Genomic DNA, 68,939 nt, shown 5'->3' with positions numbered 1-68,939 from the left:
AAATAAGCTAATGTACCATTCCACAGGTCCCAAGTGGAATGATCGACATTTTTTAATGAACACTAAGAGTCATTTTACAAATACTAATGCACTGAATTTAAAATAAAAAAGTTTTTTATTTATTTATAAGGTAATAAACATGTAATACAACTACTGTAATACTTATTTACAATGAACACATTACTGCACTGAAATGGTGCAGAAGTTAGATTATACTTACACACACACACACACACACATTTTCAATGAACACATTACTGCATTGAAATTGTGCAGAAGTTATGTTGTACTTATATACAAATCAGTTGGTTTTACTAAGAAATTCATCAATGGAGTAGAAGGAGTTGGCCACCAATAAATCCTTTAGGTTTCTCTTAAACTGAATTTCATTGGTTGTTAAGCTTTTTATGGCTGCTGGCAAGTTATTGAAAATGTGTGTTCCTGAATAATGCACACCTTTTTGTACAAGACTAAGTGACTTTAAATCCTTGTGAAGATTATTCTTATTTCTAGTATTGATTCCATGAATTGAGCTGTTGGTTTGAAAAAGTGATATATTTTTAATGACAAATTTCATTAAGGAATAAATATATTGCGAAGCAGTAGTTAGTATCCCTAGTTCCCTAAACAGGCTTCTGCAGGATGTTCTTGAGTTCACACCACATATAACTCTTACTGCACATTTTTGTGCCTGGTAAACTTTAGCTTGGCTTGATGAATTACCCCAAAAAATAATCCCATATGACATTATGGAATGAAAGTAAGCATAGTATGCCAGCTTTTTCATTTTTATATCCCCTATGTCTGACAAAATTCGCATTGCAAACAGAGATTTGTTAAGACGCTTCAGCAGTTCTGTGGTGTGCTCCTCCCAGTTGAATTTATTATCAAGCTGTAATCCCAAGAATTTAACACTGTCCACTTCTTCTATCTTCTTGTCATCGTATGTTAGACATATACTCTTGGGACACCCCTTACAAGTTCTGAACTGCATGTAGTGTGTTTTTTCAAAGTTTAGTGACAAAGAATTGGCTAGGAACCAGTGATTAATGTCCACAAATATTTTATTGGCTGATCTTTCTAAGACTACACCTGATTTGCTATTTATTGCAATGTTTGTATCATCGGCAAACAAAACAAACTTGGCATCTGGTAATGTTACTGATGAAAGGTCATTGATATACACAAGAAAATGTAAGGGCCCCAAAATGGAACCTTGTGGGACCCCACATGTAATTAGTTCCCAGTTGGATGATGCCTGATAGCTTGATACATGTCTCTTTCCTAATAACACCCTTTGTTTCCTGCCAGAGATATAAGATTTGAACCATTTTGCAGCATTTCCTGTTACACTATAATATTCTAGTTTACTTAAAAGGATATTGTGATTTACACAGTCAAATGCCTTTGACAGATCACAAAGTATACCAGTTGCCTGCAATTTTTTGTCTAATGAATTAAGCACATTTTCACTGTAAGTGTAGATAGCCTTCTCAATATCAGAACCTTTTAGAAATCCAAACTGTGACTTTGACGTATGTTATTTAAGATAAGATGGTTATAAAGACGACTGTACATTACTTTTTCGAAAATTTTTGAGAATGCTGGCAACAGTGAAATTGGACAGAAATTTGATGCTATTTCTTTACCTCCCTTCTTAAACAGTGGCTTAACTTCAGCATATTTCAGCCATTCAGAAAATATTCCACTGATAAACGACTGGTTACACAGATAGCTTAATATGTTACTTAGCTCAGAATCACATTCTTTAATTAACTTTGTTGATATTTCATCATACCCACTAGATGTTTTTGATTTTAAAGATTTTATGATGGACATTATTTCTGTTGGGGCAGTGAGGGTCAAATTCATATTATGGAAGTTACTTGAAATGTCTGGTCTAAGGTAATCCATAGCAGCATCTTTGCTTTTAATGTGCGTTTCCTGATTTTTTTGTCCATCATTCGCTGTCTCCTGTTTAATTATGCTCCAGATTGCTTTACTTTTGTTATCTACCTTCAGTAATGTTTTGCCATTTGTAAGTTTTTTTGCAGTTAGCAATACTTTTCTATAAGTTCTCCTGTAATTTTTGTAGAGCTCTAAAAAAAAAGCTGGGTCAGTGACTATTTTTGATGGATGTGAGATACCTTAGGGTTTCAGAGGATTTTTTGATATCTCTGGTCACCCATACGTTTTTGTTTGTTTCTCCAATTGAATGCAGTGTTTTGGGGAATGCTTCCTCAAATTTTAGTTTAAATATTGTCATGAACTTATTAAACATTTTGTTTACATTTGTTTCTGCATACACTTCCTCCCACCATCCATGTTGTAACTGAGATGAGAAATGACATGCGTTTGATTCTGAGAAGACCCTCTTGCATGCATTCAATTTAGCAGACTTTTCTACACAAATATTTGCTTTTAATACCTGACAGATGATCTGATAGGCCTAGATTTTGAACAAGTAAGTGGCAGTGCTTTCTTTCTATGTCTGTTACTACATGGTCTGTTATTGAGGAAGATTGTTTGGTCACTCTAGTTGGACAGTTAATGAGTGATGTTATGCCATAGCTGCAGAGAATGTTCAAGTAGGTACTACTAAGATCATCTGATTTCATTGTATTGCTGTTTAAATTCCCACATATGAGAATGTTCATTTTTGGACAAGTTACCTTTTCTAAACTCTGATTGAATTTTGAGAAAAAAAGTCCATATTACTGATGGGGGATCTATATATACAAAATACAATTAATTTTTTTGACAAGTTTTTTCTGTTACTTCAACTTCTGATAATTCAGAATGTTTGCCTTCACTTAATGCTACATGATCTTTTCTAATTTTAAATGTTATGTCTTTTTCACATAAATACATGAACCTCCACCTTTCATGGAAATTCTATTATAGGACTGGGCCAGGTTATAAGATGTTAATGCAAAGTATGTAATTTCATTTTCGTTACTCCAATGTTCATTAATACACACAATGGTACTCTCTAGTTTTTGCAATTCTAATTCTAGTTGTTGAACTTTATTCTTTATGGACTGTATATTCTGGTGAAATACAGTTACAAATTTGGTTTACTTCTTGTGGTGGTTTCCCCCTCTTTGTGCCTGACATTAAAAAATCTTTCAGGTGGGATGGAGGCAGTATTTTTCGCCTGCTTGTTACACTACACATTTCACCAGCAGCTGTTTCCTCTTCTTCCGTTGGTGGTGTTTCTGTGTCTTCTACTGCTGCTGCTGTTGTGAGTACAGGTGGGGATGCAGTTGCTTCCTCTTCTTCTGTTGTTGGCGTTTCTATTTCTACTACTGTTGTTGTTGTTATTGTTCTTCCTGTTGGTGCAGTTGGGCATGCAGTGACAGCTTCCATGTCTTCTGGATCATCTGGTACATAAGGATTTTGCTGGCCTACAATTGTCTTAGCTATGGGTGGTTCTTGGCATGCTTTTCATCTGATGGCAGTGCAGTAGTGTTACAGCTCTCATTTATATAATTAACACTTTCTAGAAACAATTTTGCAGTTATGTGTGCATGAGGTGTGCTTGCTCTTGTGAAGAAATGGTGTGTGTTTCTCTTTAACTGATGAGCGCTGTGGCCAAAAGTTTATATATGTGTCTTTTAATGTGCCTGTCTGCAACTAAGTGTGTTATTTTTATAGTAAATAGAAATCTATCTTTCACTACATTGTACGAGGGGCTACAAAGGAAAAAAAAAGTGGAATAACATTGCTGTGGGCGGAGCTTGTGTAGCACGCATTTCTGCCACTCACTTAATAAATTTAACAAACCACTGTTTCAGAACTGTCTGGCAGTTGCGCCTGCACAACATGTTAATGATGTGAGACTGAGTAAATTTTGCCGTGTTTTGGCATAACAAGCAAATTTTAACATGGCAGCAAGAGAAATGTACAGATTTTACTCAATATTTGCCACCTGTGACACTTTTCTGATAGTTAAAAATGGTTAACAAGCCATGCAAAAATAAATCGCTACATCTTCAGTGCCATTCTTTCCGATTCTAACCACAGCAGAGACGACATATGTTTTTAAATAGTCATCCTGCAAGTGTGGACGTGGAGGGACCAGCTTAATATTTACAAAAAACCTGAGTGTAGTCTTCAGTTTAGAATGACATTTCCCCTACAGCTGCCAGCAGCCTCCGCGACTACTGCTCTCCCCATGTGTGCCCTGCTGTCTGCACATCTATCAGGCATGGTATTCTGGGCGGACTCTTAACTAAGCTCATTGGAATAATGGCCGATCACAAGCGTTTTCAGTCTCTACTGCACATGTGCAACTTCTTAATTGTTACTAAAAGCAAGGTAGCCCATTCCAACTGGTCACGTTGCTATTGGCTAAAGCCTATGACGTCACCGGGAATACTTCTACTGCAAGAGCGTAACACCAGCCTCATGAACTGTGTGTCGTTAAATGCTGACACACATTATTAAGCACCGTTTCCATCTAAAATTATAGGACATGTTATCACAATAGCCATCTTCAAGGACTTTAATATTAAACATAGAACATGTTACAGCATCCATAAATACTCACTGTAGCTCAGGCCGAAGATGATGCAAACCTCTGATGATATTTCTTCGTGGCCAGGTTTTTTTTATGATTTCTGTTTTAGCTTTTGAGTTCTGATGCATTATTCTAATAAAGATCCACTGTCCTTACGAAAAGAGAAATCAATTTGTTATGCATTTCAGGAAACTTTGCGGTTATGCAGAAATTAACTTTTGCATCATTCCTTAACTTGTCACCCATGAACACTGCAAAATATTACTTCAAAGTCCCTTATTTTACTGAACTAGTCAGCTGAATGAGAAGTGAGCCCACCTCTAGATGTTACAGGGATCCAGCTATTAGCAACGATGTAATCTGAATCCAGACGAAGTTTTTCTGGTGCTGAACCCAAGGAACTGTTGATGTGCTTACATTTAAAAGCTACATAACCTGCACAACATTTCAGTCCATCTTGGGATTTGCAATCATCACTGATTGGTGGTTCATCACTAGGAAACAGCAACAGATCTAATTCTTGTTGCCTGAAATTAGTATAATCCATATCAGCTGTCATATTTCTAGTTAAGTTAATAGACAATAAGGTATGGTTATCTTTATGAAGCCCTGTTCAGCTTCTTCTGTTGGAGAAACATCTGACAGAACCTCACTGGCACCACCTATAACAGATGTATTTAATGGCAAGGGGGTGTTGTCAGTATTTACAGCTATTAGAAGCTACATTCTATTTCTCATTTTGAAAGGTGTTAGGCTGTTGTAAAATGCAGACAGGCAATGAATTTCAGACAAAAAAAAATTATCCAAATAATCTTAGTTTAGCCTGAAAGTCAAGATTTACAAGGCTCCCATATTCCAAATGTAGAGTTTACCGACATCATTAAACTCTTCTGGATGGCAGCAGGTACTGCTATTTCTTCACAATGCATGTTAGAACAAACCTCAAGGAAGTGTTTTAGTATGTTGTATCTAATCTTTTGTAAGGGCAGCACTGTTTTTAGAATTCCAAGTCTGCACTTGAATTGCTTGGTCCATTTCTGATGTGTTAATCGGCAAGGAAAAGGATAGTTCTTTTTCCACAAGTAGGTACAAGTTTCAGTTAAGAAAGCTCTTAAGATGAGAGCTTTAGCGATATTATTCGGGCCCCCCTTCACTCACTGTTTATTTTTAACAAGATCAAAACTGACCTGGTGTGAAATACAGAGACAAAATGCTATTTACATGATCTCTAATTTGTTGTTTTATTGGAGAAGCAGCACATCTATTTACTTCTGCCACACACTTTGAACACTTGTGTTCAGAATCTTATTATTTCTTTTCAAAGTGTGGTTTTCCTTCCTCAGCAGCTGCATTTCAAATTTTAATCCATCACTTTCCTCAAATCCTTGCATTATTTGTATTAGTTATTTAAGAGCATGACACCCATTTGTGATGTAGTTCTCTGTCTTTCGGAAATCGATGATAAACATCGTCCGCAGCTTTCTGTGAAGCATTTTTGCATTCAGCAAGAGGACAATGATTTCTACTTTTGCTCATACTACTACAAAACAGGCAACAACAAGATCAGCTGAAACATGACTGAATTATATTTATTTCAAGAGAGTGAGAGCTGGAAATTTGCTTGCATTAACACATTAACAACTTGCTAGTAGTGTTCTCGCTTGCCCTTTCAAGCTTCCCGTATTCCTAATGACATAACACCATTTCGCCAGAAATCTGCGTGAGACACCAATATGAACCCCCCCCCCCGACACATTGTTATTCTCGTAATGACTGCTCGAAGTCACATTTCATTTGTTTCGTTGTTTGATCACTTGTGGCACTAGTTGCAGCACTCAAATATTTTTGGTTTAAATAACAAAACACTGCACCAGTAAAGTATTTTTACTTGTTTAGCAAAGTGCATTTCGAGAATTTATTTTCGTTGTCAAGTGCAAATATTTACCTAAGTATTTTCTGTTATGTTTTACACACAAACCATGTGTATGCATGTGTCAACGAAACTGGAACTGTTGGAACAGTTTACATCACAGTTCGGGAAATCTCAGCTTCTGTTCAATCTCCTGATTGGCCCCTAGCGATTATTTCTTTTTTTGTTGTACTATCACAATGTCCTGTCTGTGTGTGTTTTAATGTACTATAGATTTAAATAAAAAAATGGCTGAAACACAAATAGAAACATCATCTAGGTTGCAGGTTATGAGTAACAATGGCAAATAACAAAGAAATAAAAATTACAATCAGGATTCTGTCCAATCCTCAAACTTTCGGTTGTCCCACAACATAGTGATGTCTAGTGGTACTGTTTGCAAGACGTCCTTCACCGTATGGTAACATTTTCTCACAATTAAGTTAGCCACTTTATTACGATATTCTTAATTTGATTCTTGATTTAATTTTCTGATTGTTTCACCTGAATATTGCCATCTTGGTTCCGACTGATCAGAATCTGATAACTTTTTTACCTGTTATTCTAACACGTGAACAGGGATGGAATTGCTTATTTCAACCTACTTGATAAATTATTAGCACCACTCATGTGCAAATAGAATATTGTAATGGGTTCAGGCAAGTAATATTTTTTGGAAGGCGGTTTTATCTTTGTCTATTACCTTTATTAAAAAAAAATCTGCATAAATATTTGTATATACATACATACCGGCATTGTATGATAATTTGTATTGTCAATTTGTTCAAACCCAATAGCAGCTTGTGCTGTGGTAGGAATTAATGGCATTTCCTCCAGTGCATGAGGAAATTGTCAAATTTTAATCAAAGCCATAGCTTATTGTCATGGCTAGTTAGTAGTTTCTTGCCTATGCCATGTGCACTCATGCCATGCGACTCAAATGTCACGTAATTGTTGGGAAAAGCTCAATACAGCATCGAGCGCCACGGCATATTGGGTAATCCCGAGCCCGTTTGAATGGCAGTACTGTTTGCCTGATACTAGTGTGCAGTATCTTAAAACCTGAAAGTGATACCTAGACGGCAAGGGCTGTAGATCAGCACATATGCAATCATCACACAAAATATTTACGTATGGGAATAAATTCACAAAAAGTATCATTTTAAGTGTGAATGAATACATAACTGATGCAATATTTCATTATTTAAATAATGAATGACACAGTTGCAAGCTTTCCGAAGACATCTATTAAGATGAATGAAATTAAGTCAAATGTTTGTACTTTCCTGACAGTTAACCAGATTCAGTCACATCAGTGGGTAAAAATAGATAAAATTCTGATAACTTTTACTGGATAATAAGCCCCTGATGAGTATTTTCACACCTATTATGTACATAAACAATTAATAAACTAAAAAAATGCAAGGGAGGGATCATGCATGTAACTTTTACTGCTTAAATAATGATTTCCTACATTTACAGTTTTTTTGAAGTCCGCTGAAAAGCGTAAAAGCATGGTTTCACTGTACTTAAAAGAAATGTGTAGTCTTCCTCTATGTAAACTTTAATTAGAGCATCATGTAAAAGTTTTAAGTAAACTGGTCAGAAACATTTAAATTTTTGCTAATTTCATTGCCCCTTTACGTAGTATATGTCTACAAACAATATGCACTGACCCTATGTAGCCTTGTCTATCTGAATGTTTATTAGAATGTCATGCAAAAATTTCAAGTAAATATGTCAAGAACTTTTGGAGAATTTTGCTAATAATGTTTCTCTTTGTAAATCCGAATGTTTATTAGGGCGTGTGTCTGGCAGTAAGTCCATCAATGACTTTTTGATATTTTTAGTAACATCATCAAATTACAACTTGTCTTTGTGGGGCATATAGGTTACATTACCATAGAAGGCCAGTTCATAAAGGCATCAAATGTGACTACTTTCACTTTGCTTTATAGCTATAATAAAACTACAAAATTAATCAAGTAAAATAATATAATTGTACAAAAGTATACCACAATAAGTTAAAAGTCAATCTGTAACAGGCCATGTAGTAACAATGTTACTTTGCACTTCCACTCTCTGCCTGGAGTTGATGCAGACCTCCAAGCACCATTTTAATCATTGCTTTGGTTTGAGCACTATCTTTCTTCAGTTTGTTGCTTTGTTGACACAGCAATTCCAATCTTCTGTCAATAAATTTTTGAGCTTCATCCAGTGTAAATTCCAAATAATGTCCCAAACCAATGTCTATGAACATAGTTTTTGGATCAGATACATTTGCTTGCACATAAAAGTTGCATCCCAAATTCATTTTCGCCTTAAATCCATCCTTAACCATGTCAGCCTCTTTCAGTGTTTGAATAGTGTTCTTAAGCTGAATATATTCAGCTATTTCTGTGGTAACATGATCTTGCCGTGCATGCACTTTCTTCAAGTCTTCTTTAAGAACATCATTTATGAATGCTTCGTATTTTAGCACTTTCTCTGGTAGCTGTAAATCACCTTCAAATTGCCTGAAAATAAAAAGGTTATTAATGAAATTTTGCGTGTTTCATGCTTATTCTTGTAGATACAATTAATGAGATATTGATTTATCAGAAACAGTAATAAAAGAACTGTCCAGATAACCAAGCACATAAAAGTGCCCATTTTTGGTACAACAGATGGCATATGTCCCTAGACTAATGATAGGGGGTGCTGTACCTGCCAGCCTGGATGTGGTTTCTAGACTGTTTTCCATGTACACCTAGATAAGCGCCAGCCAGTTTCCAACATTTCATATTAGATACATGATGTGCAAATACTTTGAAAAACTTCACATTTGACCTTGAGATTATGGTGGGTATGGACAGAGGGGGTACATGGAGTCTTCCCTGGGAGGATGTTGTCAAGGCCGTGTACTGGATGATGATATGACAATCAACTGAAGGAAGGCCAACGTGCAAGTTATTATCACATTTTATTGTGGACACATTGTGTGTATGTGACACACGGATTACTCTATCTCCAACATTGTTTTGTTTCGTGGTTTTTCACTTATTGTTATGTCAAGAATGTACCAATGAGTATTTGGGGAAAACTGTTGGTGCTAAACTCTATTCATCATACGAGGTGCATTCAAGTTCTAAGGCCTCCGATTTTTTTTCTCCGGACTGGAAAGAGATAGAAACATGCGCATTGTTTTAAAATGAGGCCACGTTCATTGTCAATACGTCCCAGAGATGGCAGCACCGTACGGCAGATGGAATTTTACCACCAGGGGCGAGAATGAGAACTGTTTTAAATACTTAAAATGGCGACGTTTGCCCTAATTGAACAGCGTGCAATCATTCGTTTACTGAATTTGCGTGGTGTGAAACCAATTGAAATTCATCGACAGTTGAAGGAGACGTGGTGATGGAGTTATGGATGTGTCGAAAGTGCGTTCGTGGGTGCGACAGTTTAATGAAGGCAGAACATCGTGTCACAACAAACCGAAACAACCTCGGGCTCGCACAAGCCGGTCTGACGACATGATCGAGAAAGTGGAGAGAATTGTTTTGGGGGATCGCCGAGTGTCTGTTGAACAGATCGCCTCCAGAGTTGGCATTTCTGTGGGTTCTGTGCACACAATCCTGCATGACAACCTGAAAATGCGAAAAGTGTCATCCAGGTGGGTGCCACGAATGCTGACGGACGACCACATGGCTGCCCGTGTGGCATGTTGCCAAGCAATGTTGACGCGCAACGACAGCATGAACGGGACTTTCTTTTCATCGGTTGTGAGACTGGATGAGACGTGGATGCCATTTTTCAATCCAGAAACAAAGCGCCAGTCAACTCAATGGAAGCACACAGATTCACCGCCACCAAAAAAATTTCGGGTAACCGCCAGTGCTGAAAAAATGATGGTGTCCATGTTCTGGGACAGTGAGGGCGTAATCCTTACCCATTGCATTCCAAAGGGCTCTACGGTAACAGGTGCATCCTACGAAAATGTTTTGAAGAACAAATTCCTTCCTGCACTGCAACAAAAACGTCTGGGAAGAGCTGCGCGTGTGCTGTTTCACCAAGACAACGCACCCGCACATCGAGCTAACGTTACGCAACAGTTTCGTCATGATAACAACTTTGAAGTGATTCCTCATGCTCTCTACTCACCTGACCTGGCTCCTAGTGACTTTTGGCTTTTTCCAACAATGAAAGACACTCTCCGTGGCCGCACATTCACCAGCCGTGCTGCTATTGCCTCAGCAATTTTCCAGTGGTCAAAACAGACTCCTAAAGAAGCCTTCGCCGCTGCCATGGAATCATGGCGTCAGCGTTGTGAAAAATGTGTACGTCTGCAGGGCGATTACGTCGAGAAGTAACGCCAGTTTCATCGATTTCGGGTGAGTAGTTAATTAGAAAAAAAAAAATCGGAGGCCTTAGAACTTGAATGCACCTCGTAAGAATGATCCTGATGTAAAATACACATGGACGGCAATTGGTCAACAGACATAGCACACATTCATGGGTGTTGTTATGCCACTGGACATAGACTGTGATTACGTGTTATTATGTATTTATGTTATACCACCACTACTGATTATATAACTAAACACTCCTGTACAGGAATATCACCACTTACAAACTGAGAAATGTCGATCAGTCCACTGTCACATACAAAGATTGATTTTTCTCTACACACTCATTTTACTCTCAAGTGTACAACATACGATGTCATTCCGATAAACATTATTTAAAAAAACTTGGAGAGGAATGAAACCCACATTCTTGCGTATACAAGTCACTTAGTATATCTGCTATGCTACCACAACTGTGTAGACCTGGTGAAATTTTTATAATGATATCATACCAAGTTTCTCAAATTTTGTAAAAAGAAGATGAAAACAAGCATTTCGGCATTTCATGTTTAAAGGAGAAATTGAGAGACTATTTACAAACCAAGCCGACATAGATCAATCAGAACTAGCCATAACGTCATGCAAAGAATTGTTCAGAGAAACTGACTGTACACCAGGATTTGAAATAAGAAATACATGGCTTAAGTCTTTAGCATACTGATCAGCTAAACCACTGCTATGTGATAATGCTTTTGAATGCTACAGAGTCAACTGAAGGTTAGATTGTGATACCTCCACCTCCAAAGTCGGGATCTAGGTAACCAAACTGGCCAAAGGCATTCTGGTAGCCAACTTGGCGAAACTGTCAGCAATTGCATTCCCTACAGGATCCCAATATGACCCAGGGTTCAGATGATAATGAGTAACCTCCTACTTGGAAGAGGTCAGAATGGATATTTTGAAGGTAGCACTGCTGATTAAGGATGTCTCACCTCCAAGAACAACCACGACTGAGGGCTTGAGCAATAGCCACCAATTCTGCAGAGAAAACATTGCATCTATATGGCAGGGAGCATTGTTCACTGCACCTTAGTCCAACAGACAGGTCAAGACAGAGCTGAAGACATGGTACAGACCAAGGGGGCAACAGTGATACTCCCCAATAAGAGGCAAAGTCAGAGCTCAGAGCAACAACACTGAATGTGAATGCGATTGTGGCTCTAGTCCTGGGCCTTCGTTGTGGGAGGCTGATCTCCCTATGAAGAAAATGAACACGGTAGTTCGGGTGCTCAGGAGAGCAGCAAATGTGTATCGCGTAGTTGAGCAGCAGCTATTGGCACCTGATCTGTAATGGAGGGGTCCCAGCATCCGCAAATAGCCTGTTCACAGGGCTGATCTAAAAGACACTTGTCACAAGTTGGATCTCACAATGGTGTATCGAGTCCAGCATCCACAATGCTGAAGGTGATGACAACACATACACCACACTCCCATAATCAGGATGTGGTAGGAGTAGAGCTTTGTAAAGCCATGAAAGTGTAGGGCTGTCTGCGACTCAGCCAGGCAACAAAAAGTATTAAGGTGTAACCAGTGCATTCACTTAAGTTGGTGAAGATAGGAAGCCACATCAACAGGCATCAAAGACCAGTACTGAGAAACAATAAGACTCCACCACAATAAGCAATTGGTCATGGAGGTAGATTTCTTTACGTGAATGGCCAGTATGACTGTGATTGAAGTGTACAATGTACGTCTTGGCAGCTGAAAACTGGAAGCCATGGGTGAGCACCCAGGACTACACCTTTCATGTGGCATCCTGCAGTCAGCGTTCAAAACACCCACGGTGGAGGGGCAATAGTAAACGAAAACATCATCAGCATACAGGGAGGTTGACACAGCTGGAGCTAGACCACTGATGTTTTTTTTTTGTCTCTCTGTCATCAGTCTTCTGAATGATCTGATGTGACCCACCATTCTTCTCCAGCTCAAACCATTCATCTCAGAGTAGCACTTGCAACCTACATTCTCAGTTATTTGCTGGATGTTTTCAAATCTCTGTCTACCTCTACAGTTTTCACCCCCTCTATATAATGGAAGTTATTCCCTGATGTCTTCACAGATGTTGTATCATCCTGTCCCTTCTTCTTGTCACTGTTTCCCATATATTCCAGTCTTCACCAATTCTCATTCATTTCTTACCTTACTGGTAAATGTAATTTTCAACATTCCCATCTCAAATGTTCCAATTCTCTTCTCTTCTGGTTTTCCCACAGTCCATGTTTCACAACCACACAATGCTGTGCTCCAAATGAACATTTTCATTCTTTATAGCCACTAGAAAAAGGGGGACACACGAACAGAGCCCTGCAGTAATGCATTCTCATGTATATGGTGGGGGGTACTGCGGGAAGTATCAACCTCAACCCTGAAAGTACAATGTGACAAGAAATTCTGGACAAAAATAGAGAGCATGCCCCAGAGTCCTCAATCAAGTAGGATAACAACAACGTGATGATGCCATGTGGTTTATAAGCCTTTTGCAATTCAAAGAAGACAGCAATAAGGCGTTGATGCGGGCAAAAACTGACCAAATGGCAGACCACTCATCAGTAGAATAGCATTGGCAAAAAGCACACTGGGATGGAGCCAAAAGACCCCAAGACTCAAGGTGCCAACACAACCACTGGCTCACCACACATTCGAGCAATTTGCAGAGAACATTAGTATGACTAAATGGCTGATAGCTGTCTATGTCAAGCAGTGTTTATCCTGTTTCAGTACCATGATGATCGCACTTTCACTATTGAGATGGGAACTCACCCTCACTCCAGATATGGTTGAAAATCGCAAGAATGGGACTTTGGCACTCCACTGATAGGTTTTTTAGCATGTGGCTGTGGGTTCCGTCTGGCCCTAGAGCCATGTCAGGACAAGGGGCCAGGGGACTGAGGAATTCCCACTCACTGAATAGAGCAACATAAGGCTCTAGGTGAAGTGTAATGAAAGCACTCCATCTTCAGGCCATGAGTGGCCTACTGGGACCATCCGACCGCCGTGACATCCTCAAAGGAGGATGCGGATAGGAGGGGCGTGGGGTCAGCACACTGCTCTCCCGGTCGTTATGATGGTATTCTTGACCGAAGCCACTACTATTCGGTCAAGTAGCTCCGCAATTGGCATCATGAGGCTGAGTGCACCCTGAAAAATGGCAACAGCGCATGGCAGCTGGATGGTCACCCATCCAAGTGACGGCCATGCCCAACAGCGCTTAACTTCGGTGATCTCACGGGAACCAGTGAAGTGTAATGAAAAGTTAGTAAATTTGCTCCACCCACAGTTTGAGACCACAAAATGCAGGGAGATTATCTCAGATGCAGAGGCTTGAACAGAATGCAGAGCAAAATTTTCAGTGACAGTATCTGTGTCAGTGTGGACAGCAGCATTCAGGGAGACACCAGGAACATCCTTGGGAGGATCATGCTATCGGTTCCTGTGCAGCATGAAGGGACCAAGGAGGCAGGTTATACTATAGGGTTGCATGCTGCCTTTGGTTGTGATAATATGGCATCAATGCATATTGATTCTGAATCAGCTAATGTGTGTGTGTGGGGGGGGGGGGAGGGGGGGGGGGGGTTCCAGTTCCACTAGTGCCACCAGAAACTCTGCCTCAGGTATGGAGCCATGTGGGGACCACAAGAACCACTTCCATCTTGGATATCCACATTTTGTCCCTCTTCTCCATGGATGATTTCAAAATCAGCAATGCCTCACCTAGTTTCAGGGAGAGAGGAGGAATGTGAAAATCTACAACCAGCAACCTGTGGGTGGTCTCTTGTTACAGTTGAACAAGGGAGCATCCTGAGGGACCCTTCCTGGTGAGAGATGCTGGAGGAGGGTGTTGCTTCTCTGGCTGGGGGTTGGAAATCAATGTGCCTGGAAGGGTTGGGTTGGGGGGGGGGGGGGGCAGTCAACATTCCTGAAGTGGCTATGGGGGGAAACAGTAGGAGGAAGGTCCCCAACCACTAGGGGAGTGGGTGTAGTTGAGTGGACCCAAGGGCTGGACATAGAAGGCATGAAGGGTGAGGTTACCATCACTAGAGGGGACAACAATGTTGTAGCCATAGCAAACATCGTCATATGTACAAGATGAAATGATCACATTTCTTCTTGCCCTTCTGATATAGGAGTCGGTCAAGAGTTTTGTATTCTTCGATTTTCTTTTCTCTTTGGAAGATGGCACAATCTGGTGAACAGTGGGAATGGTGCTTCCCACAGTTAACACAAGGAGAGGGAAAGGGGTGGTGGGGAGGGAAAGGGGTGGTGGGGAGGGGAGAGGAGGGGGGGGGGTGCAAGGAGCATTTGTGTGCAACTGATGTCTACAATTTCCACAAATGAGAGTGGCATTACAATGCAAAGATATGTGCCCAAATCTCATTAATTTGAAATACTGCACTGGAAGGGGAACATACATGGATACATCATGACCTTGACCTTTTCATGCAAGGAGACATCTTCTAAGATCAAGATTAAGGCCCCAATACCACTGCTTTGTCCTTTGGCCCCAACAGACATGATGGACAAAATGCACATTGTGTCAGTCCTTAACTTGTCATTGGTTAATAAAAAGAGGTTACGGTGGAGGATGATACATTGTACCAAACTGAGATTGTTATTGGGGGGGGGGGGGTGCTGGAGGCTGGAGGAATGTCATTCAGCTTGCCAAAGGCGAGGAGCAACTGAGAAGCAGATGACATTTTAATCAGAACCGAAACACTTTTCATTTTCGAAATCGCTTCCTCAAATGTACGCTCAAGTTGTTAAAAAAAAGTAATGGTTTTGTGGTCCAAAAGAAATCTCTATCGGTCCTAGAGCAAACTAAGTGTTGTAAGGAATATTTGCCCCCTGTCTCTTAGCCCTATATTCCCCCCACAGTGTAGCCAGGAAAGGAAATGTGAAACTACATCTCTCTGCATTGTAGCACTTCAGAAGAGACTGCTGGGGACTGTGTAGCTTCCAGCAGGAGAAATTCTGATCTGCTTCATCTGCAAGACATCCACACTGCTGCCACCCACTCCAAATGTGGGCTCTTCCCATGGATGTCATCTAGCCACAACAACAGCAACCTGGGTGGTTACCCTTACCTGGATTCCCGATGCCCCAACCATGACAGGTAAATACTTCTTGGTATATGTAGGGAGTTTGAGCTCAGGCATTGATAGCACAATCCCTGCACATACTTGATGGACCCCCCCCCCCCCCAAAAGGTATGGCTATTGCATTGGGTTTTGTTCTTTTGTTAGCAAGGAAGGTTACAAAGACAGGAAGGCACAAAAATGGATTGTACATCACACTCAGGGATCTTCCCTACATGATCTGCACTTCTACAAAAGTTGGAAGAGGAAGGGTAGGTCACATACAACAATGGGGACCATGCAGTGAAAGATGAAAAGTTGTAGAAAGTGCCAGAAGAAAGAAGAACAAGTGTCCAAAATCATAAACCAAATGCTAGCAAGCTGTACCAAGAAGACCACCTGACGGAAAGGCAGAGGGGAAAAAAAGAACAGTAGAAGAGCATGGAAAGGGAAATAGTGGTGTAAGGACTGGGGCCAAGTCATGGCAAAGCACATACTCACAAAAGAGATGCGATTCCCTGGGAGGCCAAAAATTGAAAGCAGTCTGTTACACATAGAAGTGGAGCAGAGACAAAAAGAGGAATCATTCTAGTGATGATATGGGCCACAAATGGGGAAATTCACTGATACAAGTCATTTTAACTATTATGGTCAGGTACCAGGGAAAGAGAATCTTGGAAACTGTGAATCTGGACAACTATTCACATGCTGTGACTATCTATGAATGCTGGTGTAGGCTGAAGTGTTTAGAGCACACTGTTCAGTGTGCATTGTCGAGCTTGGGTCTCCCCAACATGTGATTTCTAAGGGTTCCCATGTGGACCCAATGACACTGTCTATTACAACTGCAGTGGACATGGTACCATCAAGACTGGACTATGGATTAAAGGAAACATGGCACTTGATTAGATCAGTCACATTTATTCTCACACCAGCTTGACTGTTGTCTCTGGATGTGCTATCATTCAGGCCAAGGGCTGCTTGAAACTTGAACTGTGTTACTACCATCATAGGCCAGTAGGGGCAGTATTATGCCATGGAGGACATTCACTTAGGTTTCCCTCGGACCTATGGTAGTAGCTGAAGGCACCATGTCAGCTACAAACTACATGAACACTATTGTAGATCACATGCATTCCTTCATGCTTGATGTATTTCCTGATGGCTACAGCATCTTCCAGCAGGGTAACTATGTGTTAGATGGTCAGAATTGCACTACAGTGGTTTGAGGGGAAGATAAGGTACTCCTGGTGATGTCCTAGCCCCCAAATTCGCCTAATCTGAACCCTATGGAAAACATCTGCGACACGAAAGATGTGTCGGAGATGTTTTCCATTGGGTTCAAATTAGGCAAAATTGGGGGCCAGGACATCACCAGGACTTCCTTTCCTGTTCCTCAAACCACTGTAGTATGATTCCGGCCATGTAACACACAGTTACCCTGCCAGGTACCAACTCCACTAGCCCAGCATTTAAGAGAATTGTGTGACCTGTGCATGTACATCTGGTGCCACATATATCCAGAAACCTTCCAAGCACTTTCAATCCATGTCATGCACAATCAAAGGTGGACTGTGTGAGGTGTCACAAGGGTGTTATATAAGATAGGATAAACGATACAAAAATTTCACATAATACTTGACAATGAAACTTTTGTCAAAAGAATGATACAATGCAATGAGGGTGGTGATAAAACAGCATGCAACTGTAATGTGGTACATGAAAGAGTCAGTTACCTGACAAACTCATTATAACATCGCTTCTTGAAAAAAAGAATATAAAATCTAGTAATCGATATTCAGTGACAATGAAAGTGCTAATGTGCTCCTAGGATTGTAATAAGCCTGATCTTTGTCTCGTAGTATATAAGAAAAGAAATATTGTTTCTTTGTGCTCTGCTTCTCTTTCGCCTTCTTGGTTCTGATGTCCTAGCTGAAGGACGCATATTGATCATGGTCTGTAATTAATTTAACTATATGTAGTGTAATTATAATTTTTGTTAAATATATATGTCAGTATTCAGACTTCAAGAAGAATATAATAATTCCAATCCCAAAGAAAGCAGGTGTTGACAGATGTGAAAATTACCGAACTATCAGTTTAATAAGTCACAGCTGCAAAATACTAACGCCAATTATTTATAGACGAATGGAAAAACTGGTAGAAGCGGACCTCGGGGAAGATCAGTTTGGATTCCGTAGAAATGTTGGAACACGTGAGGCAATACTAACCTTACGACTTATCTTAGAAGAAAGATTAAGAAAAGGCAAACCTACGTTTCTAGCATTTGTAGACTTAGAGAAAGCTTTTGTCAATGTTAACTGGAATACTCTCTTTCAAATTCTGAAGGTGGCAGGGGTAAAATACAGGGAGCGAAAGGCTATTTACAATTTGTACAGAAACCAGATGGCAGTTATAAGAGTCGAGGGGCATGAAAGGGAAGCAGCGGTTGAGAAGGGAGTGAGACAGGGTTGTAGCCTGTCCCCGATGTTATTCAATCTGTATATTGAGCTCGCAGTACAGGAAACAAAAGAAAAATTGGGAGTAGGTATTAAAATCCATGGAGAAGAAATAAAAACGTTGAGGTTCGCTGATGACATTGTAATTCTGTCAGAGACAGCAAAGGACTTGGAAGAGCAGTTGAACGGAATGGACAGTGTCTTGAAAGGAGGATATAAGATGAACATCAACAAAAGCAAAATGAGGATAATGGAATGTAGTCAAATTAAATCGGGTGATGCTGAGGGAATTAGGTTAGGAAATGAGACACTTAAAGTAGTAAAGGAGTTTTGCTATTTAGGGAGTAAAATAACTGATGATGGTCGAAGTAGAGAGGATATAAAATGTAGACGCAATGGCAAGGAAATCGTTTCTGAAGAAGAGAAATTTGTTAACATTGAGTATAGATTTAAGTGTCAGGAAGTCGTTTCTGAAAGTATTTTTATGGAGTGTAGCCATGTATGGAAGTGAAACATGGACGATAACTAGTTTGGACAAGAAGAGAATAGAAGCTTTCGAAATGTGGTGCTACAGAAGAATGCTGAAGATTAGATGGGTAGATCAAATAACTAATGATGAAGTATTGAATAGGATTTGGGAGAAGAGAAGTTTGTGGCACAACTTGACTAGAAGAAGGGATCGGTTGGTAGGACATGTTTTGAGGCATCAAGGGATCACAAATTTAGCATTGGAGGGCAGCGTGGAGGGTAAAAATCGTAGAGGGAGACCAAGAGATGAATACACTAAGCAGATTCAGAAGGATGTAGGTTGCAGTAGGTACTGGGAGATGAAGAAGCTTGCACAGGATAGAGTAGCATGGAGAGCTGCATCAAACCAGTCTCAGGACTGAAGACCACAACAACAACAACAACAACAATTCAATGTAGCACGTATTTTTGTTAGTAGCACAAAAGTACCTTCCCTGACCCGTATTTAATTATGTAACAATTAAATGTTGCCCTGGCCATTTTGTATAAGTGCATTGTTGAAGCGACGCTATTGGTGTTAAAATGATAAAAACTTTCTTCAGAGTCATTTAATTCTGAAAGTACTGAAAGGATTTAATCTCAATAAATAGAAAACAGCATCTTATAATATTTTACATTTCATTTTAGGCTCAAGGTACAGTTTTATTAAAAACAATTATTTCAATTGTATACGCTGCCATTGCACATAGGCGGCTATAATGGAGCATCAAGCCTCACAGAGAAAAATAAATAATCAATTGAGTTTTGTGTTTAATTTGCTAATCGCGTAACATTAAAGAAAGATTATTTTTTAAATCCATCACAAGATGGATGTCTTCACGTTGGAATACATATGTGATTTCTAGTGATAGCACCCTGAGAAAAATTAGCCATGGCTTTTAACAAACACAAAAGAGATTTTTTAACAAAACATTTCATTCCAAATTTAACAGACTATTTTATTTCATTCACTTTTCAGAAAGTTACACGGTAACATGTTTAGGAAATCTCATATTAAGGAAAGTGGCTGTCTACTCTTATTTTCTAAAGTCTTGAGTTGTTCATTCATATATAAGTAAATATTCTCTAATATAACCAAAAATAATACCTACATTTTTGCAGGGTGTGTGTTTGGGCAGAGGGGCTCTTTTAAATGCATATATATATTATTCTTCTAACTGATAGCAATGCACAATTCTCCAGCCTCTTGGTTCCAGGAAGCTGCCTGGAAGAAGAAATTTAATAAACATCTAATGGATGTGTGAAGATTAACCAAGCAGGTATATGCTACATGCCATTAAAGCTGAGAAATCAAACTGCCATAACAGAACTAAAAATTCAAAGCTAACATGTAACCAGGTACTGATGAGAACTCCAGTAACACAACAGGATTTTGCAGAACTGCAGGCCATTAATTCAAGCCCTCTATCACTGTCTAGCAATGACAACAAAACTGGTATTTGAGGATAAAATGTGGCATTATCTGTGAACAATCATTGGAATCAGCTCTGTGGTAGTAGGAACTTCCACAGGCAAATGCGGTCCTGAAATAAACATCATTGGAAACTAATTCTAGATCTCACCTCAAATTCTCTTCCTCCCTCTCATGCTTACTGATGGACTATTTAGCATGTGTCTCCCTCTTTTATGGACAATTTAGAGACTTTTGTATTTCACTTAATTCTCTGCCCTTTAATTGTTTTTTAATCTCTTATAACTACCTATTGAGATTGAAGTTGTCAGTTTTTTTTAAGAAACCCTAGAAGCTTTTATGCTTTCAAAGAAAGGAAGATTAGTGTTTAATGTCCTATCAACAAAAACATCATTAGAGAAGGAGCACAAGCTTACATTTGGGGAAGGATGAGGAAGGAAATTGGCTGGTCCCTTTCAAAGGAACTATCCCAGCAACTGCATTTAGCATTTTAGGAAAACCTTTGTAAACCTAAATCTGGATGATCAGATAGGGATTTGAACATCATCCTCCCAAATGCAAGTCCAGTGTGCTAACATTGCACCATCTTGTTCTTATGCCTCCACAGCTAATCATTGATGCTACAGGGAGAATGGTGTTGTAATATTAATTCACTGTTGTTTGTTTAAAGTTAATGGTAATTTATTATATAGTAATACACAATGTATGTTTTCCTAGAGCTGAAAAGGGTTTTGCCTCTCAAGGCTTTTATATATTGTAATACACTCCTGGAAATGGAAAAAAGAACACATTGACACCGGTGTGTCAGACCCACCATACTTGCTCCGGACACTGCGAGAGGGCTGTACAAGCAATGATCACACGCACGGCACAGCGGACACACTGCGGTGTTGGCCGTCGAATGGCGCTAGCTGCGCAGCATTTGTGCACCGCCGCCGTCAGTGTCAGCCAGTTTGCCGTGGCATACGGAGCTCCATCGCAGTCTTTAACACTGGTAGCATGCCGCGACAGCGTGGACGTGAACCGTATGTGCAGTTGACGGACTTTGAGCGAGGGCGTATAGTGGGCATGCGGGAGGCCGGGTGGACGTACCGCTGAATTGCTCAACACGTGGGGCATGAGGTCTCCACAGTACATCGATGTTGTCGCCAGTGGTCGGCGGAAGGTGCACGTGCCCGTCGACCTGGGACCGGACCGCAGCGACGCACGGATGCACGCCAAGACCGTAGGATCCTACGCAGTGCCGTAGGGGACCGCACCGCCACTTCCCAGCAAATTAGGGACACTGTTGCTACTGGGGTATCGGCGAGGACCATTCGCAACCGTCTCCATGAAGCTGGGCTACGGTCCCGCACACCGTTAGGCCGTCTTCCGCTCCCGCCCCAACATCGTGCAGCCCGCCTCCAGTGGTGTCGCGACAGGCGTGAATGGAGGGACGAATGGAGACGTGTCGTCTTCAGCGATGAGAGTCGCTTCTGCCTTGGTGCCAATGATGGTCGTATGCGTGTTTGGCGCCGTGCAGGTGAGCGCCACAATCAGGACTGCATACGACCGAGGCACACAGGGCCAACACCCGGCATCATGGTGTGGGGAGCGATCTCCTACACTGGCCGTACACCACTGGTGATCGTCGAGGGGACACTGAATAGTGCACGGTACATCCAAACCGTCATCGAACCCATCGTTCTACCATTCCTAGACTGGCAAGGGAACTTGCAGTTCCAACAGGACAATGCACGTCCGCATGTATCCCGTGCCACCCAACGTGCTCTAGAAGGTGTAAGTCAACTACCCTGGCCAGCAAGATCTCCGGATCTGTCCCCCCATTGAGCATGTTTGGGACTGGATGAAGCGTCGTCTCACGCGGTCTGCACGTCCAGCACGAACGCTGGTCCAACTGAGGCGCCAGGTGGAAATGGCATGGCAAGCCGTTCCACAGGACTACATCCAGCATCTCTACGATCGTCTCCATGGGAGAATAGCAGCCTGCATTACTGCGAAAGGTGGATATACGCTGTACTAGTGCCGACATTGTGCATGCTCTGTTGCCTGTGTCTATGTGCCTGTGGTTCTGTCAGTGTGATCATGTGATGTATCTGACCCCAGGAATGTGTCAATAAAGTTTCCCCTTCCTGGGACAATGAATTCACGGTGTTCTTATTTCAATTTCCAGGAGTGTATTTTAATTTTTCTCATTCACATTAATGCACAAAAACTAATATCTGGGGATATCATTATTTTACTCTAAGTAAATTATTTGCTATGATGACTGTATGTGACAAGTTAAAACCTTGCATCAGACCACAATTCAGACATGAATCACAGCATTTTATAGGCAGTGCACTACCAACTACACAATCCATGTACACACCCCAACTGACCCTGGAGAAGTCTGCCACCAAACGACACATTAAAAACCTCTACTTAATTAAGGTGTAGAACTAGTTGCACATTGAACACAATCTTAACAAGCACTGCACACTGGAAAGAGAGAAATTCCTCTCACTAGAAGAGTAAACCATGCATCATATCAAACTATGTCCTACCTGAAAGGCATGAAAGGAATGTTATCTTGTCTAAGTGGCAGGAAGAAAGAACAACAGGGCTGAATATACTTTACATGATGCAGTTTATTCACTGTCACATCCAGCCAGTCTTCTTCCACTGAAGCATGATTCTGTGTTTGCACAATTAGCCTCTAGGGAGATTGCACACTGAATCAAAAGATTTTCAGTGCTTGTTTCCTTGGCTGCCACATCTATAATTTATGTTCCTTATTAGATCTATGCCTTGCACTCAAGGCAACTCCTACAGTTTTTTTTTTTTTTTCATTGCACGCTAGTCAGGGCATTCTGCTGGATGCAGGTGTTGTATAGATTGAAAGACACTCAGGAGAGTTGGAGTAGGTGGAAACTTTCACAACCAAAATATATCTTATCTTCTCCCAAGCACTAAATATTGTATGCAAATACCCATCTTCATAGTTGAGGGTGCTAATGTAAACCTGTGCCGTGGAACTCCACGCCGATGTAAGCCGGTTCAAAACCTGCTGGTGGATGAAATTTTCACTACTAGTACTTGCCCAGCAAGAGGATACAAAGTTCCTGATCATACGCCTTTGAACCAGTTTCCTGATTTTTAAATGAAGTGAGTTCATGTGAACTGCTGATGGTGATCCAGTCATTGGACAGAGAGCCGGGTGGTCCCTTGATGCCATTTGAGAGGAGTAGGCTTTGTGCTGTCACCGGATTTCTCCCTCTCCCTCCTATCATCATCTTCATCATCATTATCCAATGTAAACATAACACCACACTATACAAACACCCATTACGCTCATCTACACTCAACAAATACACATACTACACAACTCTCAGAATCCACAAGGAACGTAGCCATTGTGCACGGCGGAAGAAAACCCTTTCCAATTTGGTGGCTGAATGTATCCCTTGGGGTCTTCCAGCCAACAGCACTCCACAATTTGACTTTACTTTTTAGTGTGTAACTCAGCATCAAAGTTAGCAAATTCACCTGAGTGATAGATCTTCACAACCTTCAGTACTAACTGGTCCCTAAGGTAGGCTAACCTACGAAAGTTTCAAATCAAATATGAGACTTCAAAACCTCACTGAATCTCTAAAACATAAAACACTATTCCTTGTTTGCAGGTTAAGTAAATTAAACGTAAAATAAGACTGTTGATCAAATGGTGCCAGCCTAACTGCCTCCCTCATCCCACACACCAGTCTGTTAGGAAATAAACAAAAAAGCTTCAAAATGATCCAGAATAAAGAGCACCATATGGGATTCCTTGCCATAGACATTACAGTATTCATATTCATGGTAAAGATAATAACATTTAAGTCACTTCCTTGAGGAACACTTTTTCTGCTCGAATAGTGTTGTGATAACAAGGAGCAAATAAAGACATGCAGACAGCCCCAGGGTGCCCCACTCATGAAGCTGCCATAGAATATTGTGCCTCCAAATAGCATTGTATACCTGTTCTGCACAGAAAAATTTTCCATTGTTGTTGTTTGTGGTGGTGGTTTTGGTGGTGTTGGCGGCGGTGGCAGCTGTGATCTCAGTGCAAAGATTGAAAGATCGGTTTGATGTAGCTCTGCACGCTAGACAATCCTGTGCAAGCTTCATCGTTACGTAACTTCTGCAACCTACATATACTGTATTTGAGCCTGCTTACTGTAGCAGCACATCATAAGTTTCTATTCTCTTCTTGTCCAAACTGCTTATTGTCCAAATTTCTCTTCCATACAAGGTGACAATTCTGCACAAATGCCGGAGAAAAGATGTTTTAACATTTACATTTATATTCAATGTTAACAAATTTTTCTTTTACAGATATGTTTTTCTTGCTATTGCCAGTATGGATTTTATATACTACCTACTTTGCCAACTGTCAGTTATTTTGCTGCCCAAATAGCAACTCTCATTGACTAGTTTTAATGTCTAATTGCCTAATCTAATCTAAGCATCACCTAATTTGATTCAGCTATGTTCTATTATGCTTGTTATACTCACCTAACAACCAATTTTCAAGGTGCTGTCCACTCCCTTCAACTGCTCTTCCAAGCCCTTAGCCATCTCATACAGAATTACTATGTCATCAGCATTTCTTAATATTTTTACTTGTTCTCCCTGAACATTAATTCTCTTTCCACATTTCTCCTTGCTTTCCTTTACTGCTTGCTCAATGTACTGTATCACACTGGGGCTGCAGTGACTACTACTAAGCGGTGGTAGCCATCTTGCTGCTTTTCAGGAAGTGGTAGACTCCTAACCGGAGCATCCTAAGTTGGATAATGACAAAGAAGAATGGATGGTATTGTGAATGCCTGCAGGGAGACGATAGGTTTAAAGATAACAGTTCTTTATTATTCCATCATATCTGGACAATTATTTGGGTGCTCCCTCATACAGGGCATCACTCGGTTTTCATTCAGCATGACAAGTGTAGAAAACAGCCAGCAGTCTTTACACACAATTGGAATGTAGATTGCTTATATGGTGAATGCTGATTTGGTGGATGTTAGACTAAGTGGCACTGGCCAGAGTACTGGACGTGGTTCCACTGACAGAAAGGGACACCTAGCAGTGTCTTCTAGTTTTGTGGTAGAAACCAGTGATTCCGCAGTCAAATTCAGACCACTGGCTGGAGAGCAGCAGCAGGTGGTTGGTAGACAACAACAGCACTGAACACTGTGGGGATCATTTCGTGGCTCAGTGGTGACGGTGGCAGTTGCGTCATAAGTTCAGCATCTTCAAGCACAACATGACCCAGCTGTACCAGTTATGACTGTGCCTGTCTAATGTTGTTCATCTTGCAGTGATGATTGACACTGGCAGAAGACAACATAGCACTGCCATGCTGATGACCTAATCAGCTGGGTCCTCATGAAATTGACCAGCCACTGGAGTGATGACTGGCTGGCCCGAGTGAATTAAATACAGCATGTTGGACACTAACCAAGCAGAAGAAATCATATTTGTGTTTCACATGGCAGCAGTTTGAACCGGGGCCAGTTGCTGGGGTTGCTGTGTCAGGCAGGTCAGTGGCTGCGTTTACTAGCAATGACTGCACCCTTGTAAGGACTCTGTGCCATTACTGTACAGACTGGATAACAGAGGGGTTGGCTACAGTCCTGTTCATTCCTGTGTTTGAGCTCCAGTCTGTCACACAGTTTTAATCTGTCAGGAAGTTTCAACTGTTGATTGTTCACTCTAAGGTCTTTTCTGTACAGCACATTAAGGTGTTTTGGTCACATGTACAAAAGGTGCTTCTCTAGTGTGAAGAGTAAACCCCGAACTGCCACCCTCCGCAAAAAGGGAAAATGTTGCAACATCCTGTAATGTATTCAGCTGTATGGCAACATAAAATCATGGGCCTCAAACAATGCTGAAACCAGCTCTCGTCTGGAAAAGGGACTGTTGTGATACTCAGACTTCCTTAATATGACGTCCAACCAATCGCTTGCCATACGGGAATGAAAGCAGTGGAATGTGGACCCTGGCTGGTAGTGACAGCGACTGCTGCTAGGTGCTTTGCCATTGTCCAAGTGATTTAGTCAGATGGTGTTTGAAGACATTCCTGTGTCAGCACCTCTGCTATAGGTGGCCAGCTGTTTGATCTGATGGCTTTCTGCACTTGTGTTGAGCAAGTTGACAAGAGTACAGAAACAGTCATGACTGACTCTCTCTCTCTCTCTCTCTCTCATATTATCGTAGCCCAAGAGTTTAAGGCTTTCTGCTACTGGCTGGCATTTAAGTGGTTGTGCAGAGTAACACTGGCTGTTCCACTAACATATAGGCTGCCTTCAAAGATGACTTAAGAACTTTGAGAAAGATACATCAGTAGCATGGGAGATCATGCTTGTGATGCAGTTCACCCAGTCCTCGATAGTGTCTTGGTGTCCAAAAATAACCAGTTGTTGGTACAAGGTGATATTCACTCCACTGATGAACCATTTTGTTATCTCCCTTTCAGAGACTGCTCAATATAGTAGATGGTCATGGAATTTGTAGCTGTGTCAAGATGTATGTGTTGCTAGTATTGAGAATACATGGCTTCTTAAACATCATGACACGTGCTAAAACTTTATCTTCAGGGTAGGTAGATCAGCCCCATACCATTTTGGGTGGATTTAAGTCTCACACTAGGAGAAATGGTTCGGAAAAGGCATGTAGGAGCCTTTTAGTAAATGATTTTTGTGGTGCTAAGAAGTAGTACACACTGTTATCTTTTTCTTGCACAGATTTTGACTGCAACCGTTTGAAGGTTTCTACTTAAGGCAGTACAGATGACTTATTTGAAAGCATATCAACTCCTCCTTTGCTCCTATGCCCCATAAGGTTGTCTTTGCAGGGAAGGCTATAGTCCCTTAACCTAGTGTCAATTGCATCAAGTTTCATTTTAAGTTTGCTTTATGGTGTGCATGACTGTTGGCTAGCTGATAACTGGGACAGCTACCTCTTTTGCTGAAACTGTCATACAGTGTAATGTCTATAGAAAGTTGTTAGGTGGTAAAATGTCCGTTTCAAGTACACAGATTTGTTATAATAAATGCAGATTCTGTTTCAGCATTTATTAATGATGCACCCATATATACATCAATTAAAGCAAAAAGTTTTTCTCTCCACTGTGGAGCCATACATATAATTAAAAAACCTTCTAGCAAGTCTCTTGTGATGGGGTCCTGCCGTGCAGGCTCTAAGATCAGATGCCAACAGGAATTCTGACTGATCAGTGCAAAATAAACTTACAAAGAATGTTGAACAAAAAACATACAAAACTCCTTGCAGGCAACAGACTAGCTGTCAATGACACCTATTAGGAAGTCATCACATTATTTACAGCAAATCTTACTCTGTTTGAAATGAGCTTTAGAACTGGGGTATCAGTAGGTTTAAAAAGGATCCTCCCTGTACCTCAACACACATCCTGAGCATATGGATATTACATTGCAATACGAGAGCCACCTTAAAGGTTAGATTTTTCATTGTGTTTAAACCGATCCTTCCACTAAGTTGGGGAGGGAACATAGGAGACAGAGCAAAGAAGGAAGCTGAAAATCATGGCAAAGAGACGCAAGGTGGAACCCAACCGGTAAACCCGCCCGAGGGCGGGAATCAGGTGGGCGAAGTCCTTGGTCTGGGAACAGGATAGAATAGAAAGGATAAGTGAGAGAGGAACAAACAGTAATTTCATCAGAAAATCAGAAACCAGAAGCTGGGACTGCTGAACAGAAAAGGGGGGGGGGGGGGTCCCAGCTTGAACCAGGAGACTATCAACAGGGCTAGTAGGGAAGGCACCGGTGGCCAAACGGATACCACGATGGTGGACAGGATCCAGGAGGTGCACTGTGGAAGGAGCAGCCGAACCATAAACTTGACAACCATCGTCCAAGCAAGACAGCACTAGCTCCCAATAAAGGTGGAGTGGTTCGCACCCCTAGAGGTGTGGGTAAGGAAGCGAAGGACATTGAGTTTACGGAAACATCCTACCTTCAGAGGTCTGATATGAGGCAGCCAAGTAAGCTTGTTGATGAAAAGAAGACAAAGGAAATGAAATGTGGGACCACTGCTTGTTGTGCATCGAGGTAGAGCTCCGGATCGGGGTGGACCATAGTACGGCGACAGAAGTGGACCACCAGCGATTTTAAAGGAGACAATTGAAACCCGTGTGAGAGGGTCCATGCAGAGACACACCGTATAGCTCTCTGGAGCTGTCACTCTGCAGAGGCCATCGAAGAGGAACTAACCCAAATGTAGAAATCATCCACATACAGAGCAGGGGTGACCAAAGGACCGACGGATGCCACAAGTCCATCCATAGCAATGAGGAAAAGAAGTACACTCAATACGGAACCCTGTGGGATGCCACTCTCCTGGGTCCGTGGAGAACTAAAAACAGTACCAACCCGAGCCCTGAACGATCGATGGAACAGGAACTGGTGGATAAAAATCTGGAGTGGGCCCCGAAGACCCCACTCATGAAATGTAAGTAAGATGTGATGGTGCCATGCCATGTCCAAGGCCTTGCGAAGGTCGAAAAATACTGCAACCAAATGGCAGCGTTCGGAAAAAGCCTGCTGAACTGCGGATTTCAAGTGAAGTAAATGATCAATCAGAGACTGTCCCTCTCAGAAGCCACACTGGTAAGGGGACAATAGATCCTGAGATTCGAGGACCCAACTGAGGCGACAGGCTACCATCCATTCAAGTAACTTGCAAACAACGTTTGTCAGACTAATTGGCCGACATCTTTCAACAAACGGGGTTATTACCAGGCTTAAGGATGGGAACCACAATACTATCCCTCCATTGAGAAGGGAAGTCACCCTGGAGCCAAATACGGTTAAACACCCAAAGAAGATGTCGTGGAGCACTGAGATGTTGAAGCAATTGGTTATGAATGGAGTCTGGGCCAGGGGCCGTATGATGAGGAGAAGAAAGTGCGGAAAGAAATTCCCATTCAGTAAAAGGTTCGCTGTAAGATTCTGACTGACAAGGGGTAAAACATAAGGCGGAAGTTTCAGCCCGCTGTTCCTGGTGAAGGAAAGCAGCCGGATAGGAGGTTGATGCTGATGCTGTTGCAAAATGGGTCACAAGATGTTCCATGAGAATCAACGGGTCCATGCAAAGGCCATCCGGGAGAGCAAGGCCCAGCAGGGTAGACTGCCGACGGCAACCTTGGAGAGAGGGAAGTATAGTCCATACCCGTGACATAGGGACAGTAGAACCAAGGAAAGAAACAAAGCATTCCCAACACACTCATTTCCTCCATTTGATTAAGTAAGGGGCTTTGGTGCGAAGGCGTTTAAAGGTAATAAGATTGGCAGCAGATGGGTGCCTCATAAGGTGTTGCAAAGCTCGACAGTGATCACAGATGGCAGCAGCAATGGCCAGATTCCACCATGGGACTTGCCGGTGGCAAAATGGTCTGGATGAGTGTGGGATTGCGAGGGCAGCGGCATGAACAATCGCATCAGATACGTCACGGAGGACATCATCAATACATCCTGACAAAGAGGGAGAAAGAATGACCTGTGCAGTGTAAAGAGGCCAATCGGTGCGTTGGAAAGACCAACGAGGTAACCTGTCCATTGGGGAGCGGGAAGGGAGCGAGAAAATCAACGGGAAGTGGTCACTGTCGCAAAGGTCATTGTGTGGCGACCGGTGGAATGAAGGGAGGAGGGAGGGAGGGAGAAGAAAGAGAAAGATCAATGGCAGAAAATGTGCCATGACCGGCACTGAAATGAGTAGGGGAGCCATCATTACGAAGGCACAAGTCGTGGTCTGCAAGAGACTGCGTCTATGAGAAGACCCCGACTAGATGGAAATGCACTGCCCCATGAGGGATGATGAGCATTAAAATCCCTGAGAAGGAGGAAGGGAGGAGGAAGTTGCTGAAGAAGGGCAGTTAAGGCAGCAGGTGTAAGAGTCCTGTCAGGAGGGAGATAAAGATTGCAAACCGTGACCTCAGAGTCCACGTGGACCATAACAGCAACCACTTCTAATGTAGTTTGAAGAGGAATCCATGTGCTAGCAACATCTGTACAGACCGAAGTACAAACGCCACCAGAGGCCTGCAGGGGGCCGACCTAATTTTGACAGAAAGCACAGAACCCACGAAGGGTTGGTGAGTGATCATCAGTAAAATATGATTCCTGTAGAACCACACAAGCTGCAGAATAAAACGAAATAAGGGATTTCAACTCTGGAATATGAAGGTAATATCGATTACAATTCCATTGGATAAGCACAGAATGATGATTCAAATGGGGGGTGAACAGGCTAAAGCCAGTCATGCTGCTGGATCACCAACTGTCACCAACAAGGAGGGGGCAACATCCCTGAACAACAGGTCAGAGCCAGGTTGCGAAGGTGGGGACAGGAGATCGAGGAGGGCTGTGTGGCAAAAAGGAGCCAGCTGCAGCAAGATCTGGAACAGAAAGAGATCGGGCAACCTGGGGGCCCACAGACTGTGGTTTTCGTGGTTGTCGTGTGGCAACAGACCTTTGGCCTTGAAGGTGCCAGGGAGGGGGATCCCTGGATGGGCACTCTTGACCAGCAGATGCCAAATAAGTGGGACACTTCTCCGGCTGGGGAGGGGGAGCGGTGCCCAGAGGGAGGGGGTGTGGTACCTGCAGGGAAGGGGGTTGGGGGAGGAGAGGGGTTCGGGACTGGGGTAAGAAAGGGTGAGGATGGGGTGAAGATGTAACTAAAGCATAGCTAGATGTCATGGACACAGGATGAAGACGTGCATACTTCTTACGAGCCTTAGTGTAGGTTAGACGATCAAGGGACTTATACTTCTGTATCTTCTTTTCCTTCTTATAAACTGGGCAATCCGGTGAAAGTGGAGAATGATTGCCATGACAATTAACACACACTCAGGAGGGGGAACAAAGGAACTCCCTTCATGGAATGGACGTCAACAGTCACCACAGAGAGGGGACTGCAAACAGCGGGAAGACATGTGGCCAAAACGCAAGCACTTAAAACATCTCATAGGTGGTGGGATGTACGGCTTCATGTCACATTGATAAACCATAATCTTGACCTTCTCAAGGAGTGTATCCCCTTCAAAGGCCAGGATAAAAGCACCAGTATCAATGTGATTGTCCTTCAGACCCTTCCAAACATGCCGAACAAAGTGAACACCCCGCCGTCCGAGATTGTCCTTAAGTTCCTCATCAGTTTGAAGGATGAGGTCCCTGTGAAAAATTACACCTTGAACCATATTCAGAGACTGGTGGGGGGTAATTGACACAGGAATTGTGCCAGGATGGTTACAGGTACAAAGAGCTGCAGACTGGGCAGGTGAAGCAGTTTTGATCAACAATGAACCCAACTGCATCTTGCTCAGAGTGTCCACTTCACCAAACTTATCTTCCATGTCTTCCACAAAAAATAAAGGTTTGGTATTGGTGAAAGTATCCTCATCAGTCCTGGTGCAAACCAGATAGTGGGGGGAAAGGTTTCACCCCTAGCTGACGAGCCTCCCAGGGGTAGCCACGGAAGAGAAGGCTGAAGGGGCAGAAGAAGCAGCACTAAAAGAATCAGTTCCATGCAAAGAGACGGCCGTAAAGGAACAGCCAGAGTTCTGGACCCATATGCGTTTCATTTGCATAGCATCCTCCCTGATACCACCCACTCCGATCAGGGGCTCTCCCCAGGGGTGCCACTCAGCCACAGCAAGGGCCGTCTGGAATGGCGGCCACTGCCAGGAGTTCTGATGCTCCAGGATGACAAGCAACCACTCCTAGGCTTACATGAGGAGGTCACAGCTCAGATATCAGAAGTGTGATCCCTGTGTTTTCAGGGGGCTCAACCAAAAGGGTACATAACAACCCCACCACATGGGCTGGCTACCGTGCTGGCTATGTACCCTAGCATCAGATGACAACATGAAGGGAAAAGGTGGAAGGAACTAGGAGGGCACACGTCAGAGACACTAGGTAAGGTGCTCTTCCCCAAATGGCTTCCACTAAAGAATAGAAATTTAGTAATGGAGGTCAAACCCCAGAGGGGGGCCAGAAAATGTCAAAAGGATGAGGTAATTACACAACAAAACCAAATTGCAAAGCCAACATAACCAGAAGGATAGCGGGGCCAACATGGATGAGGACACCAAGAGAGGGAGAGGAGAGGGTGAAGGGGAAGGGGCAAGGACAGGAAAGGAGGGGAAGGGAAAGGAAATGCAGCCCGGGAAAGAAGGAAGGCTGCAATAGCTCAGGACCCCGTGCGTGCCCCACATGTACTCACGAAAGGACTGTGAGCCCCCACGGGGTAGGGGGAGTCAAAAGACAGATATGGACCTTAGTTTATGTTTTCTTTTTCTCACTTAACTTAGGGTGAGGATAGGGATTTCATTATTGTTTGGACACTATCAGAGTTGTCTGTTGTACCAATAGCTACATTTCGATCCATAGAAGATCAAAATGGTTCACAATTACAATGAGAGTCTAAAAAGTACTTGTCACTACTCAAAGTGATGCAGCAATTTTAAAAATGATGAATTGTTATGATGTATTTTACAGTTTCTAGATCGATCCTTCAGACATGCATACAGACACTGCTGACAATCCACAACCATATTAAATACTTGAAATACATTCACAGTTTGTGAATATGATTATACAACATTTCTGAAGAAGAGAAATTTGTTAACATCAAGTACAGCTTTAAGTGTCAGGAAGTCTTTTCTGAAAGTATTTGTATGGAGTGTAGCCATGTATGGAAGTGAAACATGGACTGTAACTAGTTTAGAAAAGAAGAGAATAGAAACTTTCGAAATATGGTGCTACAGAAGAATGCTGAAGATTAGATGGTTAGATCATGTAACTAATGAGGAAGTACTGAATAAATTGGGGAGAAGAGAAATTTGTTGCACAACTTGACTAGAAGAAGGGGTTGGTTGGTAGAACATGTTCTGAGGCATCAAGGGATCACCAGTGGCAGTGTGGAGGATAAAAATCATAGAGGGAGACGAAGAGATGAATACATTAAGCAGATTCAGAAGGATGTAGGTTGCACTAGTTACTTGGAGATAAAGCAGCTAGTACAGGATAGAGTAGCATGGAGGGCTGCATCAAACCAGTATGTAGACTGAAGACCACAACAACAGCAATGTAAAACAATAACCCACAATGTACTAACTCCCTTGTTATGAATAACTTAAAACAACTGTTACAATGGAAGTCTTAAAAACACAATGCAAAAAGGAAAAGAGTGGGGTAGACCCCTGCTATTTATATTTCTTTTGGCGCAGAGAGAAGTAAATTAAGTGATGTCACCTCATGTTCATTGACAAACTGTAATTTCTGCATATTTCACACTATAATTGACAACATATGGCAAGAACTGTGATGCGTCAACATTTTTTTAACACATTGTAGCAAGTTTTCCTTGGGAGATTGTCTCCAACAACAGAACCACAGTGCACCTGCTTAATGCAGTAATTAATTTGGTGTAATCTCAGAGGTTTACAATTTTATATTAGTTTGTGGCAGAAATCTTCCAAAAAGACTAACAAACCTGAGATAATATGGTATTGGCATAGACTTTCGCAACTAACATTTAATACTGAAACAGAAAAAAATATCATGCCTGAGACCTACTCTCTTGTTGCAACTGGTTATGTCAGAAATCTAGCTGTGATGATATTAGGTATTTATATTCGTATATTTATTGATCCATTTAATCACTCAATGTACAGAAGTGTACAACATGATATGGGACAAGTCAAACAAATGATATGAGAACATATATAGACATAGCACTGTTTCCTATAGCATACATCTCACTGAAGATATATTACATATGTGTTTATAATAATACCATAGTAATGGGTAATAGGTTATTTCTAATGAAACAGATTGATTTTGAAACATAATTAAAATATATAATTTAATTTATGATAGACCACATTCACGAACGTCTTGCATGCTGTAAAAGAAATCCTCTGTTAGAAGTGCTCTTAAATTGTTTTTAAATTTTGTTGGTTCTTGAATTTTTTTCCAGGAGATGGTTGTAGAGTTTTATTCACATACATTTCACACTATTGCTATAGAGTTTAGTAGAATGGGAACTAGTCTTAACAATTTTTTGGCCTTGTGTCATGATAGTGACTGTCCAGATTCCTGTGCAATCCATTGATGTTTTGTTTAATAAAACAGGGAAGTTCGAATATACATTTGATAGGGAGAGGCAGTATGTTTAATTTCTTAAAGAGTGGTTTACATGTTTCTCTCTGCTTTTTGAACAGGATTTTTCTGACTGTATTTTTCTCTGGTATAAATTATTTTCTTGATTCAGTGCTATGACCCCAAAAATAAATCCATAGCATAGTACTGAATGGAAAAGAGCATAATACATGCAAGTCAATATGCTGGCAATTAACTCATCCCTCACTGATTGGAGCATAAAACATACTTTGTTTAGCCTGGAACTAATCATGTCATTGTGGTTTTTCCATGTGAATATATCAGTGATATCAATCCCTATGAATTTTATTTCTTTGACAAATTCTACATTGCTACCATTTAGTGTTACTGTTGGAACTTAGGGAGTTCTGTCTTGAATGGTATGGAAGGTTAGGCATTTAGGAGTATTCTATTTGATGCAAGCCATTAGTCTAGTAGGGTTGTATTTCTAGTAATTGCTGACTGAAGAGTTTCATCTGTATTTGATATAAGGATATTAGTATCATCAGCGAACAAAAATGCCTTGCTAGTGGGTTGGGTGGAAGGGAGGTAATTTATATAAAGTAGAAATAACAAGGGACCTGGAACACAGCCCTGGGCACACTATGTTTTATGATGTGTAAATGAGTGCACACCATTTAGTGTTCCTGATTGACTGACTTCTCGGTCTTTGCCATAGCTGCTGAGCCTGCCATGGGTAGTTCCCCTTATCTCATAAGAATCCAAATTTTGTGAAAGTATGTTGTGATTTACCATGCCAAAAGCCTTGGTGGGGTCAAGAAACATACCTATAGCTGGGAATTTCTTGTCAACAAGATGTAGTATCAAGAAATCCATATATTGCATCGGTAATGGTTTTATTTCTTGGAAACCATACTGAGCACAAGAAAGAATGTTATTTTTTTCTAATAAATGATTTAGTCTGGCAACCACTGCATATCAAAATATTTTTTCTGAATAAAGACAGCACTGCAACTGGATGGGTGTTGTTAGGATCTTCTTAAGATCCCCTTTTAAGTATGGGTATGACTTTTGATATTTTAAGTTTTATTGGGAATACTGCATCTGAAAATGAAGCACTTCTTACATGAATCAGTGACTAACTAATAAGTTTGCTGCAACAATGGAGAAGGAAGCAAGGGATCATGTCTTCTCTTTCTGATGATTTTTTCTTGTTTTATTATAAATTTTTGTTTTATTATAAATTTTTCTTGTTTTATTATAAATTAGCTTTTCTATACCTTTTTTCTTGTTTTATTATAAATTAGCTTTTCTATACCTGCTCCCCCCCCATGAACCATGGACCTTGCCGTTGGTGGGGAGGCTTGCGTGCCTCATTGATACAGATAGCCGTACCGTAGGTACAACCACAACGGAGGGGTATCTGTTGAGAGGCCAGACAAACGTGTGGTTCCTGAAGAGGGGCAGCAGCCTTTTCAGTAGTTGCAAGGGCAACAGTCTGGATGATTGACTGATCTGGCCTTGTAACAATAACCAAAACGGCCTTGCTGTGCTGGTACTGCGAACGGCTGAAAGCAAGGGGAAACTACAGCCGTAATTTTTCCCGAGGGCATGCAGCTTTACTGTATGATTAAATGATGATGGCGTCCTCTTGGGTAAAATATTCCGGAGGTAAAATAGTCCCCCATTCGGATCTCCGGGCGGGGACTACTCAAGAGGATGTCGTTATCAGGAGAAAGAAAACTGGCGTTCTACGGATCGGAGCGTGGAATGTCAGGTCCCTTAATCGGGCAGGTAGGTTAGAAAATTTGAAACGGGAAATGGATAGGTTAAAGTTAGATATAGTGGGAATTAGTGAAGTTCGGTGGCAGGAGGAACAAGACTTCTGGTCAGGTGACTACAGGGTTATAAACACAAAGTCAAATAGGGGTAATGCAGGAGTAGGTTTAATAATGAATAGGAAAATAGGAACGCGGGTAAGCTACTACAAACAGCTTAGTGAACGCATTATTGTGGCCAAGATAGATACGAAGCCCACACCTACTACAGTGGTACAAGTTTATATGCCAACTAGCTCTGCAGATGACGAAGAAATTGAAGAAATGTATGATGAAATAAAAGAAATTATTCAGATTGTGAAGGGAGACGAAAATTTAATAGTTATGGGTGACTGGAATTCGAGTGTAGGAAAAGGGAGAGAAGGAAACGTAGTAGGTGAATATGGATTGGGGCTAAGAAATGAAAGAGGAAGCCGCCTGGTAGAATTTTGCACAGAGCACAGTTTAATCATAGCTAACACTTGGTTTAAGAATCATGATAGAAGGTTGTATACATGGAAGAACCCTGGAGATACTAAAAGGTATCAGATTGATTATATAATGGTAAGACAGAGATTTAGGAACCAGGTTTTAAATTGTAAGACATTTCCAGGGGCAGATGTGGACTCTGACCACAATCTATTGGTTATGACCTGTAGATTAAAACTGAAGAAACTGCAAAAAGGTGGGAATTTAAGGAGATGGGACCTGGATAAACTGAAGGAACCAGAGGTTGTACAGAGTTTCAGGGAGAGCATAAGGGAACAATTGACAGGAATGGGGGAAAGAAATACAGTAGAAGAAGAATGGGTAGCTTTGAGGGATGAAGTAGTGAAGGCAGCAGAGGATCAAGTAGGTAAAAAGACGAGGGCTAGTAGAAATCCTTGGGTAACAGAAGAAATATTGAATTTAATTGATGAAAGGAGAAAATATAAAAATGCAGTAAATGAAGCAGGCAAAAAGGAATACAAACGTCTCAAAAATGAGATCGACAGGAAATGCAAAATGGCTAAGCAGGGATGGCTAGAGGACAAATGTAAGGATGTAGAGGCTTATCTTACTAGGGGTAAGATAGATACTGCCTACAGGAAAATTAAAGAGACCTTTGGAGATAAGAGAACCACTTGTATGAACATCAAGAGCTCAGATGGAAACCCAGTTCTAAGCAAAGAAGGGAAAGCAGAAAGGTGGAAGGAGTATATAGAGGGTCTATACAAGGGCGATGTACTTGAGGACAATATTATGGAAATGGAAGAGGATGTAGATGAAGATGAAATGGGAGATACGATACTGCGTGAAGAGTTTGACAGAGCACTGAAAGACCTGAGTCGAAACAAGGCCCCCGGAGTAGACAATATTCCATTGGAACTACTGACGGCCTTGGGAGAGCCAGTCCTGACAAAACTCTACCATCTGGTGAGCAAGATGTATGAAACAGGCGAAATACCCTCAGATTTCAAGAAGAATATAATAATTCCAATCCCAAAGAAAGCAGGTGTTGACAGATGTGAGAATTACCGAACAATCAGTTTAATAAGCCACAGCTGCAAAATACTAACGCCAATTATTTACAGACGAATGGAAAAACTAGTAGAAGCCGACCTCGGGGAAGATCAGTTTGGATTCCGTAGAAATACTGGGACACGTGAGGCAATACTGACCTTACGACTTATCTTAGAAGAAAGATTAAGGAAAGGCAAACCTACGTTTCTAGCATTTGTAGACTTAGAGAAAGCTTTTGACAATGTTGACTGGAATACTCTCTTTCAAATTCTAAAGGTGGCAGGGGTAAAATACAGGGAGCGAAAGGCTATTTACAATTTGTACAGAAACCAGATGGCAGTTATAAGAGTCGAGGGACATGAAAGGGAAGCAGTGGTTGGGAAGGGAGTAAGACAGGGTTGTAGCCTCTCCCCGATGTTATTCAATCTGTATATTGAGCAAGCAGTAAAGGAAACAAAAGAAAAATTCGGAGTAGGTATTAAAATCCATGGAGAAGAAATAAAAACTTTGAGGTTCGCCGATGACATTGTAATTCTGTCAGAGACAGCAAAGGACTTGGAAGAGCAGTTGAATGGAATGGATGGTGTCTTGAAGGGAGGATATAAGATGAACATCAACAAAAGCAAAACGAGGATAATGGAATGTAGTCGAATTAAGTCGGGTGATGTTGAGGGTATTAGATTAGGAAATGAGACACTTAAAGTAGTAAAGGAGTTTTGCTATTTGGGGAGCAAAATAACTGATGATGGTCGAAGTAGAGAGGATATAAAATGTAGACTGGCAATGGCAAGGAAAGCGTTTCTGAAGAAGAGAAATTTGTTAACATCGAGTATAGATTTAAGTGTCAGGAAGTCTTTTCTGAAAGTATTTGTATGGAGTGTAGCCATGTATGGAAGTGAAACATGGACGATAAATAGTTTGGACAAGAAGAGAATAGAAGCTTTCGAAATGTGGTGCTACAGAAGAATGCTGAAGATTAGATGGGTAGATCACATAACTAATGAGGAGGTACTGAACAGGATTGAGGAGAAGAGGAGTTTGTGGCACAACTTGACCAGAAGAAGGGATAGGTTGGTAGGACATGTTCTGAGGCATCAAGGGATCACCAATTTAGTATTGGAGGGCAGCGTGGAGGGTAAAAATCGTAGGGGGAGACCAAGAGATGCATACACTAAGCAGATTCAGAAGGATGTAGGTTGCAGTAGGTACTGGGAGATGAAGAAGCTTGCACAGGATAGAGTAGCATGGAGAGCTGCATCAAACCAGTCTCAGGACTGAAGACCACAACAACAACAACATACCTGCTCCCCATGTAGGTGATAAAAACATTGTGTTGGTGAAGGTATTGAGGTCTGGTTGAGGGGAGCAATTACTTTTTAGATGCTCTGTCAGTTTTTCTACAGCTCCAATAAAGTAGGAGCTGACATTCCTGAGCTACTTCCTCTAGGTTAGTAATCAACATTGCACTTACTTTAAGTTTTATATTACTAACACTATTATTATTTCTATTCCTACTTGTTTTTGCATTAACTATATGCCACATGAATTTGCTTTTATCGTGTGAAGACTTCAGAAGGGTGTCATTGTGTAGTCTAGCTATCTCCTCCTCTTTGCTGAGGTTATAGTACCTGCTGTAATCCATTTGTAGGATACTCCGTTATTACATATATTTTTCGTTTTTAAAGGGAAATGGCAATTGAAATAGTAGCAGAAAAAGTTTAAAAAAGGTTTCAAATTTTTCGTCTACTGATTGAGACTGCTATACAGTCTCCCAGTTTTCTCTCTGCATGTGGTACAAAAAATTAAGCACATTGACAAAAATTTATGCTTTATATTGTCATTGTTCTGGGTTGAGGTTTACTTCGCAGGAAGACTGGTTGTACAATCAGTGCATTATTGTCAGAAAATCCTAGATTTACAGACCTAACAGAACAATCCATATTGCTAACTTCTTGGTCAAGGGCATTTTCACTTCGGTTGGTTACTCTAGTTGAGGATGTACACTTCATATCAAGTTTGTAACAGTTCATGAAATGTTTAAAATTACACTCATCATCACATCCTGTAGTAAAATTGATATTAAAATCACCACAGATTATGACCCTTGAAGATTTCCTTTTTACCATTTATTTTTAATACTGGTGTCAAAGTGCTATAAAAGGAGCACAAGTGCCCAAAGGAAATCTATAAGCTCATATTAATACACTGTTACATCTTTGATTTCGACCCCTGACAATTCTGTGTCTTTTTCTATGGAGTGAGAGTTGCATATGCCCAGTGATTAAGCTGCAACACTGTCTTTTACAACTATGCAGCTTCCTTCACCTTTGAAGATTTTCCTTGATAAGTTGATGCACTAGTTTGAATTGTAACACAACTAATTCCATTTCGAGAGACTTCATGTAGTGTTCAGTAATACACAGTATTTGGGAATTTGAGAGTTCTCTGTTCACACTCGTTAAATGTTCTAGCTCATTCAGCTTACTATTAAATCCCTGTACATTATGAAAATAGATTCTTGGGGCAGAGTCATGTTTCACACCAGTCAATGCATTTCCATGAGCAAATTCTGGCACTGTTTCATTAATTATAAGTGAATGTTTGGGTTTTTTTAATAGCAGTGCTATATGCCAGAACTTTTAAGTTGTTAAGTCTCATCTTCTTTTTTTTTTGTGGGGGGGGATAGCAAAAATCTTCCTTTGATGTTGGACGCCTTGGCCTTAAATTAGCACTTACTGTGGCTGATGCTCTGGGTGCCATTGCTGTTGTTGGTACCTTTACTGCATGTCGAATAAAAGCCATGCCGCGTGTTTTGCAATCGTATTTACAAATTCTAAAAAGTCTATTTACTGACTGTATTCAGAGTAGATTACGCAACTGCTACCTTTGGGTCACCCCGGTGATCAGACTCGGTAGATAGACAATAAAGTAACCACATTCATAGCCGTTACGAGTCTACTCCACATCATGTGAAAGCAACGGTGCAATTACTATTTATATTTCGATACTATTCTCTGATGGTTTTATTCTATCCTCTGATCATTTTACATGAGAGGACTTATAAATATTGATATTTTAATAAGACATTTTCACTAATCCCAAACGAAATAGTTAGAACAGATCTGGAGTTCATTGCTGGTACCATTTCGTGCCAACATTTTTTTTTCAGTAACCATTCGTAATATGAACCAACTGCCACATTCACTTACTTAGCGTGTTTAAGACATTTTATTATTATAAATTGGGTCTCCAACTCTCCATCGAACAACTGATTGCACCTGAGCATCCAAAGATTTTAAAATCATAATAATTAGTGTTAAGCCACGTACGTACTCATTTTTGTGGAAAACTTGTTTTGCAAAATTTTACAACTTTACTGTGGTTGAATATACTTTGATGAGCTGATGATCAAAGCAATTAAGAATTAAGAATTAACACGTTAATTATAAATCGAAATTACGCCAACATAATCGAAGAAGCCGCCCCAGTAGAAGTACTTTGTTAGTTAGTTTATCTTTGAACTCCTTCTGTGGTGTGCTTGGGAGCCGGGGTGCTGTACTTGAGCAGATTGCGAAAACGCAGATAGGAGGAAGACAGTATATTTCTTCCCTCTTCGTTAAGGTACGTAATTATTACCACAATAGTCGGTTTAGCAGATGACGTGTTGTAGCGATGGTAGTGACAATACACCTGGAACTCTTGTGTTGCGTACAAGGACACCTGATCAGCTGAAGGTGAATGAGGTGCTCCTGTGGTGTAGTTATTTCCTAATTTCCTTGCCTTAAAGAGTGTCGAAAAACGCGTAAAGCAGGTTTCTATAGACTAGCATGTAGCGTCGTCCTTATCCCCGCGTTAACATGTTAGAACTTCTGTGTTTATCGGCAGTGTATAGTATTCCATAGTTACAGTTTATGTGCATAGAGAGCAGACAACTGCCAGTAATCAATATTTCTCACATTTTCTCTTAATTCGACACCATTTCATTGTGTCAGTTGATTACAGTATTAGAGACGTGTTGATTGAATGGAGATTAAATAAACTTTTATTTTTTTCTGCAGAAACAAGAATGTCGTCGACAGGAAGAATTACGCAGCTTGTGAGGAACTTCATGACTTCCGCTGCGAGGAGAGGTGGCCATGCCCATGATGAAGGTGGTGTGCCTGGAAGAAATCTACCATTCAGCCTGTCAAACCCATACAAATTGACCTTAATGTATATATTATTCTTCGGTTCTGGCTTTGCAGCACCCTTTTTGGTTGTAAGGTATCAACTACTGAAGAAGTAGTAACATTTCAGTGATGCTAATTAGTTGCTTACAGTATGTTTGGTAATGTGGAACATGTGAACAATGTTGTGAGCACAGTATGAACAATGCTATTTAAATAGATGTATATACTTGTCATAAACAATAAACTTATTGTATTATGTGTTATCTGTTTCAATATAATTGTTGCCTGTTAATAAAAATAACTATCTAAAAGATGAGCACTCATTTGAACATGTAGGTACATGGAGAGTGGAATTGTGGCACTTAAAATGAAAGTTCTGTACATTGCAATTAATATTTTTCAGTTAGAAAGAAAAATAAGTTGCTGAATAATGCATTGTATTGTTGTATTACTTCACAAATACAGTTTTTTAAGGTGGTCTTGCCCTCGAAAGGCAATATTTTCAGATAACTCAGGGCTGGCACACTTCTTAATCTGCCAGGAAGTTTCAGATCAGAGAACAGTCCACTGTAGAGCAAAAATTTGCAAGTGTTTTTGTCTTAGGTGACACTGATTTCTCTCTTGTGTGGATTTAAATGGAATGCTTTGCATTGGGGACACTTACTAAGCCTATTTGTAGCTAGCAGATCCCAATGCATGTACTTTATGAAGTTAAAAAATATACTGTGAATTGAAACTTTAATACATTGTTTAGTTATCAAAGAATAAACCAATTCCAGTTCAGTTTGGTAAAGATAACAGCTGCTGTGGTTGCATATGTTTTGTTCAGCTGGATGCTGTAGTTCATGCTTTGGTACTTAAACAAATGTAGATTATTAAAGAATAAAACTACCCACAAGGTATAAAGAAGTGTGAAGTTTGGAAAGTGGGAGAAATGGGGGAAGAGAAGTAAATCTGTGGGGGCCTTGCATGTCACTTGGTAGGCAGAGCATTTGCTGTGGGGGAAAAGTAGAGGTTTGAGTCCTGCTTAGTCACTATTCTTAATTTGCCAGGAAGTTTCGAAATTGGTGTCCACTCAGTTGAAGAGAAAGTCCCATTGCAATAGAATTTTATTTTTAACATGGATAGAGGATTGGACTACAGATGATGTACTATGCTAGGATCAGCACAGGTATGTACATGTATGGAGTTTTGGTGAGTTATATACAACTAGCACTTCTCTTGCTAATTTATTTTAGACAAGCAACTTTTATCACAGGCATGATCAACATTCAAATAGTGCTACATTATAAAGTCATTATGACCTGAATATAACTGCACTAAAAAAACTACACAGTAGCTGAAATCTATCTGCAATCAACAGGTTGAACAGTTATGACTGATGCTGCCCACTCCTCCTATCTTGGATCTCAATAATGAGTTGCTTTACATACGCGTCAAAGAGCTAGTCGTTCATTGTATGGTAACAACTGTGTAGAATGCAGTAAAACTAATTTGTTCAAAACCAGATTAGTTATAAAGCCATGGCAGTCTCCTGTTATTTGGAAACATAAATGACAATTTTTTTTTTAATTGCTAAACAGCTAACATACTACTAATACAAAGGATCTCCAGAGATATTAACATCACCATTATGGTTATGCAGTCATAGATAGTGGAGGAATTGGTGAACAGTTTGTCATAAAGCATTTGTCTTCAGACATTTAGGCAGCAGTTGAATTCCAAATACTCTCGAGCCACTGACACTGCTTTAGGTAAATGAGTAATGTTCTAAAACAGAAAAGAGTTGGAATTTTGATGTGAATCATTTTTAATAGTTTTGCTGCGAATAGTTCAGTCTCTTAGGAACACATTTCCACCAGACATTACCAGAAAGTTTGTTTTAGGTAGCATGTTTTGAGAGTCTAGGCATATATGTTGAGTGCCATTAATACCTTAGTTTTTCAATTTAATGAGCTTCATGGTGAAAAAAAAAATTCTAGCTCAGCACAATTTTACTGTGAAAAAGTATGAAATATTTTTTAAAAATCTCAATTTGCGTTTCTTAAAAAATAAAATGTTAAATCAAACAGTTTGAAGTGCTGTACACATAAGAGTTGATTACAATCATTCACTTAGGATAAACATGGAAGTGAATTTCCTTAATTTATTTTTATGGTTGCTGTTTTTGTTGTAGACAGGCACACTAGTTGCCATTATTTTGTTTCTCTGGGAGAATAGGGTAAGAATAATGAAATAACTAAGACAAAATTTGAGAAGTATTGTATCAGTGCAGCAGGAGAAAAACTTCATTAGGTCACACTAACAAATTCAGTCCTCTTTACTTGGAAGTTGAGACATTTCAAGTGCTGTTGGAGGCCTGAAGACTACATATAACATCAGTTAAAACCACAGCCTCAAAAAAATTTTAAGAGGTACATGGCTAATGGATTGTTTATTACACTGACCAACATTAATTCATAGTTTGCTATAGTCATTTCATTTCTCATTCATAAGAATGAAAATATAATTTCTGTTATACGTAAAAGGAATGTACATCATACAGTTACATCTAAAATGCAAAGCAGTACTTTGAATATTAAACTTGCTGTAACAATACCACAGAGGTCATGTAGCTGGCAATGATCAGGTAAACCTAGCAGGTCTTCCATAAGAGAAATGGGGAAACGTGCTTGCAGAATGACAATGCACAGAGGCATTAAAGTGGTAATTCTTTTGAAAGGACTGAGAAGAAAGTCTAAAACATGGTACACTGGTAAGTACCCTTGCCATGCATTTCACAATGTTTTACAGGGGATAGATGTAGAAACACTTAAACTGGTAAAGTTTATTGAAAAAATACAGAAATATTGGCGAAAATTAATAATGTCACTGCTGATTAAGAAATCTGAGGAATATTGTTAATATGAAATATATATGTGGTACTTCTGAAAGAACACACGCATCACATATATAATGTAAGGTGGTGGTGGCTAATGATCGCTTCAGTGTAGATCAGGGCTTCACAACATACGTGCTCGCGGAGCAAGCTGTGAGCAGCAAGGCGCGAGCACGGAGCAGTGCGAGCACGCTACCCCCACTACCGGACCAGAGCGGAGAGTGGGGAAAGTCACGTGGGGCACACAACAGCTGCCGCCAGTCAATGTAAATCCGTGGCCACCTGCAGGGATATCACTCACGAATTATTACTGCAACAAATGAAACAAATAAAGGAGAATGTACACATGCCACATAATTTTATTAGCTTAGTGTATGCCTCTACATTCGCATTAATTTGTGAACTGTTACACAATAAAAGGTGTCACTGAAGTGTGGGATTCTCGGTTATCTTGTACTTTTTGCCCTATGTTCGGAGTAATTGTTCTTGTGCATTTTAGGCGCAGCGTGCAGTTTAAATTTCGATCAGACAATGCGTTTCTCAGGCGCGTCTTGTTACATTTCATTGCAGAGAACAGTTGTTCACAAACATACGTGGAACCGAACATTGATATTATTGTAGCCGCCAGTTTGTGCAAACGAGGAAATCTATCGTGAGGGAAGTGTCTGTAGAATTCCAAAATGTTTTTCTTGTTCTGAAATTTGTCTCTGTATTCTCTGTCACACTGCAGGTCAATAATTTCTTGCTGCAGCTCAGGACGAATCTCTTAAATATGGAGAGAACAGATCAAAATCACTGTCTAGTGCTGTCAGATCTTGAAAGCGCTGATCAACTAAACTATGTGAATAACGTTCACAGTCTTTGTGAACATCTTGCATGGATGATAATTTAGGAAAATGTGCTAGGTTTCCTGTTTCCAGCTGACTCACTCAAAGTGTCAATTTCATTTTAAAAGCTCGTATTCGATCTATGAAATGAGTAATTAGCAAATCTTTACCTTGTAGTAAAATGTTCAAAGCATTCAGATGGCTAGTTAAATCTGCTAAGAACACGAGATCACATTCAAACGTGCGCGTGCATTTCCCCTCCCTCCCTACTCCGCGATCTTGCACCTGCTCGCGAGCACGTGCCTGAGCAGACGCGAGTACTCGCGCTCAAAACCGGCCAGTTGTTAAGCCCTGGTGTAGATGCACTCGAAGCTCGAGCTAATGGAATCGGCAAGATGCTGCAAGTAATGAGGCAAATGAGCAGGGTCACATCAGTAGTGTATGGTATTAAGTTGAGAATTTGAGTGTGATGAGAGGCAGGCTAGGGTAACCCATGTGGTTGTGATCACCACTGTGTCTGAATGATGCAGTGGTCAGCACATGTGTCTAGTATGTAGAAGACCCAAGTTTGAATCCTTGCCCGGCACAAATGTTCAACTTGCCCCATTGATATGAATAAGTGCCCACTGACAGCCAATGTCTTTAATCCCTTTGTGTTTTGGTTCATAAGAGTAGCTGTGTTCATCACAGTGCGGTATTGAAGGAAAATAAATACAGGTGGAATTGGCGGGTCTCTGACAATGAGGAAGTAGAAACGCAGTAAATTATGAAAGATTAATAATGAAAAGAACGAACTGGAGAAGAACGAATATAAAGAGTAATAGTAGTTACTTAATTTTATTGAACAGAAAGATAGTGCAGTCATTGATGCCCAGTTCTCATTTCCAGATTTAGGTTTTTTATTGTTTCTGAATTGGGTAGACAAATGCAAAGATGGTTAGGCTGTATTCTTTGCTACAGAAGCACAGGTGTATGTAGAACTGCATTTTAATTGTTTCAGGAATATTTAAATTGAGTTATTTCTCTTAGAGGATCTCAAATTTAATAGGAAATATTAATTCTCAAAATAAAGTACTGATTTGCAACAGTACATATTTATGAGCTATAATTCTCTCATGCTAATAAATATTTTATAAAAGTTACAAAAACTGCTAAACAAAGTAAATTGCATCATTGGACAATAAAAGGTAATTTTAATATAAGATCAGGTACAAACTTGTGAAAATCACATCTGTAGGAAATTTCAAGTTTGATATCATGCATGATAGAAAAAAATGCAGTAACAGAATACTCTTGAGATGAAAATGTGAACAAAGCTAGAGTTCACGAATCAGGACAGCACACTCTTGACTTATTTTTGACAGGAGACATTGTTCACCATCACAGGTTTGATGGGGATCAATGTGGTAAATCTCTCCAGGGAAATGAGGAGTCTGTTAATTGCTAATGAGTAGACACGTGGGGTCCACACAGAAAAGGAATGCCTTAGTCAACCCTTTAGTGTATGTTGAAGATAAACATCCATGGGATGGGAATACTGAAGTTCACATTCCCAAATAGTATGTATATGATCATGAGAACAAACATAGACAGATGCAGAGCAGTAGTAATGGTCTTTCTAGCTGTGTGCTGTCTGCAAAGGGAACAGAAAGGAGGGAGGGGGAATAATTCCAGTACAACATACACATGCATATCGTACTGTGTATGGCTCATAGATTATGAAAGTAGATGTGGAGCAGGTGGGCATACAGTGAACCTAAAATTGCCACCTGTGAATTGAGGTGCTCTGGCCATTGGGCAGCACTCCCCAGTAAAAGTAGTCACTGCAGTTCATTGCATGGCTACAGTGCCCGAATTAAGATTTACCAGCAGATAGCATGGGTCCATCATTATACAAATGAAATGGAGTGAGAGGAAGCAGATTTAAGCATATTGGATTCAGCATTAGTGACTTTTGTAATTGGTTACCAGCCATGGGTGTAATACTTCCATACATTGGAAACAATTACAACACTATTTCCACAGTAGATTTCCTGTCAGCTTGTTGTTGCTTGGTGAAATGGTGGACTGTGAAATTAGTCACCAGGAATCCTGAAAGACATTGGTTGCAGTGTGTCTTATGCTGAGCTAGCTTGATGTTTTTTCATAAATAACAGGGAAATACTTCACATCTACAGCCATACTCTGCAAACCACTGCAAAGTGCATGACAGAGGGTGCATCCCATTGTACCAGTTACTAGGGTTTTTTCCCCATTCCAGCCATGTATTGAGCATAGGAAGAATGACTGACTGAATGCCTCTGCGCGTGCTGTAAATATTCTGATCTTGTCCTCACAGTCAGTATGTGAGCTATACGTAGGAGGCTGTAATACAGCCCTGCAGTCATCATTTAAAGCCATTTCTTGAAATTTTCTTAGTAGAAGTTTCCGGAATAATTTATGCCTGTCTTCAAGAGTCTTGCAGTTCAGTTACTTCAACATCACTCTTAACACTCTCCCATGAAACAAACCTATGATCGTTCGTACTGTTCTCCGTATACATTCAATACTCTCTGTTAAGTAAGTAAGTAAAGTGCGACCACCTAACTTAGATTCCAGGGCTGAAAAAACAATTATATGTTCTCCATTGCCCCATAATACTGTACTCCTCCCCTCCTGTGGCAGAAACTCTATCTTATTTCTCCACTTAAATGTCAGGTCTCTGAAAAATAAAGCTGATGAGCTTGGTATACTATTAAAAAGTAACAAAAGAATGCTTTTATGTATAAACGAACATTGGTTAAAGGAAGAATATATAAAACTGTATGTACCATCAGGTTTCAAATTAGCTACATACTACTGCAGACCCAGTGAATCTTGTGGCGGTTCATCCATATATGTTAGCAATGATATAGACTTAAAGTTTTCTGTTCTTGAAGTTAGTGACTTATGCATTAGAGGTGTTTTTGAAGCAGCTGCTTTGATTATACCTAATATACAGCTTATAACTGTTTCTTTATATCACACTCCTGAAAGTAATGTAGAACAATTTATAGAATGAAACTTCCTGGCAGATTAAAACTGTGGCCTGACCGAGACTCGAACTCGGGACCTTTGCCTTTCGCGGGCAAATGCTCTACCATCTGAGCTACCGAAGCACGACTCACGGCCGGTACTCACAGCCTTACTTCACAAATGTATACAAATGTGATTTTGAGCTAGGCTTATTTAATGTCGATTACCTGTCGGACCATAGAGGTATATGGGTGAAACTAATTACTGTAAAACCAAAAGAAGACCAGGAACAAACAAGTGTGTGAGACTATTTACAGGTAGAAATATTAGCAAGTATAGAGAAGAACTTAAGTCTATAGATTGGAACACTGTTATACAACCTCCAGAAATGTGGATGAAGCCTTCAACGCATTATACAAAATCATTTCTGAAATCCTCCATACATGCTGTCCACTGGTTAAAAAACAAAAAAAGTCAGGAAACCTAGCCACTCAGCTTTACAGAAGTGGTTTTCACCTCAATTACAAAAACTGAGACTATTAATAATTACTTGTCACAATAAGGTCAAAAAGGGAGCAGTAGATAAAGAAACTTACGAAAACCTGAAAAGAAAATACAGATCTGAAATTAAAATAGCAAAGTGTAAGGCAAATGGTGATTTCATTAAAAAATCACACAATAAATGTAAGGCTGCATGGAAAGTAATAAAAGCAGAGATAGGTATGGATATAAACTATAAAGACAACACAAATGCTGCTAACATCACTACTGATGATCTCAATCACTTTTTTGTCAACTCTGCCAAACTTAGCCTCTCAACTAAGGCAACCAGAATTCCAGTTCTACACATATACCTATTTCTCACCCCACATCTGGCAGAAATTTTCAACAAACATAGTGTCAGCTTGTAAATGGAGAGAATTCCAAGTAATTGATATAGTTAAAGCAACCTCAGAATTAGGATACACCACATCTGAAACTGTTCATGGCCTGTCAAACTTTGTAATATCATATCCTCTGTATTCTGATAAATGGATGCTCTCTAGTGGACACTTTCCAGAATGTCTCAAAAAGACAGTTGTCATACCATTTTACAAAAAGGGTGACAAGTCCTGTATCAATAATTATAGACCAATTTCACTTGTGCCTATCCTCTCAAAAATAATAGAATATTGCATACTGCAGCAAATGTGCATACACCTATCAGACAATAATATATTAAATGATCCTCAGTATGCATTTAGGTCAAACTTATCAACAGTCAAAGCAGTTGAAAACCTTATCTCTTTTGTACTAAGTTCTATCGAGTCAGAATTATCTGCTGAAGCCATTCTAATTGACTTAAGTAAGGCTTTTGACTCAGTTAACCACAAATTATTATTAGGCTATATAAACTGTATTGCTATGGAATCAAACACTTTGTACTCTCACTAATTGAATCATACCTCAGCAATAGAAAACCAATTGTAAAGCATAATGGCCAAAAGTCAGAGACTCTCAGTATAAAACGAGGTGCCCCTCAGGGCTCAGTGCTTGCCCCTCTACTATTTATATTATTTGTAAACGACTTTCTGAGTAACTTACCTTTATACTTATGACACAACTTTAGCTAATTCTGGAAAGGATATAAACAAATTGAAGGAGGAAAGTGAAGAATGTCTCAAAATATCTAATATCTGGTTTAAAGCTAAAGAGTTAACTATGAACCATGAAAAGACTGTCAAGATAATCTTCAGTCTATCAAACATGGACCTTGCCGTTGGTGGGGAGGCTTGCGTGCCTCAGCGATACAGATGGCCGTACCATAGGTGCAACCACAACGGAGGGGTATCTGTTGAGAGGCCAGACAAACATGTGGTTCCTGAAGAGGGGCAGCAGCCTTTTCAGTAGTTGCAGGGTCAACAGTCTGGATGATTGACTGATCTGGCCTTGTAACATTAACCAAAACGGCCTTGCTGTGCTGGTACTGCGAACGGCTGAAAGCAAGGGGAAACTACAGCCGTAAATTTTCCCGAGGACATGCAGCTTTACTGTATGATTAAATGATGATGGTGTCCTCTTGGGTAAAATATTCCGGAGGTAAAATAGTCCCCCATTCGGATCTCCGGGCGGGGACTACTCAAGAGGACGTCGTTATCAGGAGAAAGAAAACTGGCGTTCTACGGATCGGAGCGTGGAATGTCAGATCCCTTAATCGGGCAGGTAGGTTAGAAAATTTAAAAAGGGAAATGGATAGATTAAAGTTAGATATAGTGGGAATTAGCGAAGTTCGGTGGCAGGAGGAACAAGACTTTTGGTCAGGTGATTACAGGGCTATAAATACAAAATCAAATAGGGGTAATGCAGGAGTAGGTTTAATAATGAATAAAAAAATAGGAGTGCGGGTTAGCTACTACAAACAGCATAGTGAATGCATTATTGTGGCCAAGATAGACACGAAGCCCACGCCTACTACAGTAGTACAAGTTTATATGCCAACTAGCTCTGCAGATGATGAAGAAATTGATGAAATGTATGACGAGATAAAAGAAATTATTCAGGTAGTGAAGGGAGACGAAAATTTAATAGTCATGGATGACTGGAATTCGTCAGTAGGAAAAGGGAGAGAAGGAAACATATTCGGTGAATATGGATTGGGGGGAAGAAATGAAAGAGGAAGCCGCCTTGTAGAATTTTGCACAGAGCACAACTTAATCATAGCTAACACTTGGTTCAAGAATCATAAAAGAAGGTTGTATACATGGAAGAATCCTGGAGATACTAAAAGGTATCAGATAGATTATATAATGGTAAGACAGAGATTTAGGAACAAGGTTTTAAATTGTAAGACATTTCCAGGGGCAGATGTGGATTCTGACCACAATCTATTGGTTATGAACTGCAGGTTGAAACTGAAGAAACTGCAAAAAGGTATGAATTTAAGGAAATGGGACCTGGATAAACTGAAAAAACCAGAGGTTGTAGAGAGTTTCAGGAAGACCATAAGGGAACAATTGACAGGAATGGGGGAAAGAAATACAGTAGAAGAAGAATGGGTAGCTCTGAGGGATGAAGTAGTGAAGGCAGCAGAGGATCAAGTAGGTAAAAAGACGAGGGCTAATAGAAATCCTTGGGTAACAGAAGAAATATTGAATTTAATTGATGAAAGGAGAAAATATAAAAATGCAGTAAATGAAGCAGGCAAAAAGGAATACAAACGTCTCAAAAATGAGATCGACAGGAAGTGCAAAATGGCTAAGCAGGGATGGCTAGAGGACAAATGTAAGGATGTAGAGGCTTGTCTCACTAGGGGTAAGATAGATACTGCCTACAGGAAAATTAAAGAGATCTTTGGAGAGAAGAGAACCACTTGTATGAATATGGCAACCCAGTTCTAAGCAAAGAAGGGAAGGCAGAAAGGTGGAAGGAGTATATAGAGGGTTTATACAAGGGCGATGTACTTGAGGACAATATTATGGAAATGGAAGAGGATGTAGATGAAGATGAAATGGGAGATAAGATACTGCGTGAAGAGTTTGACAGAGCACTGAAAGACTTGAGTCGAAACAAGGCCCCAGGAGTAGACAACATTCCATTAGAACTACTGATGGCCTTGGGAGAAACAGTCATGACAAAACTCTACCATCTGGTGAGCAAGATGTATGAGACAGGCAAAATACCCTCAGACTTCAAGAAGAATATAATAATTCCAATCCCAAAGACAGATGGGAAAATTACCGAACTATCAGTTTAATAAGTCACAGCTGTAAAATACTAATGCGAATTCTTTACAGACGAATGGAAAAACTGGTAGAAGCTGACCTCGGCGAAGATCAGTTTGGATTCCGCAGAAATGTTGGAACACGTGAGGCAATACTGACCCTATGACTTATCTTAGAAAATAGATTAAGGAAAGGCAAACCTATATTTCTAGCATTTGTAGACTTAGAGAAAGCTTTTGACAATGTTGACTGGAATACTCTCTTTCAAATTCTAAAGGTGGAAGGGGTAAAATACAGGGAGCGAAAGGCTATTTACAATTTGTACAGAAACCAGATGGCAGTTATAAGAGTTGAGGGGCATGAAAGGGAAGCAGTGGTTGAGAAGGGAGTGAGACAGGGTTGTAGCCTGTCCCCGATGTTATTCAATCTGTATATTGAGCTCGCAGTAAAGGAAGCAAAAGAAAAATTGGGAGTAGGTATTAAAATCCATGGAGAAGAATAAAAACGTTGAGGTTCGCTGATGACATTGTAATTCTGTCAGAGACAGCAAAGGACTTGGAAGAGCAGTTGAACGGAATGGACAGTGTCTTGAAAGGAAGATATAAGATGAACATCAACAAAAGCAAAACGAGGATAATGGAATGTAGTCGAATTAAGTCGGGTGATGCTGCGGGAATTAGATTAGAGAATGAGACACTTAAAGTAGTAAAGGAGTTTTGCTATTTGGGGAGCAAGATAACTGATGATGGTCGAAGTAGAGAGGATATAAAATGTAGACTGGCAATTGCAAGGAAAGCGTTTCTGAAGAAGTGAAATTTGTTAACATCGAGTATAGATTTAAGTGTCAGGAAGTCGTTTCTGAAAGTATTTGTATGGAGTGTAGCCATGTATGGAAGTGAAACATGGACGATAAATAGTTTGGACAAGAAGAGAATAGAAGCTTTCGAAATGTGGTGCTACAGAAGAATGCTTAAGATTAGATAGGTAGATCACATAACTAATGAGGAGGTATTGAATAGGATTGGGGAGAAGAGAAGTTTGTGGCACAACTTGACTAGAAGAAGGGATCGGTTGGTAGGACATGTTTTGAGGCATCAAGGGATCACAAATTTAGCATTGGAGGGCAGCGTGGAGGGTAAAAATCGTAGAGGGAGACCAAGAGATGAATACACTAAGCAGATTCAGAAGGATGTAGGCTGCAGTAGGTACTGGGAGGTGAAGAAGCTTGCACAGTATAGAGTAGCATGGAGGGCTGCATCAAACCAGTCTCAGGACTGAAGACAACAATAACAACAAAGCCAAACTACACACATGTGTTACACAAGATTTATTACTTCATTCATACTACGCCTTCTTTCTCTGCCATCTACAATATGGCATTCTTTTATGGGGTAACTCCCCAGGAGCCAAAAAAATTTTCACTTGGCAGAAAAAAGCAATTAGATGCCTTTATGGGATCATTGACAACAAGACCTCATGCAGGCCTTATTTTAAAGACTTAAAAATTCTCACAGTCCCATCTCTTTATATATATTGTTGCCTGTTAAACATAAAAGAAAACTTAAACCAGTACACTACAAGGAAATCTGTTCATCAACACAATACTCATCAAACAAATATGATTGATATACCCACAACCAGGCTTAAGAAAACCCAATCTAGCTGTGTAAAATTATTCAACACGTTACCCATATAAGCTCAACTGGTTTCATTGATATTTTCAAAAATAAAACCAAAGTGTGGATGAAGGAAAATACTTTCTATAGTATAGAAGAATTTCAGAATAGTTGTAAAGATGACCTAATTTATTGATAAATTAAGGCTTACTGTTAAGTGTAGATATGGGTGTAGAGGGAGCTATAAGCTAATAGTGTACAACACTGCTATATTTTTTAACATGCAATATTTTGTTATAGGAAACATAATGCGAAAATATCTATAATTCTTTTGACGACATCGATTGCATGTTAATGCTGATAAATTAAGGCCTACTGTTATGTATAGATATGGGTGTAGAGGCAGTTATAAGCTAATAGGGTACAACACAGCTATATTTTTACCATGTAATATTTTGATATGTAAAACATAATGTACAAATAGCTGTAGTTCTTCGTATGACATCGATTGCATGTTAATGCTGAAAGATGGATAAAATAAATAAATAATCTTATTTGATGCTGGTCCCACACACTTGCACAGTATTCTACAATGAGTCATACGATTGATTTGTAAGCAATCTCCTTTGTAAACTGATAGCATTTCCCCAGTATTCTACTAATAAACTGAAGTCTACCACGTGCTTTATCCGCAACTGAGCCTATGTGATCATTCCTTTTCATACACCTTCAAAGTGTTACACTCAGGTATTTGTATTAGTGGGTTGATTCCAACTGCAACTCATTAATATTATAGTCATAGGATACTACTTTTTTTTTAATTTTTTGAAGTGCACTATTTTAAATTTCTGAACATTTAAAGCCATGGGTGACTGACTATTTATGCAGCTTCCTTTAGGCAGTACTTCATTATTGATAACTGCAAAAAGTCTTAGGTTACTAATAATATTGTCTGCAAGACCATTAATAGACAACGTGAATAGCAAGGATCCCAACACACTTCCATTGGGCTCACCTGAATTTACTTCTATATCTGGTGATGACTCTCCATCCGAGGTAACATGCTGTGTCCTCCCTACCAAAAAGCCTTCGTTCCAGTAATACATTTGGGGATGGACATTGAAATTTATCTGCTAACAAACACATTATTCCTTGTTGAACCGTTTCCAGAAAATGAGAAAAAGTTTTTTCATGGAGTATTGGTTAAGGAAAGAGTATAATTTACTGGTAACTATCATTGTTGATAATCTTCAAGAAGCAGAAATAAAGATACCACTTGGTAGCCAGTTTAGAACTTCGTTAGTTTTATGTTACATGGATCATTAGTATAATTAATCATAATGATGTGGAGCAAGTCCTTTTACAGTCAGTTACACACTCATAATGTACACTACTGGCCATTAAAATTGCTACACCAAGGAGAAATGCAGATGATAAACGGGTATTCATTGGACAAATATATTATACTAGAACTGACACGTGATTACATTTTCACGCAATTTGGGTGCATAGATCCCGAGAAATCAGTTTATTTATTTATTTATTTATTGTTCCGTTGGATCAAATTAAGGAGAAGTCTCCATGGTCATGGAACGAGTCAATACATGAAATTATAATACGATATTAGAAACAGATAAAATGAAATATATAAAAAAAACATATTCAGGTGACAAGCCGTAAGTTTAAATAAAGAAAATCAACAAAGTAACACTAGAATTTGCTTAATTTTTTAGCTCTTCCAGGAGCTCCTCGACAGAATAGAAGGAGTGAGCCATGAGGAAACTCTTCAGTTTGGACTTAAAAGAGTTTGGGCTACTGCTAAGATTTTTGAGTTCTTGTGGTAGCTTATTGAAAATGGATGCAGCAGAATACTGCACTCCTTTCTGCACAAGAGTCAAGGAAGTGCATTCCACATGCAGATTTGAAAGCTGCTAACTCTTGGGAATAGGCTAATGTTTCTAACAACAAACGACATTAAAGAAAATATATACTGTGAGGGCAATGTCAGAATTCTCAGACTATTGAATAGGGGTCGACAAGAGGTTCTCGAACTTACACCACATATAGCTCGAACAGCCCATTTTTGAGCCAAAAATACCCTTTTTGAATCAGAAGACTTACCCCAAAAAATAATACCATACAACATAAGCATATGAAAATATGCGAAGTAGACTACTTTTCATGTTGAAGTGTCACTTATTTCAGATACTGTTCTTATGGTAAATAAAGCAGCATTTAGTTTCTGAACAAGATCCTGTACATGGGCTTTCCACAACAGCTTACTATCTATCCGAACACCTAAGAACTTGAACTGTTCCGTCTCGCTTATAATATGCCCATTCTGTCTGATCAAAATATTGGTTCTTGTTGAATTGTGAGTTAGAAACCGTAAAAACTGAGTCTTACTGTGATTTAGCATCAAATTATTTTCCACAAGCCACGAACTTATTTCATGAACTACATTATTTGTTACTGTTTCAATATTACACACAAGATCCTTCACTATCAAGCCGGTGTCATCAGCAAACAGAAATATTTTTGAATCACCTGTAATACTAGAAGGCATATCATTTATATAAATAAGAAACAGCAGTGGCCCCAGCACTGACCCTTGGGGAACACCCCACTTAACAGTGCCCCATTGGGACTGAACATCACTAACACTCTCAATATTGTGGAGAATTACCTTCTGCTTTCTGTTCTTAAAGTAAGAGGCGTACCAGTTGTAAGCTACTCCCCTTACTCCATAATGGTCCAACTTCTGCAGTAATATTTTGTGGTCAACACAGTCAAAAGCCTTCGTTAAATCAAAGAAAACACCTAGCGTTCACAACCTTTTATTTAATCCGTCCAAAACCTCACAGAGAAAAGAGAATATAGCATTTTCAGTTGTTAAACCATTTCTAAAACCAAACTGTACATTTGACAGCAAATTATGTGAATTTAAATGCTCTAGTAACCTTGTATATACAACCTTCTCGATAACTTTATCAAACACCGATGGCATAGAAATAGGTCTATAATTGTCAACATTGTCCCTGTCTCCCTTTTTATAAAGTGGCTTCACTACCGAGTACTTTAATCAGTCAGGAAACCAACCACTCATAAAGGAAAAGTTACAGATATGGCTAAGTACTGGGCTAACATACATAGAACAATACTTCAGTATTCTGCTAGATAGCCCGTCATATCCATGAGAGTTCTCGGTCTTTAGTGATTTAATTATTAACTCAATCTCCCTCTTGTCAGTATCATGGAGGAGCATTTCAGGTAACAGTCTCGGAACACTTTTTTCTAAGAGCGCTATATGATTCCCTGTTGGGACTAGGGTTCTATTTAGTTCACCTGCTATATTCAGAAAGTGATTATTAAATACTGTACATATATGCGACTTATCAGTAACACGGACATTCCCACTATGCACTGATTCTATATCCTCGACCTGCAGGCCAGCCACTTCCTTTACGACTGACCATATGGTTTTAATTTTATCCTGAGACTTAGCTATTCTACCTGCATACCACATACTTTTTGCCTTCCTAATAAGCACCTTACAATACTGTTTGTAATGGGCTGCTGCATTTAGATTTTGACTGTTTCTAACGTTTTGATATAATTGCCACTTTGTTCTACAAGATATTCTTATCCCTCTAGTCAGCCACCCAGGCTGCCTGTTTGTGCTAGTACCCTGTTTTGAACGTTCTAACAGAAAGCAACTTTCAAAGAGCATGAGAAAAGTCTTGAGAAAAGCATTATATTTATCGTCTACTGTATCAGCACTATAAACATCTTGCCACTTTTGTTCCTTGATAAGGTTTACAAAGGTCTCTACAGCAACTGGATCAGCTTTCCTAAACAGCTGATGACTATATTTAACATGTGTTGCAGCACAAAAATCTTTTAGAGTTAAAATTTGTGCATCATGATCTGAAAGGCCATTCACCTTTTTGCTAACAGAATGCCCTTCTAGTAATGAGGAATGAACAAAAATGTTGTCTATGATTGTTCTACTGTTCCCTTGCACTCTCGTTGGAAAGAATATGGTTTGCATAAGATTATATGAATTAAAGAGGTCTACCAGCATCCTCTTCCTTGCACAATCACTTATACAATTAATATTGAAGTCACCACATATAACTAACTTTTTGGATTTCCTATAAAGTGAACCAAGAACCTCCTCTAGCTTTAGCAAAAATGTTGTGAAATCGGAGTCTGGGGATTTATAAATAACAACAGTTAGAAGTTTAGCTCCGTTAGATTTAACCACACCAGCACAACATTCAAACACCTTTTCAGTGCAGTACTTTGAAACATCAATTGACTCAAATGGGATACCGTTTTTCACATACATGGCTACTCCCCCACACCGCAAAGAGCTCCTCGAAAAGCTGCCAACCAACCTGTATCCTGGTAAAGGAAGCCTCTGAATTATCTCCTTATTTAAGAAGTGTTCAGATGTACCAATAATTTCAGAGTCAACATCTATAAGCAGTTCACTAACTAACTAGTACCCAGAACAACCATCTCTGGCCGTAACAACGGCCTTGATACGCCTGGTCATTGAGTCAAACAGAGCTTGGATGGCGTGTGCAGATACAGCTGCCAATGCAGCTTCAACACGATACCACAGTTCATCAAGAGTAGTGACTGGCGTATTGTGACGAGCCAGTTGCTCGGCCATCATTGACCAGACATTTTCAATTGGTGAGAGATTTGGAGAATGTGCTGGCCAGGGCAGCAGTCGAACATTTTCTGTATCCAGAAAGGCCCATACAGGACCTGCAACATGCAGTCATGCGTTATCCTGCTGAAATGTTGTGTTTTGCAGGGATCGAATGAAGGTTAGAACCACGGGTCGTAACACATCTGAAATGTAATGTCCACTATACAAAGTGCCGTCAATGTGAACAAGAGGTGACCAAGATGTGTAACCAATGGCACCCCACACCATCACACAGGGTGATACGCCAGTATGGCAATGACGAAAACACGCTTCCAATGTGCGTTCACCGCGATGTTGCCAAACACGGATGCGACCATCATGATGCTGTAAACAGAACCTGGATTCATCGGAAAAAATGACGTTTTGCCATTCGTGCACCCAAGTTCATCGTTGATTACACCATTGCAGGCGCTCCTGTCTGTGATACAGCGTCAAGGGTAACTGCAGCCATGGTCTCCGAGCTGATAGTCCATGCTGCTGCAAACGTCATTGAGCTGTTCGTGCAGATGGTTGTTGTCTTGCAAATGTCCCCATCTGTTGACTCAGGGATCGAGACGTGGCTGCACAATGCAATGCAGCCATGCAGATAAGATGCCTGTCATCTCGACTGCTAGTGATACAAGACCGTTGGGATCCAGCACGGCGTTCTGTATTACCCTCCTGAACCCACCGATTCCGTATTCCGCTAAAAGTCATTGGATCTCGACCAACGCGAGCAGCAATGTCGCGATACGATAAACCACAATCACGACAGGCTACAATCCGACCTTTATCAAAGTCGAAAACATGATGGTACGCATTTCTCCTCCTTACACGAGGCATCACAACACCGTTTCACAAGGAAACACTGGCCAACTGCTGTTTATGTATGAGAAATCGGTTGGAAACTTTCCTCTTGTCAGCACGTTGTAGGTGTCACCACTGGCACCAACCTTGTGTGAATGCTCAGAAAAGCTAATCATTTGCATATCACAGCATCTTCTTCTTGTCGGTTAAATTTTGCATCTGTAGCATGTCATCTTCGTGGTGTAGCAATTTTAATGGCCAGTAGTGTAAATATGGCTACATGCTGACCATTTACAAAGCTTTCCTTTTTTTCTCTTGTATGTGAATTAGTAATTCCTACCTACCATATTTTATATAAATAGAATGTCTTAAATGGAATGTAAATAATTCTCAAGGAGAAACTTTTACAATTTATTTTCAGTTTTAATTTTGCTGTCTGTCAGACAAGTGATCAGTAATTTTGGTGGTAGCACTGTGCATCCCGTTTGTGCTAAATATAACCTCAGTGAGAAATAATGAATGTCAATTCATCTTCTAATATTGCAGTCATATACTGTCATTGTCATAGACATTGGCCATCACAGGTACTAAGTCATTCACTTATCGTACCAAAAAACTGGCTGCCCCTTAGATTTCCAAGCGTGGCCACCTGCATGATTTGGGAACACTGTAGGATGCAGAAGTTTCTGGAGGAAGTACTCACTCCCACTCGATCATTCTTAGTACTGTAACTACTCATAGGCTAATGGCAAACATTCCTCAATGTTGACATAAAGTTGGGAGTTTGAATCAGCTCCTTCCTTTATTTTCAAAACATTGTTTCTTCTCTCTGGTAAAATTATCAGGCAGATGGGATGTCAAGACAGTTTGCATCAAATTCTAAACCACCAGTAACAGCAAATCATTTCATTAACATATCAGCAAAAGAGCTTATAGCTGAATCAAGATCAGAACAGTTTGTGCCCAAATGTTTGCTTGTCAGACTGTAGCCAACTGTCACCCATCACCTGATCCCAGCTGGTGTCCAAGGGATGCCAATCTGGTACACCTTAGGCACATTTTTGCTTGCACTGGCATGCATAAAAGTGTTTATTTCAATAGTTTGATTTTCTGTTTCAAATAACTTCAATGAACTGAGTGAGTGTGATGCATTAACACAACACATGAAGACTGCTGTGGATATATTTATCACTTGCCTTTTTTTTCTTCAATTTTAAGTTTCAGTATTTGTCTTCCAGTTACATAATAAATTTGAATTTTATGAATGGTGTTCAAACATTATAAAATGGAGTTGCAAATGGAAAAAGATTAAAATTTGGGAGTTATTGTTCACTTAAGATTTAATAGAGGCGTGAAAACAGTGGAGGCACCTCAAAAGATTTGTGTGCTGTGTGGGGTGAGGACTATCAGTCAAATCACATCAGTAAAGGATTTTCTTGTTTAAAAAATATTGTTCTGGCATAAATGATTATCTGCATTCAGGAAGTTTTGATAATTGACATTTGTGATGGACTCCAACAATTTAACCATGGTGTGACATGTGAATTCAATATGTAAGGTTCAGAAGTAATTTCTATGAATACTGTACACCCTAATTCACAGCAATAAAAATCAGTCAACAATTGAGCTGTCACAATGTAAAAGAAATGATCAACAAAACTACATCAAGTGTTGCTGCTGCATGATGACATGCACCTGCACTCTGCTGCTTTCACAAAAAAAAACTATCCAGGGTTAGTTTGGGAAGGCCTCCCTAACGTGATTATCCTGACCATGATGGCCTCCATTGATAAACTTTCCCACACCTTATCAAATAACTGTCAAGAAAGTTCCTTCAAACCTGCCGTGATTATTTCTTTAATTCCAAACCTGTAGTTTTCTACAGTCGTGGCATTGGTAAAGTGGATTAGCACTGTCAATCTGTTTTAGATATTGCAAGAATATATTATTGATAAATAACTTCTCTCTTGTATTTCCTACTGTGTTAAATAGACTAATGGAAGAACACTACAAAAATCCACTTTACTGATACAATTAAATTAAAAGTGTGATAATCTTTGGACAAAAGTCTACCTGAACGAACTATACATTATCTGAAATTGTCTGTGTTTAGGTGGTGCTCTGTATCATACTCAAGGAGTATGGAAATGAGACAGTCAGAGTGGACACATAATGAAACAGAGTTAATAAATTATTTAGTGCCACAACTTCATAAATAAAATTTTGTTTTCACGAGAAGCAAATGTTTTGCCGGCAGAAGCAGAAAAAGCCATTATCAGATGTACAGTATCATAAGTTTTCACCCTTAGACTATGGTGTATTGAAGGTAGAGAGATGAGAAGTGTTCCTAAGATTTTCAATGGCTGCTTGTAGCTGCAATACAGAGTAGGTAAAAAGATAGCTTCCTCTGAGATTGGAATGGAGAGCCAAACAGCCTTCACTTTACAGTGTGACACTGTGACCTCAGAGCTGGCAAACAACTGTGGCATTCATCTCTCCCTTGTTGCCCCAGTGGTGACAAGGACAAGTAAAGTGCAATGTAAAAGACATGATTAGTTGCAGTTTCTGCATGGAATGACCTTTGTGGACTCAAAACCATAAACTGATAATTCATTGGTACAACATGAGTGAAAATTATTCAGATTATTCCTTACAAACGACAAGAAAATAATAAGTGAAATTTAGTAGGATAATTCTGTGCCATCCAGGCAGTAATTCGATGATTGCATAGTTGCCAAACATATTTTGCATTTTTGCCAAGTTTCAGTTGTGCTACGCCAGGTTCAGTACGTTTCAACACCCAGGATGTTCCCTGAGCAAGCTTGGAAGTGAGTATGGCATGCGTTCCTGAGTCCAGTGATGGTCACAATGCCAAAACTATAAGCCAGTGAATTTTATTTCCGTTTCTGTTACTAGGTTCAGGGACTTCAGTATAGTTAATAATGATACTCAGGCACACCAACTCCAAACTAAACATTGTAAATCAATAGCAATCACAATTATTTTTGTTTTTTATCTTAAATACAGTGAAAACTGAAAGCTCATTCACAATTTGTGAATCACTTTTTTCAGCATCTCAAGTAGCTATATTGTAAACATTCTGAACAGGAAACACTTCTTTTATCATTACAGACTTAAATCACGATCCACAGATAGACTTTGTAAGCTACGAACAATCTAAAGTACCAAATCAAGACAGTCTACTGTGCTATGAAATCATATGCAGAGACAGAAAAAACTGGCTCAGGAAGCCTTGAAGGAAATGAAACCACTTAATTTGTGCTGTATTTGCTTGATTTCAGCTTTTGCTAACATGAAAGGAGAAGCAGTCGTCATCAGAAAGTGGAACAACAAACATAAAACACTGACAGCAAGCTCTTGAATAAATCATCCTTAATCAAAACTGTCATTCAGTCTATAAATATTGAAAGAACAACAAGTATCATCCACTTGTGATGATTACAAAATAACTGCTGCTGAATCATGATGCCAAACTGCCACTATTTTATTTTTACAGTAGATATTACTAGCTGGATTACAACCCAGAAATAATTTGTGCCTGTGAAAGAATTGTTCAACAGTGTATAAATAGCATCAACATAGAAGCATGACATGCCAGAGAATTACAGTAAAATACTGTATGCTTGCATCTGTCCTTCATCTCTCTGTGGAGGTGATAAACAAGAGTTACAGTTTATCACACTATCATTTAAATATATGCTGTAGTGGTCATGAGCATTAGTTACCTTTGAGATCGGACATAGTAAATTGATGTGAATGTCTTTAAGGCAACAAAGACACCCTTATCAACACCTCACTGAGTTGAACAAGGTTGGGTAATAGGGCTACGAGAAGCTGGATGTTCTTTCTGCAATATTGCAGAAAGACTTGGCAGGAATGTAGACAATGAACATGAGTGCTGGTAGCAGTGGTCACGAGAATGCATAGCACGAAGATGGAGCTCCATGTGCCACTGGTGTGAGGGAAGACCATTGTGTTCAGCTTATGGCTCTGGCACATCATACTACATCTGCAACAGCAATTTGAGCAGCAGTTGGCACCACAGTGACACAATGAACCGTTACAGTCAGTTACTTCAAGGACAACTGCAAACCAGATACCCTGGAGCATGCATTCCACTGACACCGAACCACTGTTAATCGTGACTTCAGTGGTGTCAAGTGAGAGCTCATTGGAGGGTAGGATGGAGGTCTGTTGTGTTTTCCAGTGAAAATTGCCTGTGCCTTGGTGCCAGTAATGGCTGTGCGTTGGTTAAAAGGAGGCTGGTTGAGGGCCTGGAACCAACCTGTATCTGTGCTAGACACACTGGATCGACATCTGGGGTTATGGTCTGAGGTATGATGTCATATGACAGCAGGAGCACTCTCATGGTTATCCCACACACCCTGACGGCAAACTTGTACATCAGTATGGTGATTCGAACTGTTGAGCTGCTCATGAATAGCATTTCAGGGGACATTTTCCAACAGGATAACACTTGCCCACATACTGCTATTGTAACCCAACATGCTCTGTAGAGTGCCAACATGTTGCCTTGGTCTGCTTGAGTACCAGATCCATCTCCAATCGAGCATATACGGGACATCATCGGATGACAACTCCAGGGTCATCCACAACCAGCATTAACTGTCCCTGTATTGACTGACCAAGTGCAACAAGCATGGAACTCCATCCCATGAACTGACATCCAGCACAGTTCACACACATCTGCATGCTTGCTTTCAACATTCTGGCAGTTACATCAGTTAGTGATGTAGCAGCATTTCATATTTGCAATGGCTTCTCTTGTGCTTACATTAATCTATGATCTGGCAGTGTTAATCACTTAAAAATGTATTCCTGAAATTTCATTGCTCTACATTAATGTTTTTTGGTGTTGTGATCTTTTTCTCTGTCAGTGTATTTTAAGAGGTTTGTGTCTGCTCCAGAGTACATCTATAACTTTTTCCGCTTGAAGATAGAGAGAGAGTACGAGTTTCTACTCATCATCTCGCATGTGTTAATTTGTAAATCAGCATATTAAACTCTGAACTGTTCCGAGCTGGTGAATATTTCATGTGTTGTGATTACAAAATGGACTTAGTTTTAATATCGTTGAACCACTTCTCATTTATTTGAGAAGTCCTTTCCTGAATAAACTTTATTCAAAATAATTCTCTGTCATCTACATCAATTACAGATGTTAGAACAGAACCCTAGTTATTAAATTATTCATTTAATTTTTATTTTGTATTTCTGTGTTTTTTTTTTTTTTACCTCACAACTCTAGACAATGGATAGACTATTTGACTACCGAATCACAGCTATAGGTTATTATTTGCAGCGAATTAATAGCAGGACATTAAAGAAGCAGTGTGCGGCTCAACCCAATGATTACATCAAGCTAATCTTTTTAAACAGAGCTTTGCATAGCCCAAGTACGAGTAACTACTGGCAAAGACACAACCAGTTTTCTTGTATGGGATGCTCTTTGGAATAGCAACTACACTAGCATTATGTGTTAGGTACTGTCACACATTGAAGTGTCAGAGATGTTGAGAATCATTCAAAAAGCTCACGCTGTTGTCAGAGCTTTATATGCCTACATGATAGTGCTTGAGAACATTCACTTGTCTCCAGATGCTCTTGCTCTCCATAAATATCTAGGGTTGCACAAACAGTGAAAAATAAGACCAACAAATAGGCAGCAAGAGTGCAGGACCTTACAAGTAACATCACCAAGCGAGAACTTGAAAAAATATTAAGTAGTAGAAAAATGGTAAAGCATTCAATTTAGATGACATAGAAGAGAAAAAAGTTAATTATTTTGGGGCCAAGACAAAATACTTAGCTTATATATGTTTTCTCATGTTGATCTGTTAAGTGAAGAATTTGCCCCCGATACATATCACTGACATCCTCTTTGAGTCTTTTTTAGGCAGACTTCAGTAGTTTGAGGTCTCAGTCTCGAGCTCCAATGTATTCTTGGTGCAATAATGTATGTGGCTTCACTGCTGCACCCTTCCTTGTAACTCTGTCATTGTAAACATCAAAAAATCCTCACGATATCACAAGAAACCCTTGCATCAGCTCCAGAAAAGCTAATGGAATTGGCATATCATCAGCTATATACTAAAGGAAATCAAATCTGTTGGTAAATTAACTGCTGCCCTCTTGAATGAATATAAAGCAATCTACTAAAATGTGGTGCACAGAGATACGTACACTACAAGCATGACACACTGGAGAGTTCTCTCATTAGAGCAAGAAGCTGTGTGTCATAGGGCTGTGTTCTGTGTCAAGAAAATTGAGAAGGACCTCATACTGTCTGTTTGGCTGGAAGGAGGTACACCATGGTCTAGCTGTCAACTCTACTAGGCACAGCTTATTGTCTTGACAGCCACTTTTCTTTGCATCTTCATGTGGCCATACCTCTAGGTATAGCATGTAAGGGGATGGGTCACTGAATTAATGATCAACACAGCATGCCACTTTGACTACCATTGTGCTTCCCTTTATTCCAGTGTGCCATGGTAGGCAGCAGAACACAAGACCTCTCCCAGCCATTGTAAATTGAGAAGGCATTCTGGATGTTCCAGACCACTTTATCTGCTGGGTACAAGTGTTGCAAAAGTTAAGGGTACTCAGGAAGTTGGAACAGATGAGGAAATGAACAGTAACAACATGTCTCATATTCTCAAGTGCCCTCAAGGTGGCATACAATTCTGCATTGCACACACTGAACTCTCGAAATAACCATATCTTTAGGACTCGGTAGTCAGGGAAAACAACAGAGCAGCCAACAGAGCTTCCTGTTTGGACCTGATTGTGAAGAGAGCAATACAGTTGTGGTGTTCATTTAAAGTGTAGTAAAATATTGTATGATAAACAGATGTGAGTGTGCAGCTTCACCTGTTCAATACTAAATCTCAAAATTGCTCTGGGCCTCTGCAGTAAACATGGAACTATGATTTTTACCATAAGAAACTGAATCAAACTTGCCAGGGTATTCCTTCAGTATCATAATCACAAGAGGAATTCTCAGTCGGTAAATCTGGGGCTTTACATAAGTTTAGAAGTTTACCCAAAAGAAAGACCTTTCCATAATCTGATACAAAGACACCCCATTGTTATGAAAAATTGTCTTATATTTTGAATTAACTTAGTGGAGCTGAAACAGCTGTAAGCTGTTCTAGGCTGTTCAGACTGCACATTTGTAGCTTTCTGGTATCTCAAGCATTCAGTCAGCAGCTGGCTAACAAGCTCCAATGTGAATTGATTTGTCATCACCATGATAAATCATAATATATTTTCATAAAATTATATTTATAGTAGTGGCTTCGTGTCAAGTTTTTTATGGATATTCTGCTGTTGCTATTATGATGAATGCTTAAGTTAAATAAGGACATGTCATGTAGTGGACATCTGATGCTTCCATTCTTTCAACTTTACCATCTAAAAAGAAATGAAAATGTGTGACAGAACGCATCTATGAACTAATAAATAATGATTTAGTAATAATAAAGTTTGGCAAATCTTGTTAGTTATCTTTTGATTATAACAAACTATTTTTTGGTCTACACAGTACTGCAGGATGAACTCCAAGGTTTTCTTAGGATTGCATTACTTTGTTTCATTGTGGTCATTGTTTATTACATAAACTTGGATGAAAAGTATCTGACTTCAAATATACTATACAAGATGTGAATCTATAGCTACAGCTGTAGTAGAACAAACTAGTGGGTCACTGGTACCGTGAACATTCTCTCATTGCTGCAGTAATGGCTGAGGCAGAAAGAAGCAGATTTTTCACTAAGTAAAAGCTGAAAACTGACGCTGAATATGTGTAATATAGTAGAAACAATGGAAATATTTATGGCAAAAACATGTTTTGGTCCATGTGATTGAATTACTATATGTTTATCCACATACTTCTGTAATGAAGATATAATTATATCATAAATATAGATGATATAACAAAACATTTTTATAAGGAGCCATTCAGATGGCAGTGATAGCTTAGGATTTGCCTAGTATTATAAAACATTGGTGGCTGCCAGAATCTTGGCTTTCAGTAGTTGTTTTAAGGCTTTGCTAAAAAGTCCATAAATTAGCCACAAGCATATTACACTGCTAGAAAAGTTCATGGAGTGTGAGCTAACAGTAAAAGTAAAAACCAATGTGTCAGATGTAAAAAATGATTGGTGTCCCATATCTGCTGGCACATCACATCAGCAGATGTAATAAGCCATCTCAACCTAGTAAAGGCACATTGGATTGCAATCCAGCAGATAGCACAATTCTGTCCTTTTCTTTCTCTCTCTCTCTCTCTCTCTCCCTCCCCCCTTGAGTTATCTGTACAATTAATGGAATTATCTCAGAAAGGAATCTGTCATTTTTGCATCATTAGCAACTCAAACTGGGGACTATGTTCATTAAGTCAGATTATTTAAATTGACACAAACTGCAACAGACATCATTGTCATAATGTTCTTAATGTTTTTTGCAAAAGCACTACATGGTTTAACTGTAAAGTGAGCAAAGTTTAATATGTCATATAATATGTAAAAAAAAATTATTAAACAAGTTGTATAAAGAATTAATTACACTTGCAAAAATGCTACTAAAACAGGTGAGATAAGGTGTGAAGCAAACTGCATTGAGTAGTATTATGTACAGTAATTACTTATTTCATGAAAAACTGTAGCTTACAATCTGTTATTATGTGTTTGACTAAACTACATTATAAATATGTATTGCAGCTACATGGAACAAATTTAATTTTATTTTCTACCAGCACTGCATTGTAAAAGTATCACGGAAATTTTATTTTCATTTTCTCAGACATTAACACACAATAGTTTGCATCATTACTCGATAATGTACAGATATTTAATTATTCACTTGTCAGCTCATTGAAGCTGTAGAACACCTTGTTACAGCCAAATATATACTTTCCAGAAACTCAGACAGTAGCAGTAATAGATTATCAATTTACCAGAAGCAACATACAGATCTGGATTATAGCCCTAGACCTATAGTCTCAGGACTGTATCTTTTCTCTAGTTGACAGAGGCTTAGGTTCAATTATTCATAATAACTGTACACACACTGAATTAATAAAACCAAACTAATCATTAAATGACATTAGAGGAGAAATCATTAATGTTGATGGTGAGTATAACTGTCATTTGACTTTACATTGCATTCACTAAGAAGACTGACTACTCCATTTGAAAAAGATTACATCATGGCAGTCTATAGGTTATACTCAAGCATCAAAACAAATCATATTGGGCACAAATTTATTTGTAGCTGTACTCAGTTCTCATGTCTTTTTACCTTCACCCCAGAACATTAGTGTATCTCATCATCTTGAGCAGCATACACGATTTCTTGACGCAAATGAGATAGGTGCTTTGTATATTATATTGAGAAGGTTGACAGGTGTTT

At 39.9% G+C, this 68,939-nt stretch overlaps 1 protein-coding gene across 4 annotated transcripts; it reads right to left on the bottom strand.

Annotated features, from left to right (window-relative positions):
• Nucleotides 1-8,361: 8,361 nt before the first annotated feature.
• On the bottom strand, nt 8,362-41,199 carry LOC126192332 (protein UXT homolog). 4 transcript variants are annotated; one of them, XM_049932597.1, is made up of 3 exons: nt 41,126-41,199; nt 19,970-20,082; nt 8,362-8,947 (listed from the first exon to the last, which is right to left on the bottom strand). In XM_049932597.1, the coding sequence occupies exons 2-3, from the start codon at nt 20,014-20,016 to the stop codon at nt 8,494-8,496; spliced, it is 501 nt and encodes a 166-aa protein (XP_049788554.1). In that variant the 5' UTR covers nt 20,017-20,082; nt 41,126-41,199; the 3' UTR covers nt 8,362-8,493. The 4 variants fall into 4 exon arrangements, with proteins under 4 accessions (XP_049788554.1, XP_049788551.1, XP_049788553.1 ...); XM_049932594.1 differs by having other exon boundaries at nt 41,002-41,135; XM_049932596.1 differs by lacking the exon at nt 41,126-41,199 and adding an exon at nt 40,677-40,821.
• Nucleotides 41,200-68,939: the final 27,740 nt, after the last annotated feature.

This window comes from Schistocerca nitens, chromosome 1 (genome assembly GCF_023898315.1).
Source record: "Schistocerca nitens isolate TAMUIC-IGC-003100 chromosome 1, iqSchNite1.1, whole genome shotgun sequence".
Taxonomy (NCBI): Eukaryota; Metazoa; Arthropoda; class Insecta; order Orthoptera; family Acrididae; genus Schistocerca; species Schistocerca nitens.
The sequence above is the reverse complement of the archived record's forward strand: the minus strand, read 5'-3'. Positions and strand labels throughout refer to the sequence as shown.

What these genes read in the sequence shown, in the direction of transcription:
- LOC126192332 (XM_049932597.1), bottom strand. Translation starts at nt 20,016, where the DNA reads ATGCATTTAAAAGAGCCCCTCTGCCCAAACACACACCCTGCAAAAAT. An exon ending in AACACACACCCTGCAAAAAT is followed by an intron (nt 8,948 to 19,969) that starts GTAGGTATTATT and finishes TTTTATTTTCAG; the next exon opens with GCAATTTGAAGGTGATTTAC.